The 71445-nt window shown below is 45.5% G+C and overlaps 2 protein-coding genes across 5 annotated transcripts in view; one reads left to right on the top strand and one right to left on the bottom strand.

Annotated features, from left to right (window-relative positions):
- Positions 1 to 3754, top strand: part of LOC110301773 (gamma-secretase subunit APH-1B) — a 17720-nt gene extending 13966 nt beyond the window's left edge. Inside the window, exon 6 of the mRNA XM_021172418.3 lies at positions 3514 to 3754. Within this exon, the coding sequence (XP_021028077.1) occupies positions 3514 to 3681 (168 nt within the window). The 3' untranslated portion in view covers positions 3682 to 3754. The remainder of the gene's footprint in view (positions 1 to 3513) is intronic.
- Positions 3755 to 17308: 13554 nt separating this feature from the next.
- Ca12 (carbonic anhydrase 12) lies at positions 17309 to 70508 on the bottom strand. Of its 4 annotated transcripts, none has more exons than XM_029481838.2 (11): positions 70278 to 70508; positions 66743 to 66763; positions 37931 to 38110; positions 36857 to 37002; positions 33318 to 33413; positions 32329 to 32392; positions 31891 to 32048; positions 30538 to 30664; positions 21760 to 21792; positions 20856 to 20943; positions 17309 to 19860 (listed from the first exon to the last, which is right to left on the bottom strand). In XM_029481838.2, exons 1-11 carry the CDS (start codon positions 70360 to 70362, stop codon positions 19791 to 19793), a joined length of 1068 nt encoding a protein of 355 aa, XP_029337698.1. In that variant the 5' UTR covers positions 70363 to 70508; the 3' UTR covers positions 17309 to 19790. The 4 variants fall into 4 exon arrangements, with proteins under 4 accessions (XP_029337698.1, XP_029337696.1, XP_021028225.1 ...); XM_029481836.2 differs by having other exon boundaries at positions 17309 to 18002; XM_021172566.3 differs by having other exon boundaries at positions 21760 to 21789.
- Between the last annotated feature and the right edge of the window lie 937 nt (positions 70509 to 71445).

The following is a 71445-nucleotide window of genomic DNA, read 5'->3' as shown; positions in this document are numbered from 1 at the left end:
AGGTCAGGTAAAAGTTAGATGAGAAAAGACTAACTTTGGCGGAGGAGTTTGGTTGATAAAAGGTAATTCAAAGGATTTTGGATAAACAGAGATGCTCAAACATGAGTCCCATGATATCCATCATTGAGTTTAGGCTACAGAGGAGGAGCCAGCAAGGAAGCACAAGGAATAACTGAAAACTGGGGGAAATTGGGAAACCCAGAGAGTTGGGTTCCCTGGGAGCCAAGCTCACTGAGGAGGAGAGATGAGGGCTTTCAAAGTTTTCAGAGCCTAAAGTCTTTGTTTGATGTCAGGTTTAGTCATCTGGGGCTGTGACACTTGCCTCCCATCGCTCTCCACCATTCATGCCATGCACTTTCTTGTCCTGCTGTGTTTCAGGCATGATTTGTCTCCCCAAATCTCCCCAGCCTTTGCTCTTTGTGGCATCTGCTCAGAGAGCCTGCAGTGTGAGCACTACCACTGGTGGTGTATTTATGATATTCATCATTTAATAACCATTCCATTGTTGTACAGCATTTTACTGTGCATAGATCATAACATCTATTCTACAATATAGGAGCCTTTAGAGTATTTCCAGATGGGTTATTTTCTTCTTTTTCTTTTTTTCTTTTTTTATTTTTGAGATAGTCTCATCTGTCGCCCATGTGGGCTTTCCTTTCTTTTCTTTTTCGTTTCTCTTTTCTTTTCTTTTCTTTTCTTTTCTTTTCTTTTCTTTTCTTTTTTCTTCCCTTCCTCCTTTCCCCTTCTTTCCCTTTCCCCCTTTCCCTTCTTTCCCTTTCCCCTTCCCCCTTTCCCTTCTTTCCCTTTCCCTTCCCCTTCTTTCTCTTTCCCTCTTTCCCCCTCTCCCTCTTTCCCCCTCTCCCTCTCTTTCCCCCTCTCCCTCTTTCCCCCTTTCTCTCTTTCCCCCTTTCCCTCTTTCCCCCTTTCCCTCTTTCCCCTTTCCCTTTCCCCCTTTCTTTCCCCCTACCCCCTTTCTTTCCCCTTATCCCTTCCCCCTTCCCTCTTTTCTTTTCTTTTCTTTTCTTTTCTTTTCTTTTCTTTTCTTTTCTTTTCTTTTCTTTTCTTTTCTTTTCTTTCTGAATCAGGGTATCTCACTGAACCTAGAATTCTGAATTCTGGCTAGACTAGCCAAGCAGCAAGCTCCTGGCATCTAAAAATGTCATGTTCCATGTCACTTTTTTTAAAGATAGAATTTTACTTTGTAACCTTGGTGGCCTCAAACTCACAAATATCCCCGTGTTTCTGCCTGCAAAGTGCTGGGATAAAAGCATGCATCACAACGTCTGATGGCTGCACCCACCTTTTAATGTGAGTCCCGAGGGTCTGACCTCAAGTAAGGCAACAAGCACTTACCCACTGAGTCACCTCATTAGCTCTCTAGCTGCTAACTATTGTGTAGAGTGTGACTAGATATATTAAATATAAGTATTAAATATATGCCCATCAGCAAAAACACATGCACACTGCTTTTGGACACATACCCAGAAGCACTCTGGTTAGAGTACATTAGTCAGTTGCTGGTATCTCTCAGTTTGTCAGCATGGTTATGTTGACTTAAGCACTAACTACTTACTTATGAACTTGTTATAACTTTCTTTCTTATCCTGCTTGGAATATAGTAGAAACACAATAAATTTCAAACTTTCATTTACTGGACAATAAACACATCTTTATATGTCTGTTGTCAGGTGGATAATTCTTTTTGATGCCTTTGTTCAAGTGTTTTGCTCTTCTGTCTTTAATTTTTAAGAGTATATTTTCTATAAAAAATCTAAGGCAGGGATAGAGGTAGAGGTATTGCAAAGAGCTTCTACAGTATTTTGTCTTTATTTGTTTTGTTTTATAGATAGTTTCATGCTATAGCCCAAGCTGTCTTAGACTCCACTCTGTAACTTTAGCTAGCCTCATTTGTGGCAATTCTCCTGTCTCAGCTGCCTTAGAGCTAGTATTTAAGGCATGAACTGGCACATCCAGCTTTTGCATTGTTTTGATATTGTTTTTGAAGGTCTTATGTGTGTGGTTCTGGGGCTCTATTTAAGGGTCCACTGCATGCACACAAGCAAGCCTTCCATGAGCTATCTCCCCAGTCCAGGTTTTCCATTTTTTGTTGTCTAATGAATTGGGTTCTATTATTTCATTTTTAATGTTCTGATGAATAAATAATCTAGCTAAATATCAAGTTTTAGAGATTAGTTTTTTCATCTGTATAGTCCCATTTTCTGTAACAAAGCTACATTGTTTTTGTGATTGCCAAAAAGAGAAAAATGGCTCTCAAGGAAATACACTGAAGCAAATGCAGAGGACTGTAAGCTTATTCCTGCCCACTGCTTCCAGTCTCATCCAAGGTTGGTGCTTCTTAAGCATTCATCTACCACCAAGTCAGAAATACCAGAGCCAGTCTTGGCATCTTCCTCACATTCAGCCCATCTCTGAGCCATGTGAGCTCATCCTATCTGCTTTTCGTCTTTCCCATACCCCATAGATCACCACCTCACACTCTCCTCACCAGTGCCTTTAATCCACTTCAACAATCAAAACCAATCATTAGCAGCCCAATCTAAACCCTCTCTATGGCCCTGCATCACACAGAGTAGCATTCACATCCCTTAGCCAGGGCTTCACAGCTGCCTGGCCTCATCTGCTCCTCCATTCCTAAACTGTATTCCTACTGACTCTAGTTCGCATCTGTATCATCTAGATCTCATCTCTGTCCTCATGTCTGCTCCTCCATGGCCAGCCTGCACAGGGCTAGTGCATGCTCCTTCTTGTCTGTCTCAAGTTAAGTGCCACTTTCTCGGGGCCCACATCACCCCTTAAATAGATCACCTTGTTCTCATCCTAGCGTTTGTCATAACTGTAAGTATTCTGTCTTAGCATCAATCACAATTGGCAGTTAATTTATTTCTTCTTTATCTGTTACTTATTAGTATATAAGTTCCACCAGAGTGAAGCCTTGTCCTCAGTCATTTCAGTCACAGCACCTTTTGGCACTCTGTCAATCATGCTTTGGTGTTGGGGCTTGAATCCAGGACTTCATGCATAATAAGCATGCACTCTGCCGCTGAGCTATGTTGCTGTTAGTGTTTTGGAATCCATAGAAGTTGCACAGCCAAAACCTAACTCCGCTTCCTCATGTTCCTTTGACTACTAATGGTTCTTATTAAAGTAATCTAGATGTACCTGACTTTCTTGTAAATTCTTAAAGCCAAGTTAGCACAGAAATGGGTATAAATTAGGCATATCCTCCATGTGTTTTCTGTTAAGTATCCATTAAGTTCTGGCTAACAGCTCTCTTCTGGGTTGCCATTTCAGTCAAGCAAAGTGCCAATTCACTGACCACTGTTTGTTGAATAGATTGTTCTCTGTGCCTTCCTGACACAGAGATGATGTTCATCTCATGTTTGTGAGACAGTCCAGCTGTTGGAAGCATTGTGTATTTTCCACTATCTCTGTTTATTCCACATGTTTAATAAGTTTGTGCTTTACCCAAACTGATTTATTTTTCCCTTGCAGACTTTTCTAAGTTCTTATTATGAATTGAATCTGGTAACCGCATATATAATCATGGTGCTCATGGGCATCTGGGCATTTTATGTTGCTGGAGGCAGCTGCCGAAGCCTGAAACTCTGCCTGCTCTGCCAAGACAAGGACTTTCTTCTTTACAACCAACGCTCCAGATAACCTCTGACCGTCAGCACCTCCAAACAGCAGCCTGTGTCTTTAGAGGAAGCACAACTGGGCCCTGTTCTAAAAAGACCCCTTTCTTTTGGAACTTGGAAGCCACAGAACTGTCTAGCCTGGAACTGTCCTGTGCTTTCATGCAGCAGCCTCTGGAAGAGCTGCAGTGTAGCCTGCAGCCTGGCTGCACATTTGAAGCATCTGGGAAACAAGGACTGATGCTTCTGGGCTTCTCCAGACTTGATAATCCTGGATGTGCAAGACAGCTGAGAGTCACTAGGGTCTAATGGGACGTTCCAGAGAACACCCAAAAGCTGTTCAGTATTGGTCTTCTAAGCCAACTTCAGCTGAGCAAGTAAATATCTGAATGTGGTAACCAGGGTAGCCCTTGTCTTTTTATATACTGATGTCACAGACCCCAGGGCTGTTCTGTCTGTGGATAGATTTGCTAGCCTTCACCAGCATCATAGGCTGTGCCTTTAAATGCAGTAACCTACACTGACATTATAACTTAGCCAAGGTAAGGTCCATGTATAACCTGTATTTTTCTCATTATTTTATCAATTTTAAGTTTTTCTTCCTCAGGCACTAGATTATTTATTTGAGTATAAATCCAGGCTCTTTAGGATTAATTATATGCTGACTTCCTTGGGAGAGTCTAAAATTATATGCTGAATTCCTTGGAAGAAATTGGCAGTGCAATTTCTATGGATTCCGTAAGTTTATTCATTATAAAATACTAACAGCCACATAGATTCCTCAGTTTTAAGCTGCTGTGTGTGCTGTCTGAAACTGGCTTGTCAAGGGAAAGCTCACCATTTTTATCTCTGAGAAGCCGGGCAGGGAGATGAATGATGGACCTTTGGGAGATCTTCTCTGGACTTTGTGAGAGTGTAGCTAAACCACAAAGTAGTGTGACATTGACACTTCTCATTTGCTACTGTGACACCAAACAATGCCATCACCCTAATGGTACAGGGTAAAGTTGGAGATAGACATTAAGCTGCCAGATTTCTTTTTTTTTTTTTTGATTTTTAATATTTTTATTACATATTTTCCTCAATTACATTTCCAATGCTATCCCAAAAGTCCCCCATAGCGCCCCCCACTTCCCTACCCACCCATTCCCATTCTTTTGGCCCTGGCATTCCCCTATATTGGGGCATATAAAGTTTGCAAGTCCAATGGGCCTCTCTTTCCAATGATGGCCGACTAGGCCATCTTTCGATACATATGCAGCTAGAGACAAGAGCTCCGGGGTTCTGGTTAGTACATCATGTTGTTCCAACAATAGGGTTGCAGATCCCTTTAGCTCCTTGGGTACTTTCTCTAGCTTCTCCATTGGGAGTCCTGTGATACATCCAATAGCTGACTGTGAACATCCACTCCTGTGTTTGCTAGGCCCCGGCATCGTCTCACAAGAGACAGCTATATTTGGGTCCTTTCAGCAAAATCTTGCTAGTGTATGCAATGGTGTCAGCGTTTAGAAGCTGATTATGGGACGGATCCCTGGATACAGCAGTCTCTAAATGGTCCATCCTTTCATCACAGCTACGAACTTTGTCTCTGTAACTCCTTCCCTGGGTGTTTTGTTCCCAATTCTAAGAAGGTGCACAGTGTCCACACTTTGGTCTTCATTCTTCTTGAGTTTCATGCGTTTATCAAATTGTATCTTATATCTTGGGTATCCTAAGTTTTGGGCTAATATCCACTTATCAATGAATACATATTGTGTGAGTTCTTTTGTGATTGTGTTACTTCACTCAAGATGATGCCCTCCAGGTCCATCCATTTGGCTAGGAATTTCATAAATTCATTCTTTTTAATAGCTGAGTAGTACTCCATTGTGTAAATGTACCATAATTTCTGTATCCATTCCTCTGTTGAGGGACATCTGGGTTCTTTCCAGCTTCTGGCTATTATAAATAGGGCTGCTATGAACATAGTGGAGCATGTGTCCTTTTTACCGCTTGGGACATCTTCTGGATATATGCCCAGGAGAGGTATTGCTGGATCCTCCGGTAGTACTATGTCCAATTTTCTGAGGAACCGCCAGACTGATTTCCAGAGTGGTTGTACAAGCTTGCAATCCCACCAACAATGGAGGAGTGTTCCTCTTTCTCCACATCCTCGCCAGCATCTGCTGTCACCTGAATTTTTGATCTTAGCCATTCTGACTGGTGTGAGGTGGAATCTCAGGGTTGTTTTGATTTGCATTTCCCTGATGATTAAGGATGTTGAACATTTTTTCAGGTGTTTCTCTGCCATTCGGTATTCCTCAGGTGAGAATTCTTTGTTCAGTTCTGAGCCCCATTTTTTAATGGGGTAAGCTGCCAGATTTCAAGCTGGCATGTAACTTTTCATCTTCAGCAGTTTGCCTGGGTTCTGGTTACTGTGAGACAAACAGCATTCCCTTTACAGGACTACCCAAGGGCTTTGTTAGTCTTCCAGATAAGGCCTCTGGCTTCCTCTGTAAGAGGAAATGCTACTGCATTGGGAGTCTTCTGTGGAGACTGTTCCCAACTTAGAGTGTAAAGTAGAAATGACCTCTTCATGGAAGTGATGCCTTGGTGAACCCACCACACATGTGCACTGTCTATAAGAACCAGGGGCAGCAGTGAGAGGGCTTGGCAGTGACACTGAAGATGATTTACCCAGGAACTAAACCTTAATTGATGAACTTCCACCATGCTTAAAATATTTGAGTGTCTATGTAGAGATGCAAAACTTATAAAGCTTCTAGCAAGAATATAGATTACGTGAGAAACCACTGTTTCTCCTTAAAGGTTACTTCAGCTCTAAATCATGTTTGTGCCTCTGCTGGAGTTCATTGGTTTGTATCTTCATATAAGATTTCCCCTGGAGTAGAAGGACAAAGACATAGAAATCAAACAACAAACTTCACTTTACAAAGCCAAGAACAAGAAGATGCCCACAGGGCTGGGATGTGTTCCTCCCTGAGCATGGTCACGACTGCTGTCTTATACACCTTGCATGGAGATATTTCGATAAAATGTTTGCTTGTCTGAGGCATGGAGAACCTGAGAATTTGACTGTTATTATATTTGAGCTCTAAGCAAATTCTCTAAGATACCATGATATTAGAAATGAGGCTATTATACAATCTCAATTAATAAAAAACTCAGATGAATGGCTGGGAAGATGGCTCACTGGCTAAGCACACATACTGCTCTTTCAGAGGACCCAAGTTCAGTTCCAAGAACCCCCTTTGAGCAGCTCACAACCACTTCTAACTACAGCTCTAGGAGATCCAATCCATCTGGCCTTCAACTGCGACTGTATTCATATGCCCACACAGGCAGGACCATACATATTCAACAACAGAACCAATGCACATGAGGAGGAGATTTGCCTAGTGAAACTTAGTTGAATTATTGAATAGTCCTTATTTGCCTGTGGTTGTTCTTATACTATGAGTGTTGCTGTGTAGCTCAGGCAGAGCTGTTTCAATAGCCTGCTTTGCACCTTACCTAGAAAGCCTGAGGGAGGTGGAGTCTTACACATACACATTGAAGTGCTGCTCTTATTAATAATTGAAAAGGAGTAGCCTGGATGTTGTATGCTGTATTTCACACAGGTTTTCTGTGAAGAGAGAGAAAATGCACATAAAATTGACCTTGGGATTTTGAATATTGTTTTAGTGCTTGAGTAACAGAGATTTATTGACCATGTGAATAGCCGGGATAGATTCAGTTACGGTTTAATATAAGCCACATTTATCCTTAGTTTGTTTGAACCAGTGCTCTTCACTGGAGGTGTGTGCCAGCTGTCTGTTCTTTCACTTGCCGGACTAGCAGTGTAGCAGTAGTGACATCTTCAGAACATCCTGATGAAATGTGCTCAAAGGAAGTGAGGACAATGTCTTCAGACTGCTCAGAAGATAGCTTTTGTTCCCAGTAAACATAAGTACTGTGAGAGAGGTTTTTTCTCTCCCTAGTTCTTGTTTCATTAGCTTCAGCCCTGTGTCAAAACAGGTGTTAACAGTAGTTGTGAACACTGAAGCCTTGCTGGGGCTTATAGGCATGTGCCACCATGCCTAGCTAAAGGATCTCATTATGATTACAATATTTATCTTTTTGTTTAATAATAGGCTTTACTTTAGTCCTTTCTAATGTTTAGAGGAAATGGACACTATCTCTCTGTATCATCTATAACATTTTTACATGTTAAACCTTTATGACCCGTATGACCTGTAGCAGCAGACCTTCCAGGCCTGTGTTTTCCCAATGGACAGCAAAAACAGTATTTAACATTTCATTCTCTAGATATCCCTCATTTGGAGTAGACCATCTTTCAATATCTGTTAGTATAGTTGTTGCCTTGTTTGAAACTTGGCTGTACATTCTGTTGTTTGTTACTGATTAGTTATGAGGCTTTCAAAGTGAAGCTCATTAGCTAACGTACAACCCACAAAGCATGGATCATTTCTCTGTATTCAGAATCAATTTGGCATAAAGATGTTCCTTGTGGCTTCTTAATCCAAGTAGAGAAAAAAAAATCCTCAAAGATCTTGGAACTTTACTTTGAAAAAAATCTCTAAGTAATCGTGAAAGAGTGAACTTACAAAACATCACAGAGCAGTAGCTGAAGACAGAGGCCGGTGAAAATAGCCATGATTTAGCTTCTACTTGGCAGCTTTGAATAGCTTAGTCTTGTCACTTTCCCTCCCCTTCATGAGGAGACGAAGCAGCTGAGAGGCTGTGTGGCCTTTACCCTCAGACAGGAAGCCCAGGAAACTGGGAGGACCAATCACTGGAATCCATATGGTGGCAGTTGGCTCTGTTTGAATGAGGCTGTTCCAGGTTTGTATTGATCATCTTCCCGGATGATCCAGCTTCAGGCCCAATACCTCCGAGCCACTAGCTTGTAACACAGGTGACACATTTCCCAAGTGAGCTCAGAGTCGGCTACAGTTTCATGGGCCCTTTCTCAATAAAGTTGTGAGTCTTGCGAGATGTCATTATTGGGGATTAGTTAGAATGGAGATTTCCTGATGACCACCCTCAGATGTGAGAATCCTCTATTAGAAAAAAATATATATTTTGTCTTCATCTCCTCAAAAATTAGAAGAACTGCTCAGCTGTCATATTGTCCACATTTGAGTAGAACACTTGTATTCTGTTCAACAGACATTTTAATGTGTGAGTCCCAAGACTTTAAGGCTCAGTGACAAGTCACTGATACAAGTAACTGGTATTTGTTATTTAAGTGTAAATCATGGTAAATCTTGTAAAACTATACTTTAAAAATGTATTTGTATAAAATAAAAAGCGGAGTGTATAGTGCTTTCTTGGGGGTTTGCCTTTCACACAGACTGTTTAGACAGGTTTAAAAGATGGAAGAAACATATATACTATAGAGTCTTTTGTCACTAGAAAACTTAGAGTTAACCACATAGATTAAAACATCTACGTTTTATCGAGTCATGAAGCTCATACCTGTAATCCCAGGGCCTATGAGGGTGAGTCACTTCAAACCAGCTTGAGCTACAGTGACACCCTGTCTCAAAAATCTGTAACTATTGTGTTAAGGAAATTATAACATATGCTACTAATCATGAGTAACATAAAAGGCTTGAATAATACTATTTTAGATTTCAGAAGGATGAAGGGCACTGGAGAGTTTATATAGATAAAAAATAACAAGTGCTGGCTGAGAACCATGGGGCAGGAATTCATGTGAGTGCTGGAACAGGGAGAAGTTAGAAGAGAGGGAGGGAGGGAGAGAAGGAGAAAACCCATAGGGGTAGTATGCTGGGAGCAAGAGCAAAAACTGTCAATTACTGCTGACTGAATAGTAAGAACAGCAGGAGTAGATGGTAATGTGAAGAGAGATGAAAGTTGCTGGTGACCTTTATGGAAACAATTTCACCGTGGAAAAAAGGCTGATCACCTAAATGGGCGGGTTCTAGAGAATGGGAGGACATGCCAGTCTCCTGTGTACAGTGTTATAGAGGTGGGAGAAGAGCCTGAGGAGGAGGGGGAGCTACAGAGGCTGTAGCTATGTTGGAAATGTGTTATGATGGGAATGATTCAGTAGGAAGGAAAATAGTTGCCACATCAAAGTCCCTAGGAAGTGAGGAGAGAGGGATATATTTGGCATCAAAGGCTTATCAGATAAATACAGATGTTCAAAATCAAAAATTAGGAAAAACTAAAGCTAAAGGACAAAGAAACAACATAGCTAAGAACAAAAACGAGAGTACAACATTACTACTAGAGATCTCATATTAATAAAAAGGGAATACTGAGGTCAACTTAATGTCAATAAATTTAAATTTTTAGTTGAGGGGCTGGAGAGATGGCTCTGCTGTTAAGAACAGTGTACTGTTTTTCCAAAGGAACTAAATTTTGTCTCCAGCAACCATGTCTGACATCTCAGAATCATCTGGAACTCCAACTTCAAAGGGATCCAGCACTCTGGCCTCCATGGGCATCAGTGCTCACATGTAGCTCACATGCTACATATAGGCATATATACATGTGCATTACTACAAATAATACTTTTAAATTTTAGATTAAATGAATGAGGTTTAATAAATACTCACAAAGCTTATTCAAAAATTAGAAAATCTGGGTTTGGAGCAGTGGCTTATTGTTTAAGAACACTCGTTCTCTTGCAGAGGACACAGGTTCAGTTCCCAGCATCCACATACTGGTTCACAATTTTCTGTGACTCCAATTCCAGGGGTTCTGACACCCTCCTCTTTGTTCTGAGGGCACTGAATTCATGTGGTACATATACATATATGCAAGCAAACACTCATACATATTGAATAAAAATAAATATATATTTGAAAAAAGAAAAATATAAAAATCTGTGTCTTTTCAGACAGCTTTTCTTCTTGCCTCTTTTTCTATTTCCATGTGTGTTTGGAAGGTGCATGTGTTTCTGTGTGTGCTCATGCTTGCATATTTGTACGTGGGGCTCATGCATGTGCATGCTGAAGTTGCTGTCGAGAATCAGCCTTGGCTAGGTTGTTCTTCCATCTTATTTCTTGAGGCAAGGTCTCTCAATCAAACCCAATACTTGCTAATATGGCTACTTGCTATCCAGCTTGCCCTGGGAGTCCCCTGTCTGCCTCCTAAGGCTGGAATTACAAGTAAGCTGCCATGCCCACCTGACATTTCCATGGATTCTGGGAATCTGAACGCCTGTCCCCACTCTCATATAGGTGCTTTAATCACTGTGCAATCTTCCTAGTCACCTCTTTCTTGCTTCTTAATATTACTTTTCGTTATCTGTCAGGAGCTAGAATCACCTCGTAAGTAAAACAACTATCAGGATGAGTTTCATGATTAGTCTATATTTAATGTTTGTTGATTATTTGTAACCAGAAACAGGGTTCCTTAGGTTTGTTGTCTGTTTGTGCCAGAAACTTGGGGACCCTTGGGGGTACTTTTGTTCTCCTCTCCTCTTGACTGCCGCTTCCTTAATTCTTATTTTAGAGACTGTCTTACAGCTTCTTCTGCTGCAGTATACCAATACTGGCATTCCGTTGTTGCAGCAATATGGGAGTCATATAACAGTGATTTTCAATCTTCCTAATGCTTTGACCCTTTAATACAATTCCTAGTGTTGTGGTGACCTCCAATCATAAAATTATCTATAGTTGCTACTTCATAACTGTAATTTTTCTACTGTTATGAATCACAATATAAATATTTGATATGCAGGATATCTGATATGCAACCTCCCCACAAGAGGTCAGGACCCATATGTTAAGAACCACTGTCCCATATTCTTAAAATTATCAGCTTTTCAGTGAAATTCCTCCTGGAATTTATCTTAGTTTTCTCCTTAGTGGATAACACAGGGGAGTGCAATTGGAGAAAGCCTTTATTCAGGTAATATGAGACTCTGAGAAACATTTTTCCCCCTAAAATCAGTAATGAGGACAGAAGTATACACTTGCTCTATTCTTACAGAATAGAGTGCTTGAAGGTGAGGTTCTTTATCTTAGCCATGGAACCTCAGAGTTGCTCTGATTTGCATTTCCCTGATGACTGAGGACTTTGAACATTCCTTATACCATTCATCCATAGTAACAGCAACAGCATGGCACCGGCATCAGAACAGACACATACACTAATAGAGTAGAAGAAAGAGTACCCAGAAGTAAACGCAGAACCGGAGCCAGCTAATTTCCGACAAAGATGTTTTGAAAAACAAACATTGGAGAAAAAGAGCCTCTTCAAATAAAGCTGAGAAAACACAATATCCACATATAGAAGAATGAAATTAGGATATCTCACTCTGTATAAAAATCAATTCAAAATGAGTCAAAGACCTACTCTCATTCTTTGATATTCTCAAATACATCCTTGGAGCTTTCTTTAGCTAGTTGTGCCATGAATGCCTCCACATTTTTATTCTTTTTTAGCTCCAACTAGGAAGCATCTAGGCTTCAAGGTCTTTCTCAAGTGTCATTTCCTGTGTGAAGTCTTACCTGGCTTTATTAGACTTAGAAAGGTAAGGGAGTGACGACTTTCTCCACCACGATCCCTTACATGTTTTATTCTTAAATTGGGGGATAATTTACATTCAATAAAATGATTTGTAATGGAATATATGTACATATTTGCCCCTGTGTACTCTTATACTCCTCTCCTGCCAAGACATAGAACATATCCTTTCCCTAATGGTTGTTCTTCTTCCTTTCAAGCCACTCACACAGACACAACTAGTGGCTCTCGTGTCTATCATCAGCGATAAATTGTGCTTGTTTGGGGCCATCAAGATGGCTCAGTGGATGGAGGTGTTTGCTGCACAAGCCTGGCATCTTGAATTCAATTCCTAGAACCCATGTAAAAGTAGGAGAAGTGACTCCACAGTCTTGTCCTCCAATCTCCACATGCCCACCGTGGCCTATGTGCCTCTTCTCCACATACACTCAAATATATAGAATTTTTAATTTTCAAAACTGTCTTGTTCTTTTTTGAACTTTAACTCGAATAACATGAACTATTATACTTCTGTCTCTAGATTCTTTTGCCCAACAATTCCCAGGATTCATTTGTTTTAGTGAGTATCAGTATTTGCAAAATTCTATTCAATAAAAAAATTGCCATTATTTGGTTAGCCATTCTTCTGTTAATGGACAACATAGCATTATGTTCAGGTTACTTTATATTATAGTCAGTGGCTTTTGTCTTATGCTAGAATCCCCACCACTTATTCTACACTTAGCAGACAATTCTTTAAAGCTTTGCTTTCAAATGAGATGGTATGTGAGATAGTTGAAAGCTGCTCTCACTGATAGGAGGATACTATCTTCAATTCACCAGTGGTTAAAAGGGAGTGACAAGCTCCTGAACTGTGTGTGTTAATGGCTCCATGGCCCTCCATGGAAAGGATTTGAATGGTTCTCTGTTAGTCACAAGCAGAGACACTAAGACATGTGAGACCTGGTTTATTCAGAGAAGCTACCTGGTTGTGCTATACGTTTCACTAGAAAGCCTTTGCTTCTCCAAGTTGGCTGTGTCATCACTGAGTTGTCATAGAGGCCTCAGAATGCCCTTGAGCCCAGGGATCCTGTGTTTGTTGTGCACACTGTAGGCCATTAAAAGAGTTAATGTTTGAAAGGGGTGAACTCCAGTGGAAATGATTAGTTTGACTTACAGTACTCAGAGGTCATAGCTGGCCAAGTGAAGAGAGATCTCACTCCTGCCTGTAGTGGGAGTCTAAGGGAAGGTGTACAGCTCTGGCCAAACCTCTCCTACTTGGTGGCAAAGAGGAGATAAGATGGTTTGTCCTTATATGGGTCCCCCTTCCTGAATTCCCTTTTCTGAATTATGTAGTTGCTGTAATTAGGCTTTTATTTAAAGTGTAAAATTTGTACATTCTTGACATACACGGGGAAACCAAGATAATGAGCGTAGTCACCAGTTCAGCCGCTTCTCATATACTTGTGTAGTTAGTCCTTACATACACATATATACACATACCACTCCACCTCCCCAGGCAACCGCTGACCTGCTTCCTGTCACTATGTTTATATTCTTCAGATTTCTCTCATATGAAATGATATCCAAGTCTTGATGGAGAAGCACGCACTCACACTGTGTGCGTTTACTGTTTTTCTCTAGACCTGCTTTAGGAAAAGACCTAAACGTGGCCTTGGGAATTGAGTTTTACTTAAATAAGAGGTGAAGCTAATCCCCTGGGAGCTGAGCCAGCTCCTCTGCCCACTGCAGTTGGTGATGCTGGCTCAGACTGTACCCAGCTAGAAGTCAAAGTTGAATGGCACCAAACAGATTGCAGGCAGGAGGAGGTTGTTACCTTTCTAGAAATCATTTAGGGCTTTCAGTGTCTGGGATCATTGCATGACCAAGGCAAGGATGGTGAGTTCTATTACAAAAAAGTAATTCCAGACCATAAAGATGGACCTGGGTAAAAGTACCTGTTAGTGAGCCTGAGGGCATGAGGTGGACTCATAGGACCAACATGGTTGGAATGAGAAAAATGACTCCTGCAAGTTGTTCTCTGATATCTGTATGTGCTCTATGGCAACTTCCTGAAAACACATGTACACACACACATACACCCCCCACATACATACATCATATATACATGTATACATACATAATACATACATACATACATAAATACATACATACTAGAGACAGAGAGCCAGGGAGACAGAGTTGGAGAGACAGAGAGAGAGAAAGAGAAACAAAGAGAGTAGGGTGCTTTATGTAGCCGGAGGAGGGCCCCCTAGTTCTGCTAATGAAGACCTTAATGGTCGCTAGCTAGCCAGCCAGATACTTGTTTTCCACTAAGGAGATGGAAGCAGTGCTCCATGTTTCCCTAGGTGGTTGCTTCATGGAGTTAAAGTACACAGAAACAGCCAAGGCTGTTTAAGGCACTAGCAAACTGCTGGTTGGCCTACAGTCAGACTGACACAATACAGTCAAATATACGTCACCTGGTGGCAAGCAGTTCTATGGTAAATCATTCAGTGCAGCCAGGAATTTGGCCCCTGTTTGTGCCAAGTCATTAAGTAATGAAGTGGGGAGGAGTTGTCCCCATGGCACCCAGCCTCATATCTCCCTGAAGTCTTGTGCAACAGTCAATTCTGAGTCATAAAAGCCACTATGAGCCCCTGGCTGGGTGACCTTCAGAGTAGATGGCAGCTCAGTGTGGCCATATCCAGATGTACCCTGCAGACAGTGGTAAGGATTGTGCCTCTGCTTCTTGCAGATGCCCCAGAGATCACTCCTCCTTGGAGGGAACCTTGTAGGGTTTGTGACACTCTGAAAGAGCACCACTCTCTAACGTAGTGAACGATGCAATCAACGGAGTTAGTGTGCATCACTCTGCTAGAACCTAGCCTCTTCAGCTGGCTGGTACCTGGAAATACCTTGTAGGTGAGAGGACCCAACAACTTTAAAGGGAAGGGAGGAGTGAGGGAGGGATGGAGGGAAGAAGGAAGAGATACTGTGTTCTGTTGAGGATAATCAGGTACCAGCTACAATAGAAGACAGGCAGAAGCACCCCAGGTCCAAGTCACTCCTCAACACCTGGACCCTCCAGGCAGTGTCTGGGGTCAGGAGGGCTTTGAAACTGCTGATGCTACAGTGAAGGAACAGGAGGAACCAAGTCCAAGGTCTGCTGCTAACCTGCTCATCTTGGCTTGATTTTCCTCTTCCTCCTGTCTCCTCCCCTCTCTGGTGTCCTCTAAAATCTGTCTCCCATCTCCGTCCTTCTAACCCCAAGTTGGTCCTCTAGACCTAATTCCCCATGTGCAATAAATATGGTATACATGTAAAATATTTAAGTTATATGATAGTATAATTAAATATCTCATTACAGTTGCTGATTACATAGTGAAATGACACTATCTTAGTAAGGTCCTTTGGATTATAAAAGATTATTAATGTCACTGGTTTCTTTATCCCCCTTTTGTGTGGGTACTAGAAAGCCTAAGCTGTGACTCTCAACCTTCTAAGACCCTAAAATTCAGTTCCATATGTTGTGGTGACCCCCAACTACAAAATTATTTTGTTACTACTTCATAACTGTAATTTTGATATTATTAATTATAATATAAATATCTTTTACTATAAATCCCAAATGGGGTTTCAACCTATAGGTTGAAAATCAGTGGTCTAAAGTGCTGTGTGGCTATTATATTTTATCTCTATTGGATGGTATATTCAGTACATTCATCGTCTTTCTTTTCCGTCCATCTGTTTAAATCCACTCTTTTATTTTTATTCTTGAAAATGGGGTCTCATTATGTAGTCGAGGCTGGTCTTGAACTCTTGAGCCTCCCAAGGGCTGGTAACACAAGTATCCTGTGTCTTTTTCTTCAAGGCCCAGCTTAGGTAGTAGTTTTAACTGTATTTAGATGAGGGCATGATCAAGATGAGGGTTTGAAGTGGTGGCACATGCCTTTAATTCCAGCACTTGGGAGGCAGAGGCAGGTGGATTTCCGAGTTCGAGGCCAGCCTGGTCTACAGAGTGAGTTCCAGGACAGCGGGGGCTACACAGAGAAACCCTGTCTCAGAAAACTGAAAAAAAAAAAAATGACAGCTTGAAGGCATTCTGTCTGCCATGGGTAGTTTCCACCTGAGCGCTTTCCCGGCTTAACCCAGATGAGTCTTGATTCTACAGAATGTGGATAAAGACTGCAGAGAGAGGAGATACTGCCTGATTCAGGAAGTGTCTCCAACCTCCTGCCTAGAGGGATAGGAGTAAGTCCAAAGCATGAGCGTTTCAGGGAGCTCTGTGTCTTGTTCCCAACCTGTCTGCATCCCTACAAGTGCATGACATCCAGAGGGATGCCAAAGCCTGGGTTCTCAGTAAAGCAACTGTCAACACTTCTAGTCCTAAGCTGGGGCTGCTGCTGTGTCAACTCCCAGAACACGTTACTCATGGATAGTTCTCTAAATAACTCAAACAATGATGGGACCTACTATAACCCGAATGGTACTGCCTCATCAGCAAAGTAGTATGTGAGCTCTGGATTTAGACAAAAGGCTATTTGGGGATGATAGCGTGCTTTGCAAAGAATCCAAATAAGGAAATAGGCAGCCAAGAGAGGCTATCTACCTACTGCATGTAGTGTTGTCAGGGGTAAAAAGAGACAGACCTATTTCCTATAGTCATAACCCTTTCATTTGAGCTATCTCCTCTTTTCCCATCCATCTCTTCAAATCTAACGTAGGAATGGGTACACAGCATTCATAGAGGGTGTTAAATGGCTGCGACTGGAATCACAGGTGATTGTGAGCCACTGGACATTGAGAGCCAGCTCTCTGCAAGAGCACCAAGTACTTGTGGCTTCCTGATGCTTCTGTCTCAGACTCTCAACTACTAGGCATCCTGTGACTTGCTCTTCAAGACTGTTTATAATGTTTCCTTCCTAAGCTCTCCCCTAATTACTCTGTCTTCCTCAGCCTCACTAATAAGCAGCTACATGGCTCAGAGATGCACACATCATGCATCTTCATACTCCTCCATCCTAAGTGATTAAGTCCATCTGTATTTTTGTTTGGAGCCAGAGTCAAAGAGCTGGATGCAAATGACAAGACCTTCTGCTACTCATCACCAGCAGTAATGCTTCATTCACTGTTACCTCAGGAAAAAAAAATCAGTCTGATGTGAAAAACATTTTTATTATAATCTCTTAAACTTTCAGTGTATGTTTTCATTACAATCATTGGTACAATAAATATGGAAATGCTAAGCAGACAATTATCACAGTGGCCTATGGGCTGAGGGACAGGGACCCAGGAATACTGTTACCCTGGATACTTCCTCAGGGCCAATCAGGAGGTCTTCAAAGAGTATTGAGAGGGAGAGGAATAGAAATATTATTAAGACTGTCAGTGCAGCAACTTTTAGAATGTCTATTAAAGCCATGGATACAGGATTTACGATAACAGAAGATGGATACTAAAAAAGAACAGAGACTCAAGTTCTCCTGTAAGAGGCAGAGGAAACATTGCAGAAGCCAGTGCCTTTCTCGGGTCCCCAGTGTGTGCCCCCATCCACCCACGCATTGTGTTGGTCATCTCCACCTGCCTTGTGCCCAGCCCAGTGCCCACCCAGGCTCTCCTAGGCACCCACCTTGCACCTCGCACGGCAGAGTTAAGGAGCGCAAGGTGAGCTGTGCATCAAATACCACAGCACTGGTTTCCCTCAGTGGTGGCCAGGTGTTCACAGAATGATTTTGAATCTGCATCTTCAGGAGTTAAAGGTTGACAGCGCTGATTCTTGGAGCACTCTTTCTGCCTCCTTGGCTTTGTTTTGTCTCAGCCATGAGGGTTGAGCGAACACTGAATAGCTGGACCGTGCTGAAGGGGAAGAGGGAAGGAGAAACACCACTGTTTTTGCCTCCTAGCACCTCTCCTTTTCTGACCAGTCCTCGTGCCAGCTATGATGACCACGCTGCACTCTCAGATAACTTGTTAGTGTATACGCTTCTTTAAGACAGTCGTGCTGCCCTGGACTGCTTTATGCCAGCTCTTGGCTGACAATCCTGGACCAAGCTCAGGAAACTAAATTGTGTTGCTTCTTCTTGAGGCTTGTTCTTACTGTGGTGACACCATTGGTCCCAAGGCTAGGGTGGCACCCAGACTCCAAGGCTGTCAGAGGTTTTGTGTGCATGCACGTATCCTGCACACACAGCTGCCACCATGAAACATTCTGATAGCAGAAGAGATTTTTATCAAGTCAGAAGGAGGAAGGGATAGAAGTAGGAAAAAAATATAAACCTTGTTCTTCAAGAGGACATTCCATGCTGTCAAAATGAGACTAAATCAGAGAACTCCCTATGAACTGCAAGGAGCTAGCAATTAGGGGCTGGTGGCTGAGACTTCCTTTGAGCCATGGAACTGACTGCTCTCCACAGGGTTCTCACCTCTATGGAAAGAACATGAAGAAGGGATTAAGCATTCCCAGAAACCATGGGACTGAGTGGGAAGAACAGGGAGATTCCTAGAAACATGCTATTGGTTTCAGGACTTAAATACCAGGACCAAGTTTAGTTCTACACAGATAGCTTTCTGCTTTGATGGTATGAAAATACATTTTACCTAAACATTATTTAGACCTATCCACAGCCAGAGGCGTAGACAGTCCTGACAATGAGTGGGCAGGAGGAAGATCAGACAAGGTAAAACTGACATTTGGGTAAAGGAGGCAGAGCTGTCCAGTAGTCTGCTTTTGTCTGTTTCTCATGGGTTCAAAACAGGGTAGATTATTCCAGAACTCACATCTACTACAAGACAGAGGGAGTAATTCATTTTCAAGTAATGGATTGGAATATAAAGTGTAACTGTCCTCTTCCTGAGGCCAAGTAAGTGATAACATAGACTTTTCCCCCCACATTATATCTTGATTCCAGTTCTGACTACAAAGGAAGACTCCTGGACAATGCACGCCTTCCTGTTCCCTCTGTTTCCCTCATTGTTTGTCTTCCTTTCATCCCCACTAAGGAATAAAACTTGAGTGAGGCTTGGTCAATGTCTGTAACCCAAAAGATGGGACTGTAAAAAATGCCCTAGTTTATTATAGTTGTCCTTTCTTTCTGATAATTTCATACTTCCTGTCTCAGTTCTTCCCTGTTAGGTGTGAGGCCAGGTTTGCTGGCAGTCTGTCAGAGCAGAAGGAAAACCAAGGAAGACAACTGCTCCCTGAGGGATGAAGCTGAGTTTCAAAAGTGTCACCTAAGCAAAGGGTACATGTTCTAGTCTGGAAGGTCGGAGAATAGCTAGAATGTTCAGGGCCCTGGAGATGGACCAGGAAGAACCCAGGATGGAAGTGTTTTCCAAACCACAATGGCCCACCAGCAGGTTCGGTTTGTGACCCAGAATTCAGAATCTTTAGCCATCTCACACAGCTGGAGAAATCCACTCAAAACTCCTGCCCCCCTAGTTCAGTTCATCCCACTCACTGGTCACCCTGGGGTGGCTGTGACAGCAGAGCAGGGGAGGCCCAGCTGGAACCTCACAAGAGTCTGGGGGGAGGGGATACAGGTGAGCTCAAGAGAACACCTGGAGGTATTTCAAGTGTCCAGAGAGCCAAAGTATGGAGTGTCCAAAGCAAGGTCCTTCCTTGGATGTCTGAGACTGCCAGGGACCTCAGGCGTGGACCTCAGCCTCCTTCTTGATGGCTGGTTTATAAATGACTCCCTTGTTGTCACCTTTTTTGCTACAGGAACAATAAGAACACAAGTCTTGTTAGTCAAAGAGAGAGAGAGAGAGAGAGAGAGAGAGAGAGAGAGAGAGAGAGAGAGAATGCCCGAGAGCAGCCTGGCTCAGGTGCAAGATGAAGGAGCTTTAGAAGCCCAGATTTCTTTCTTGAGGACTCCCCAGTCCTTTGGACTTAAGAGAGAATGGTATCATGCTACACATTAACTAAACCTCAGCCTATTTGTTTTCTCTCTTTTTTTTTCTTTTCTTTTGTTTTTGTTTTTTTTGTTGTTTGTTTGTTTTTGTTTTGTTTTGTTTTGTTTTTTCGAGACAGGGTTTCTCTGTGTAGCCCTGGCTGTCCTGGTACTCACTCTGTAGACCAGGCTGGCCTTGAACTCAGAAATCCGCCTGCCTCTGCCTCCCAAGTGCTGGGATTAAAGACGTGCACCACCACCACTCGGCTTGTTTTCTGTTTTCAAGGCCTGGTCCTACTAGACCTGCATTCTGAAGAAGGTCTCATTATTACCCCCTTCACTTCAAAGCTCCGATGCCGTAATTCCTAGAAACCTTCTTATTTTCCTTACCAGGAGAAATAAAGTATGTCTTAGGAAAAGCCGAGCATGGCAATAAAACTGTGGGCAAAGGCACTTATAGCTGGTATGAGTGAGAGGTCAGGGCTTTCTTCATTTTTTTGTTGACTCATAGGAGAAAAACCAGATGTACAGATATTAGTGCAAAGACAAATACAAACTTGTCTAAGGTCACACAGCTAGTTAGTAATAGAACCTAACTAGGTAGGGTCACCTCCACACCTGAGCACAGTAACCCTTACATGACCAGTGTTTCATGCAAGGAGCTAGGACACTGGTGTCTGGACAACAGCATTCCTAAGATAGCGTGGGTCACACAACAGGGGCTCTTTCTTCTGCAAAATTGTCTTGCCATATGGATCAACCATCATGGCCACATACGGCATACATTCAGAATGGGGAGTCTGATTCCAAACCAACTCACCTCTTCTTCCTTTTGAAGAGCCAAATAGACACTGCCAGAACAATGGAGATGCCAAGAACGCCAGCCAGGGCCACTGAAAGGATGATACCTGGGGAAAAGGCAGGGAGCATGTGTCATCCTCTACGCTTTGCCTCATCTCATCTTCATCATAGCACTCGGGCAGGAAACTATGTCCTAGCTACACGGTTGTCCTTGGAACATTATCATCTCCCCACCTCTCTTCTCAGAGTCTAGCCTCTGGCTTTGTGGCTTAAAGGGCCATTGGAAGCTGTACTTAAAAGTGCCTTATGTAAATTGCAGTGATTTCTAGCAGGGGTTCTCAAACTCACACAAGGATCATGTTCACAATGTAGAATTACCAAAAGGTCAGCTTTGATCTACTGGACCTGGAACCCAGGAATCTGCATTTTATTTTCAACTATCTCCAGCTGATGTTGATGTTGATGTCTGTGGTCTGTGAACCACACTGTGAGAAACCCTGTGCTACAGAATAAAATCTGTATTTGCTTGCTGGATGTAAGTTCCCTTAGGATGACTCTATCACTGTTGCCTCCAATTTCAATTGCAGTCCTAAACAACTAACTCATGGTGAAGGTCATGTGGCCAGCCACCTGACCTTAACACTGGACTTGGGTGTGTTTTTACAAAATGCCCTCCAACGTTAATCAACAGGCTGAATTTAAGTGGAATTTTTGCATACACCTCACAGTGTGATTGGTCTTTCATTAGAGAAACATTTGATTGGCAGTTCATTCTTTTAATTAGAGAACAGCTTGAGGGGCACCAGAAGCCAAAGCGACAGCAGAGAAGCAAAGAAGATGGGCTGAAAATTTCACAGGCCCAGATCACACTGAAAATCATGGGGTCACCCAGTTGTAGCATGCACACTCAGGAGGCCACATACCCAAACTCAGTCCTGTGTCGGTAAGCAGTCCTACTTAAAAGGGGGAGAGAAGATTGGAAGTTAATCTAGAGCCAGACCATGATGAATCTGATTGGTGCATAGTAAAAAACTCTGCCTTTTATTTTTGGTTGGTATTCTAGAGCTTATTCATATTGGGGGATGATTACCCTCGACTTAGGTTGATGGGGTAGGGGAAGTGCCCACCTAGGGAATCCATACTGTTTCCTCTCCATCCTCTGTACCTTTACCACAGTCACTTTCTTTGCTGGACAAGACTTCAGTTTTTAATCATGGTGGCCGAAAAGGCAAGGTGAAGACGCATTAAGAGTCAATCTACCTTGGCAAGTTGTTGCCTACTTCGCTTGGTACTTGTCTTCCCCAGTACAGAACCTGCTGCAAGCATTCTATTTCCACCTACTCTGTCATCTCGGTTTGGTTCTCTCCACTTCCACTTGGCCCTACTGGACAAACTCCTCTATTATACCAACCTATCTGCTGTGCTTCAAGAGACTGAAGAATTACAACTTCCCTGAGGAATAAGTAGGGTGAGTTTAGAGTTCTGAGCAGGGTTCAGCCATTGAAGGTAAAATTCCTTATCCTATATGGGATCTCAGAAGACAGAGTCCCAGGTAACTGTATCTTCCTAAATAAACGGGGGAACCGAGTCACAACAACTTCCCCAAGAAGCCCCTAGCCTGCCTCCTATAGGTTCTCACTGCTTTTCCTCTTTCGCTCAGCCAGGGCCTTCATCTAAAGAAGTCTCTGCTTACTTATATCCCTTTTTCTAGTGGTTTTGTGAAACTTACAGAGCTAGTGTGTGTTCATCCCTGCGTGCCTCCCTGCCTTCCTATTTGTGGTGTTTGTTTTAACACTGGAATCCTCAGTGTGACAGGCAGTGGTAACCCATTCTGACACCCAGAGATAGCCTACACCAGCAAAGCCCACCATAAGAACTGAGACTCTAGGTGAGCCCTGGTATGAGGTGCCAGCAGAGGTAAGAATTCACCCTTGAGGCTTACACAAGACCAGAGGTTGCAAGGTGAGGATTCACTCACTTGCCTTCTCCTATCCTGTGGCCAGGTCCTGGCTGACTCAACAGGAGCTAGGATTCCTTTATTTCTTCTCTGCCACTCTACAAGTTCACACCAAGCCTGCCAAGCCTCTGAGACGAGCCTGACCCTGAGAGGCCTTGGTTACTGCCAGAGTCATAAGGAGAGTGTCCCCAAGGGTAGGTGGATTGTTCCTGTTCTGGCTGGCAACCACCAGTTCTTAAGTAGCTCCCCTGCTCAGATAGCCTGCCAGAGCCTCCCTGGTAAACTGAACGTGGGTAGCAACATATGGCTTGAGATGTACAGAGGGCAGGTTCACACTAGGGGAAAATTTCATGCTTCTACAGCGCCTACTGTGTACTCCCCCTGGCCTGAGGTTCAAGCACAGCACAACTTAGTATTTGAGTTTGCTGGGGTTTTGGTTTTTTTTTTCCCATGGCACCCAAAGACCTTGTTTGTTTCTCTTATAAGCTCCAGCTGTTTCTTCTCTATCCCTGTGAGGAAACAGTATTCCAACCCAAGTTTTTACTGCTGGGTGGCCTCCTGTCAGGGACTAAATTGCCTCTCCTTAGAAACAATGATGTGAGCCTAAACAGCTATGGAGACAAAGACTGGGATGGAAGAATCTTCAGCTAAGACTTTCATGTTGCAAAAAAACCCAAAAAACAAAAAACAAACAAACAAAAAAAAAAACAAGCAAGCTTGACCTAAGGCAAAGAACCTAAGTGCCAAGGAAGAGAGATTCAGGTAGCAGTGTCACCCTAACAAATCTTTCTACCTCCATGATGCCCAAGACAGAAAGATGGGGTTAGAACACCATCCCAAGCCGGGCGTGGTGGCGCACGCCTTTAATCCCAGCACTCGGGAGGCAGAGGCAGGCCGATTTCTGAGTTCGAGGCCAGCCTGGTCTACAAAGTGAGTGCCAGGACAGCCAGGGCTACACAGAGAAACCCTGTCTTGAAAAATCAAAAAAAAAAAAAAAAAAAAAAGAACACCATCCCACCAATTTAGGCAGCACCAACCAAGGCCTGCAGAGAAAGATCATTCTTAGTGGGTTTGAGGTCCACTGAAGATAGGACCAAAGCATCTACTAATGGAAGAGCTGGGGGGAGGGGGCTAGCAATGTCAGGGAGGAATGCTAAGATGATTTGAGAACTAGAGCCAGAGAGGGGGAAGACAAAGTGTTTCTCAGTAGAGGCTCAGCCAGGTGAGGCCAACCTGTGGGTAACTAGAGTACATCAAAGATGGCGTGGGACAGACAGAGCTAGAGAAGGTCATGTTCAGCTTAAACAAAGAAACGGGTTGTTTCTAAACAGGGATGATGATAGGTAGTCTCTAAAGAAGAACAAGGAGACAGATGACGGAAATTGAGAAAGGTTTGCTCTCAGAGGTGGCCCCTGACTACCAGCTGATGAGAACCTAGCAGTAAAGGCTCCTGAGATAGCTTCTAGGATTCAGGCTGAGAATCTAGGGGAGTGCTGCCTGCTCAGGGCCTCCATAGAGCACTGGGGCAACCAGCCAGAGTGAGCAGAGATAGGGCAATATGACACGCAAAAGGAAATTGCGCACAGATAGACAGCTGCATTGTCCAGGAAGGCAGGACACCTGGAGAAGGTCAGCCACTGCTTGACATAAAGGCCTTGCTACCTGGACTGGCAGGCTCAGGAGCTGCGTCTTCCGCTGGCATCTGGCTGCACCGAGGATGCTGGGTAACTGCTTTTGAGGTGTTCTGATGCCTCAAGTACAAACACAGACAAGTCCAGCCCGAAGAGCAAGTGCTCATTTACACATCTTGGCGTACCTGGAAGAACAGTCTAGTATTTTCTAGCTTTTAAAAAACTTCTGTTGGATTGCAGGATGCAATCTCTTCTTATTTCAAAGTCCAGTCAAAGCACTGACTGTTTTCATAGACAGCATGTTATGTAGGGATGATATATAAACAGACCAGTCTTCAGTGGTCTTCAGTCTTATGAAATAAGCTAGGAGAGTTTAGATTTACCAGGAGTTCAAATACTTAAGAACATGACATTGGCTTAGAATAGTAACAAATGACTCTTATTGAATAATGTTATAAGCCACAAGTGAAGTGACCTCATTGCTAGTGTTCCCTTCAAATTGTACTTTGCTAAGGAAAATGCCCCTGGTGGTCAAGAACACATTACTGTCTTTGGAGAGCATAGCCAGCACTATTTTTAATCAACCATATACAATCCAGTCAGAGAATAACTTTTACAAAGAAATACGCTCAGAGGACTCCACTAGACAGATCATGGGGTAACTGCATTATAAAACTGGAATAGGAACAGAGGACTTGGTCTCCCAGATTGCAAGCATACAGGCTGCAGTGCTCTGAGCCAGGTGCCATGCCAGCTCTTGTACCACACGTGGGATTCAGTGGTCCTGGCTGTTGGGGCTTAAGTGGTGATGGGTAATAGGAGTGGGAGCTTATGTCCCTGTCATCACAGAGCAACAAAACGTATGACATCAGCTGGCAACTTCCCCCAGGCCTTTAAAAGTTGGTTGCAAGTTCTAGTCTTGAATTTCTCTTACATATGGTTGTATTCTAATATTGTTGACAAATTGAGAATAGAGCAAAGTAAGACTTGAAATTTGACAACTGGCCAGTTTTATGTGTAAACCTTTCTAGAGAGAAGATACTGGGGAGGAAAGAGAAAAGGAAATGGCCAGTTATATTCTTTCAGCAAGCTTATAACACGTACCGGGCACGGTGCCAGGAATAAAGAAGGATTGAGACATCCTTCCTCAAGGAGCCCATCAGGTGTATAAATATTCTCTCTCTGGTTTTACTGTATTGTAATAACTATTCAGTTGTATGCCACATACTTCAATAGAGGTGAATAAATCAGATGAAGTAGGTTGGTAAGCCACCTCTAGGACAGTGCACAGTGCTTCTGAGAAGGTGTGATTAAAACTGGGTCTTAAAAGAACTTTGAGAATGACAGAGCTAGCGCAGACAAGATAAATATTGTATGTGCCTGTCCTTGGGGGGCACTGAGGCTGAGAGGACAAGGATGGGGGCCCCAGAGAGCCAACATGGGAGGGTCAGTCAGGGTCCTTTCGCAGCTGTTGTTCCTGCACTGAGCCTGTTCTGTGTCAGGGGCAGGAATGCTCAGTGGGTTTGCTTTGTTCTGTTCTGTTCTGTTTCTGACTCCATAGTGCACAACTCGGGCTGCACTAGGGAAGTTATTGGTGTGCTGGAAGGACCAGGGCTTCACTTCTTAGCACACTTGATGACTGCTGCTGACAGTTCAGACCCCTGATCCAGGTCTAGGAAACTGAAGGTAGCAATATCTCTGATGTTTTTCACTGGATACCTTGGAAGAATCGGTGATACTTTTCCATCTAATACCTTTTATTTATAAATAGAAACTTGAAGAAACAGAAGGTCAATAGCCACAGCACACAACTTCTAGTCTCCAGAACAAATTAATCAGCCATCTTAGCTGGGTAAGAATTCTCTCTTTCTGAAGGTTTTTCTAAAACTATGCAGGTCTCTCTAGGTCAAGCAGGTTCTAATTCTGTTACTCTGCACATGGCCATTGGTTAGAGCCCTCCCGCTAGGTGTCCAGCAAGCTCAATAGTTCAGCACACTCACACATCTAGATGCCCCTCAGCTGGCTCTAGATCCCCAGTGAGTGGCATGCAGTTCCTCAGAGCAGACCCACTAAAGACATGATTATAGAAACTTTTTGGCCTCCTTGTGTCTCTCCAGTTTCCTTGCCCCTAACATGCTTAAAATGAGCTCGACAATATTAGTATTTGAGTCTCATAGGTCCTTGTCTTATTATCTCTCCCCACTTGGATTCAGAGTTGGTGTCACTGACTGGGAGGAAATTAACCCATTTCTGGGCCCTGGCCTGTGCTCTCTCCTGCATCCTCACTTAGGGTACCTGGCTCTGAGGAAACCCAAAGTGGCTTCAGGTGAGTCTTCTCCCTAGCACTCCACCTGGAGGGTAAGCACAAGTCTTCCTTGGAAGAAGGGATTTTCCAGAGCTAATTAACAGCCCCCTGGTAGGGCCTGCAGCTTCCCATCTAGAGTAGGGACTTTAAGAAGTCAAAAGGACCACCAGGCCAGAAAGCCTCAAACAAATGGGAAAGAGACAAGGAGTGACGAGGGTCCTGCAGAAAGGTGCACAAATGAAGGGGTCTGTGGCCCTCCCAAAGGGAGACCAGTTCTCCTTCCTGCCACTTCTAGCCCTACTCAATTAAATAGGAAGGATATTTACTTGAGTTCTAAAGGGCTATGGGAACAAGGCTTCTCTTGCGTTGGTTTGTCCAGCATCATTATCCAATACTCAGGTTTCTATGACATAATGCACTAAAGACTAGAGATGGCTCCACGGTTGATCTTCCAGAGAAGCTGCGTTCAATTCCCAACACCCACATGGTGGCTCACAACCATCTGTGATTACAGTTCCCAACACCCTATTCTGCTCGCCTGGAGCACATGAACGCACATAGTACACAAACTTACATGCCAGGCAAAATAGCCATATACATATAAAATAAAAATAAACATTTAATTACAAATAAATATCAGAGCATATGATATTCAACTTTAGAATCCTATACTAATAGGGAGAAAACCAGTCCTAAACCTACAAAGTCATTGACCAATCCCTGGGGGATAGCAATTCTCAATGGGGCCATTTTGCTCCATCTCCCCTAGAGAACTGGGCAATGTCTAGAGAATTTTTTTTAATCTCATAAATGGAAATGTGCCACTGGCATCTAGTAGGTGAGGATGATGGACTCCTGCTAATGCCACAGGACACAGGGAGGCACCCACTATAAGAATTATCCTGTCCTGTGTGTCAGTCATGCCAGGATTCAGAAACCCCACCCTAGAGCTATATTATAGCTCAAGTACAAGCCTCTTGCAGGCAGAAAGCAGATTTTATGATTCTTTTATAAGCATATTCTAGGGAAATAACGGGTGAGTTAAATGGGTCAGTCCTGTTTGTTTCAAATTGATTAAACACACACACACACACACTTTCTCTCCCTCCTAGAGATTTTCTTTACCTTGCTTTCTGTTCCTGGAACAATGTTTGGATCCCTTAAATCTCATTAACGTCCAAAGGAAGTTCTGAATATAATAGACACTAGTTGTAAACAGCCTACATAGAAAAGTCTGCAAAGAATTGAATCCAAATCACTGCCATGTGCTTAAACAGGCTCACACTATAAACCTGAAACTGCATGTTAGCTAGACCTGCCCTAGGCTGGTTGTGAGAGGCCCTTGTGAATCCAGGCACCTGTGAGCAGAGGGGTAGGAGGAGCTGAGTCTCCTAAGGGCTGCTTTTTCATCTTGCCTCAGGAAGTAGCCTTGGCTGCCTATGTTTTGGAGGACAAGGAAGGGGAGTACTTTGGCCAAGTTTCTATAACCAGTGTCTAAGTGAACAACTTTGCCTTGAACGGCCACAGATTCTCCAAGGAGAAAGCTGAATCTAGCCTCACAGAAGCAGCAGCTCTGACTAAGCCGTGCGGGAGGGTCTGTGGCAAAGCTGCCTTTGGGCTTTGATCTTGACGTCTGAAGCCAGGAATTAGTTCTCAAGCTTCTGTCTAGAGCCTTCTCAATCTACTCCAGCCAGATCTTGCAGGATCTACCAAAGCACTCAGCTACAAAACTGCCTGTATGGTCCAGTCAACAAGCAGCTACTTAGACCTGAGCCCATCTAGGAAGATGGCTAATTAGCACCAGTGCCACAGTCCGTCCGTACAAGTGGGTTTACTTTTAGTTGTCATAATCAAATTCCTGAACGGTTTCTTCTGATCCTCTGTAACCGCCCCCAAGCTCTGACCCTGCAATGTAAAGTTAGGATTGGCAGTTATTAGTATCCATATTTAATATCTTGTCACTGAAAGGATGTCAGAGCAAGTCTCTAGCCCAGCAAGACCAAGGAAACCCAACCTAAAGAAGGGTATGTTTTGTTCACGTCCTTAAATGGAGGTTTCCTGACTTCAGGGAAAGCATATATTACCTCTTTTCCAAGAATAGATACAGACGACCTCAGAAAACAGCTCTTGCAGCCCTTCAGCCATAAGCAAAATCTTGCCTGGGCTGTGTGGATGATGGTCCTCATCTCCAGGCTTTTAAGTTAAAGAACTGAAGTCATTCCATACCTGGTATGGTGCCTCATGTCTGTAACTGTAACCTCTCAAGAGGCTGAGGCAAGAGAACCACAAGGTCAAGGCCAGCCTGGACTTTTTTAGTTGAGTTGGGAGGCAGCCTGAGATGAGATACACGAGACCTTGTTGCAAGAATACAGAGAACCGAAGTTGTTTTTGTTCAACCCTAAGTACTCCATAGTCCACTAAGAAGAATGGGAAAGGAGAATGTTGTACCCAGAATGGAGAGCAAATGAAAACATCCCAGGCACCCAAGTCATTCCCTAGAAAGCAAGTGGGTTGTCACTGTCTTACTCATTCTCAGGTTACAGGAAGGGCTACCCTGTTCCCAGATTGTGTTTCAGACTCAGAAACTGAAGAGGAGGGGAGTGACCTGAAGCGAGGGGTATCCGGAGAGGAGAACATGAGAGACAAATCTTCGGGCATGAGGGTAACCCACAGAGATAGCCTACAGGCACAATGCTGGCCATGTCGATGGGTCAGTTCAGAGGGGCAGATTTCTAATAACCTTCTGGCAAGGGCTTTGTAACAGTCTTCATTGGCGCGTGTCTAAGCCGAGCAGGTGACAGTTATAATCTCACATAGTGAAGCAACAACAGCAACAACAAGCATCAGGTGAGATGAGGGCATGGCTCCTCTAACAGGTGAGCCTATGGGTGGCTTTAAAATATGAACATCTGGCCCTAGTGATCCATGAGGAGATGATGGGGGCACTTCTGCAGCTCTGCACTGCTTCTGACCATCCAAGACCCCCAAATTTGGGGGAGCTCAGGTGAGAAAAGTGACCTCAGAGGTTTGAAGATGGGTGTGGATGTTTTCCTTATCCCCCACCCCAGCCTTTCAGCGTTCTGATGGAGGCTCTGAGCAAGTGAAATGTTAATTTTCTCCTAATCGTTACAGTTATAGACTTAGGAGGAATAATGAGTCCCTAGCAGTTGAAATAAATGAAACTATTAAGCTTTATTCAACTTGGAATGTGTTTGTTAATGCAAGTTCAGGATTAGATTAATAAAAAAAAAAAGGCTGTGAACCAGAACACTTTCTTGCCTAATGAGTCCAGTTGCTACATTAGATTTTGAGTTGCTGTGGCCATAAACATGGGTTATAGCCTTGAACTTATAAAAGAGCATATATGAATGTGTGTAGATAGTATGAATATTGGTAGTATTGCTAGGCTGAGGGCAGGGTATATAGCCCTTGATACAAGAGAATCTAGGGTGGGAAGTTAGAAGCAGTCTTTCCTCATACAAAGGATTCCATGTGTCTTAGGATAACCATCCTTAGAGCAGAGAGACCCCCCAAAACATCTCCTGTCCACCTGTGGGTGACTCCCAGACTTAACAAGCGCTCTGGTCCATGTACTTCAAGATCATGGTCTGAACTTTTTTCCAAGGTCTTGAGGACATGAAGAACACTGAAGGGAGACTACAGTAGCTCATTCTCCAAAGCTCTTGGATGTGCTCAGGTTCCTTGGCAGCCAGGGGACTCAGCCAGTATCCAAAGGACACTGCTTCCTTAGTAGGAAACAGACATCTGGTAGCACATTGCTTCTCCCTCCCCTCAGAACCTTCCTCACCTTGTCGGAAGGAGATATACACCAGCCTCTCATCGAACTTCTGGACCTGCCGGAAGTTGTTGACCATTTCTCTGGGGGTAGGATCATCCATGTGTGTGAAGTACAGAGCTGTCTCCAAAGCCAGCAGCTGAGGGGGGAAAGTGGGAATGGGTCTTATGAACAGGTGTTGCTGACTGGACTGGCCGACTGGAGAGAGGACTTGAGGGAACCCTCTGAATCAGCCCATGAGGTGCTTGGCGGAAAGTATTTGAAAACAAAGGGAAAGTTGAGGGTCTCACTAGGTACTATTGTCGAGCTGGGCTGGGTGCTTCTCTGCTGTCAAGGTTCCTGATGACCCCAGAATGCCCCCCAAGTGAAAGCTGAAGAGAAGGGGGGCTCCTCAGCTCCCCACCAAGACCACATTCTTTTCATGACCCTGAATTGGAACCCAACTCTTAAGGCAGTTCGGGGGGTGGGTGGGCTGATTTTATGGCCAAATCAGCATGAAAAGACAGAGGGAAGAGGCCCTCTGGTGATCTGGCTGCTGGCTCCCTGACATTTCACACACACACACACACACACACACACACACACACATACACACACCGTGAATATGATGCACTCTGTTTCCATGGCAGCTCCTGGGTTGGCTATTGCTGCTTCCCCACACATTTCACCTCTGATTCAGCTCATCTCCTCTCCTGTCCACCCACCGGCTGCCATTTATCGAGGTTTTGCAGCACAGAGGCTCATAGTAAGGAGCAGATGTTTGACAGTGAGGGCTGACTAGGATGACTCGGGTAGGTGATTACTATGCAACACTGTCCACCTCCTCTACACTTTTCTTCTTCATGCTTTCAGGTTGTGGGGTAGCAGGATGAGCAGTGACTCAGCTCAGAAGTTGGGTGATCCTGAGAACTTCTAACCTTGCCTTCCAACACAAGCAGCTTAGAGATGGTAGCTAATGACGTGGCTCCCCAGCTCACACAGCTAGATTGTGAGCTTAAAGTCAGTGAGCCTCCTATCACTGCAACCCCACGGCCCATGAGTTAGCCTGCTATGATCTTTATTCTGCCCCACCAAAGGAGCCAGGCTCTCTCCTACAAGGACAGTAAATGTCATCCAGCCACTGAGGGGTATATTAGCAAACACAGACCTGCAGCTCTTTTTAAAGAACTGTGGGAAGTGTGCTCATTTTCCTAGCTCGGTTTAGCTCCTCTTAAAGCTTAGTCTGTAATTTCTACAGCATTTCAGTAGCAGGTCCAATCTGGAGAGGTTCTGAGGAGCTGCTAATGGAACTCTGAGGAAATCAAGTCTTTGATTAGACCAGCTTCTGGAAGGGAACAAGATGCCATACAGATTCTGGCTTGTTACCTGCTCCTGGGAAATCTGCACAGGGTTTCGGAAAACTGTCCAGAGCACGGTAGGGTAGCAAGGAGGTGTAGTCAGGGACCCTTCGTAGCGGTAATACTCCCCAGGGCTCTCGGGCAGAAGTTCTTCAATGTTGAAGCCTGGGATGAGCACTTGTTGGCCTGGAGAGACACACTGGGTGTGAGGGTGTCAGCTTAATTCATGCTAGGAGAGGCATATCTAGGCACAGTAACTGAGCTTAAACATTCAGAGCCAGAGCGGGGAATGTGCTCTTTTCTGGGCCACCTGACTCAGTGTCACAACATTGCCCAGCAACATGGCTGCAATCAATGTGGTGAACACAGACAGCACCTACCCCCTTATGCTCTTATTCTTAAGCTGACATCAGTGTGACCACATTCTGTGTAACAGTGAGTGAATAAGTAGCCAAGCAACCCTCACCTTTATACTTAACATGTTGAAGATGGCTGAAGATCTTGTCATATGACGGATTGACGGAGCCTATCTGCAACAGAGATCAGGCAGGTTGAGCTGGGACAAAATAAGATCTGCTCAGCCCGAGTTGACAGTTGTCATCAGATGGCCTGGCTGGATGCCTTCCCTGGGGATCTGCCTTATAAGGAAAATTCTGACCCATCACCAGATTGTTGAAAGTTAGTATAGTGTTCTTGACCTTTTGCATCACATGATAGTTAGTTTTACCAGGCTTGAGTGTCCCGGTATATTAGGTGTGTTCCCAGTAATCTGATGTGAGCCTGGTAGACTACAACCAGTCCATTTAACCTGAAACTTCGAAGCACTTTGAGTTAACAAAAGCCAAGCCAAATAAATAAGCATACTGGGAACTGGAAACACGTTGCCTCTTGGGGGAAAACAAAGCAAGCCGATTAGAAGTCATTCCTTTCTTAACACTCCTCCCACCCCTCCACATTTTTGAGATCAAAATTTTTATATGTAGCCCATGCTGACCCCAAACTCTCAGTAGTCCTGCCTGGACCTCTGACCTGCTGGGATTACAGGCATGCCAGGTTCAACTCTTATTTCCCTGAGATTAAATCATTCATTCCAGAATGGAGTTTGGATGCTAGGTGTTGTATCTGTGATGGGTTCATCTGATGGTGCAACACAGATCCCTATACCACACAGGCCCTCCCCAGCCAGGTGGTCCCATACCACGCAACAGGGCTAGAGATGGGGGCTCATATTTATAATGTCACAAAAGACATGTCTTCTTCAGCTGCCTAGATAGAGGAAAAGCTTCCTCTGAGAAAAGAGAGAAGAAGCCTTATGAGGACCACATCCTGCTCTGGAGGCAATGCAGGGCCAGCCAGGAGCAGCTCACTCCAGACTGCTGTGCACAGAACACATGCCTAGTCCTGATACCTTCTCTCTACAGACTTTAGGTAAGAAGCCCTTTAAACACCTCATACCTCAATAAGAACAGCAAGAACAGCGAGGCCTTCGGACTTGTCACTGGCGGTGCTGAAGTCAGGGTACAGGTCTGAGTTATAATGGACAATGTGCAGCTGCAATAGGAGAGAAGGTACCCATGAGGGAACAACCAACTCCCAGGAACCGTTTGTTTCTGCAGAAGACTTGAACCAACCAGAAAGATGGGCATCTGTCCCTCTTCTTCCCCAAAGAACTGATCCCCTACCTTTACCATCCCTCCCCAGGTTTCTCTTTCCCCCCAGTCCTCTCTACCTGCAAACCAGGGCACATCCTATCTTATTCACTGGACCTCTCTTGTCTGATAAGGCACCTGGAAAGTAGCAGAGGTACAGTAGGCATGAATGAGTGTGTGTGTGTGGGGGGGGGGGGTGGATGGATGGATGGATTTTTATATCACTGTGAAAACGCTTGGGTACTTTGGAACTCTTCTCCCTTCAGTGGTTTTTTTTTTTTTTTTTTTTTTTTTTGAGCCTGGGCCCTGGGCCAAGTGGTCTCCTATAATTTGTTATCTCTGTAGTTGATCTGGAAGCGGTAGGGGTGGGGAAGAAAACCAGTTGCCAGCTACAACTTAATCATAATTGAAATGCACAAAACACTGGTGTTCATCCCTCAGGCGGACAAAAATCATAGCATGGTTTTTACCAGCTTAGGTTGGTTTGTTTGCTTGCTTGTTTTTTGAGACAGTGTTTCCCTATGTAGCTTTGACTGTCCTGGAACTCACTTTGTAGACCAGGCTAGCCTCCAACTTGAAGAGATCTGCCTGTCTTGGACTCCAGAGTGCTGGAATTAAAGGGGTTTGCCACTATTGCCCGGCCTTATCAGTCAGATTTTAAGACTTTTTTTTTTTAAATCTTCTCCAAATAAAATTCTGAACATTGATCAGAAACTAATTATTAAGATAAAGAGAAGTTTTTGAGACATCCTAGATTTAAAACCTAAGCACATATTATGACCATTGTTATTATAAATTCTGGTGATGTTTAAAGCTGACTTTTAATCCTAAAGATAGTATCACCTAGCCTTCAGAAGACGTTGTAGTAGATAACTTTAAATACAAACATGTGCATTTTTATTCCATGTCTCGGAAATTACTGCCTATCGAGATTTGATCTGGATTTCTTTTTCTTCCAGTCACGCATCATCTCCCTCTTTAAAGGAAATTCAGCATTAGGTCTATTTTCAATGTTATTATGTGGCCTTTGCTGTTTTCCATTTCACTTTATTTTATGTGTATGGATGTTTTGCCCACAAGCCTATCTTCCTGCGTACCATGAACGTGCCTGGTTACAGTGGAAATCAGAAGAGGGCGCTGGTTGGAGCTACAGATGGTTGTGAACTGCCAGATGAGGGCTGGGAAGTGAACCAGGGTCGTTTTGAGGGTGGTGGGCAGAATCTTACCATCTAGCTTAAGCTGGCCTTGGGTTTGAAATCGTCCTGCCTCGGCCTCTTGAGAGCTAGGATTACAGAATATAGTACCATGCCTGACTTTCATGTTATTTCTTCTAAGTGACCTTGTGATAAGGCTTCCTTGGGGACTCTGGCTTCACTAGCTTTCCATATAAAGGATGGCCTACCACACAACTCACACCATCTTGGAATGGTTTGGAGAACAGAGTAGATGTCTATCTGTCTAAATTAACCAAGATCCTTATTACTTGACTTTTGACCCTATGGTCTGCTTCTGCTTTTAATGTATTCAGACAAAATAAAAAAAGAGGTAAAAACTAATCCAGGACTGTGGGAGTTCCCTGGTGAGGGGCTTCAGAAAGACTCTTCTGCAATCCCCAGCCCTTAGAACCCCTACTTCAAAGAGATTCCATGCACAGAATCTGACAGTTAGGACCACCCTGCTGCTTTGTCTTGAGTATTAGCAACCATGACCATCAGTCTTGGTCTGATGATTAGCTAAAGAGCAGAGAATGTAACAATTAGTAATATATATATATATATATATATATATATATATATATTTCCAAGACAGGGTTTCTCTGTGTATCCCTGGCTGTCTGGAACTCACTTTGTAGACCATGCTGGCCTCAAACTCAGAAATCCACCTGCCTCTGCCTCCCAGGGGTGCTGGGATTAAAGGCGTACACCACCAGTGCCCGGCACAATTAGTAATATTTTTAAAAGATTTTATTTTTATTTTAGTTAGGTATGGTGGTGCATACCTTCAGCCCCAGCATTCAAGAGGCAGAAGCAGGAGGATTTCTGTGAGTTCAAGGCCAGCCTGGACTACATAGTAAGATCTAGGCCAATGGGGGCTACATAGTAAGATTATGTCTCAAACGTGTGTGTGTGTGTGTGTGTGTGTGTGTGTGTGAAAGAGAGAGAGGCAGAGACAGAGACAGAGAGACAGAGAGAGACAGAGAGAGACAGAGACAAAGAGAGCATGCATGCTACTGTGGTGTCTGGGGAGGCCAGAAGAAGGCATCAGACCCCCTGGAGTTAGAGCTCCAGGCAGCTGTGAGCTCCCCACATGGATTCTGGGAATCAAGCTCGGGTTGTCTGTAAGAGCAGTACGCTCTCTTAATTGCTGAGCCATCTCTCCGGCACCCTGGAAATATTTTTAAATGCACAAACTCTCCAAGCCGACATCGTAGCTGCCACTTTGTTCTCCTAGGGAGAAGCAGAAGCCTCAACATTGCAATTAACTTGCAAGAAATTGCAGTTCTTGAGCTCCAAGGAAGGAAGGGTCTACTCCGAAATGTGTGCGCCTCCAGTCATACCATTCCACTGGGGCAGAATCACAGCCCCTCCACACTTGTAAGAGACCTGTAATTAGCTTGAGACGTTAAGCAGTTCAGCAGTTGGGAACGGAGGAGAGAATAGTTGTATCATTACTTACCACGGGATCTGCCGGCTGAGCAGCAGCGTTCATCTCCTCCTATTTATTTCCCTGTATGCGCTCAGAGCCACATCCCCAACTCACACCTTGGGGTGGAAGAACTCAGGACCCCTCACCATCCCTCTCAAGGCGGCATGTCACAGCGCCGCACCCACATCCCAAACCATTTTCAGAGAATCTCTGATCATCACAATGCCCTCCACGTCTTAATGCCAGTCACCCCTTAATCTATGGGAAACTGCAAGAGTGGGTCTGGGTCCGTGTCCTGGTGTTCCCAAGTCCAGTGATGTGGGAAAGGCATTTGTAAGCAAACATGATGTGTGAAGACTGAGAAGCAAGGAGAAGCAGACACGATTAAGTAATGAGCTGCGGCAGCCAGGCAAGCTGTGAGGTCTTCATCTGCACAAGGGAAGGGGATGTCTAGATGCATCCCACCATGTCATCTGCAAAACCAGCCTTCTCAACAGCATCATACAGTAAAAGAAACAGGCAAACTCAGCATGGTCCAGCAAAGGAGGGGACAAGGATCTGGATAAGTGCAGGGGAGCGAGACCTTCCTGTTCTGGAGACAGAAGAGTGGAGACAGACTATGAAGGCTACTCTATCCCAGTGGCTGTGGAAGGGGGACCCAGTGCCAGGTCCTCTCTACCAAACTGGTCATTCACTCACCTCGGCAGCAAAGTGCTTCCCACTCACGGTGTGTTCAGAGCCATGGGGGTCATCGCGGTTTCCCCAGTGCAAGTGTAGCTGCTCTGCTCTGTAGTGGTGAGGCTGGAGACCCTGGATGTACATGTCTGAGTTCAGATTCAGTCTCACTGTGAGGAACAGAGAAACAGCCTTCAGGGCCCTGGCCAGATGAACCCTGCTAGAAAGCAGGCCCACAGGCAGCCACCGCACAGGCACAGGTGGCTGCAGGACCATGGAGCAGACCTGAGCAATGATGCCTCCAGATGTGGCACCTGCCCTCTTTCCCTAGTGTAACTGTAGTGGCACCAACACCTTCATGGGTCTCCCTGCAAAGCATCAACTCTAAGCCAATGATGGATGTTTCTTTACTAATCAGTATATCGGGCTCCTGTCTGATACTAGAACCTTCAATGAAGAACTTTTCAAATTGGAGAATTACAATAATTGTTATTTAAGAAGCACTACCATACAAGAGACTCTGGTATACCCAATCTGTAGTATATCAATAGGTCCCTCTTCTAAGTGACAACTCAAGGTAGTTAAAATTCTTACCCAGTCTGATGACTCATTAGTATCTGTGATGACTAATCTTGATTGTCAACTTAATTACATCTGGAATCAACTAAAATGTAAGCGATTGAGCACTCTTGTGAGGATATTATTCCTGGCTAGATTGTTAGATTAGAAAGACTTCTTCCTAAACCTGGGGTGTGTGTGTGTGTGTGTGTGTGTGTGTGTGTGTGTGTGTGTGTGTGTTTAGCCAAATTGCTGTTGCCTTGAATAGTTTGTGATAACCCAGAATTCACCCTGGAAGCTTAGCCAATCTGCTCCCTCTTCCTCCCACAAGAGATGTAGTTTTGAGATGTGCTACCCACAAAGAATCACTGGAGCCAGGGCTTCCAACAACTCCCCTGCCTCCCTCCCCCACACAGTAGATAGTAGGTCAGGCATGTCATACAGCCTCTTCCTAGCCCCTTCTCCTGGGTGCTTCAGAGGAGCTCCTCCTAGCCAGATGTCCAGGGAGTCAAAGGAGACTCAGACCCGCCTCTCTCTTACCTGAATGGCCATCATTGGTCAGGTTCAACAGCTTTTCAACAGACACGTTGTAACCTTGGAACTGGAGGGGTGCGAGGCTAGCATCATATTGAAGGATGTCACTATGTAGGTCTATCGGGGACTGCAGGAGGCCTCCACACGATGGGTACTTCTTGGACCAGTTCTTTTCCCCAGCAGGACCTAGGAGAGACTCAAGCTCAGTTTTCCACAAGAAATTTTCTTTATCTTCTAATCTCTATTTACACAATGGTTTCTTAGTCTCTCCTTTATCTTTCCATAGACAACTGCAGTAGTCTCTGAGAGGCAACTGTCTGCATTGCCCCCTGGCATCTGAGTGGACCTTATCTAAGAGTAGTGAGAGTCACAAGAAATACTCAATACCTTTGCTCATTATAACCGCCAGGAGGAAGAAAGGCCAGTCCTAGTCTTAGAGGTAAACTATTCAAGTCCTGGAGATAGCAGCTTACAGAATCAGGCCTAGCAAACACCTTAATACCACCTGCCATTCAAGTGCTGTAGAGGATGAAAGACTAGAGTAACTCAGCACAGAAACTAGAGCCCTCACCCAACCTCTACTTTATTCCCATGTTGACACAATGCCTATCCTCCCTACATGAAAACTAGTGACATCCAGCAATACACCATCAGACTGTTGAACACCTATTATGATCCAGGAATTACTCTAAGTCTTGAGGCCCCCAGGTTGGACACTAAGGGGACGTTATCCTAGTTGGGAAAATTTGATGAATCTTCTGAACCGTGCCAGGTTTGTGAAATTGGTATCTGACTGACCATAGCTCAAGTAGGTCTTTGGGCTAATCAATTCACAGTGTGAGATTCCCGATAGGGAACCCTGGATACAGACTCCTGATATCTATATCTAGAGTGCAGGATGCAATCCCAAACGGATGATTGAAAAACATTAAGTAATTATAGGCCTGGGACCACAGAGCCAAATACAGCAGAGTTTTAACTGGAAGGAAGCCTGGTAATACTACAATCAAATTATTGTAATAAAAATGACAAGTCCTCAGTGAGGAGAAACAGGCTTAAAACTAAAAAGCATCAAGGCTCATGATCCTTGCTAAATATGGGCTAGCAGTTGCTCCTCTGTGAATGGAAATAAACATTCCATGGTCAGATAAAGCAGTGGTTCTCAACCTATGGGATGAAGCACTTTTGGGGTCACCTAAGACCATCAGAAAACATAGATTTTTACATTACCATTCATAACAGTAGCGAAATTACAGTTCTAAAGTAGCAATGAAACTAATGTTATGGTTGGGGCTCACCATAACGCAAGGAACCGTACTAAAGGGTCTCAGCATTGAGAAGGTTGAGAACCACTGAAAACTGCGTGATTCTCACAGGGAAAAGTCCTGAAGGAATGTAAATCTGTGTAAAAGATTATCTCCCATGGAAATTCAATGGATTTTCAGGCTACCAGCAAACATTTCCCTAAAAGAACTGAGATCCTGGGAGGTATAAGGAAGTAATTGTCTAAGCTGTGTCCCCTGTAGACTCGATTAGGAGTTAAAGCCACATTAGGTATTTGAGGGCACGAAAAATAAGTATATCAAAGACAGCAGAGTCAGTGTGGGCAAAGCCTTCAGGAGAAACAGAAGTGAGAACACTGGACCAGGAGTACCCAGAGAGCAAGACTGTCTCACTGCCTTGGTGAGTGGCCCCAGCCAGGTCATGTTCCCTGCTAGAGCTGCCATTAACCTAAGTAGAAATGGCAGTGTTGGATACTGTATTCTGGAAGGTCCCTTCTGGCTCCTGAGATCCAAGATATAAGCACCTTCTCCCTCTGTGCCAGGCTTGTTCATGACCAAGCAGCTCCAATGCATCTGCTGAGATACCCATTGAAGAAGTGAAGGCACAGGATGCTGGTGTCCCTGGGCAGGCTGGGATGTAGACACCACCTGCCCCAGTCCTGGCCTCTGTCCTTGGCACCAGTTACAGGTCCGTATGGCAGCAGGGTCTAAAAGAACCCTTTCCATCCCTCCCCCTTCTTCCACCATCAGCAGCATGGTTTGTTTCTCTTAGCAGTTTTGATCCTTTGAAAAATCTATAACATTGACATAGCCAAGGGGAGAAGATGAAAGTATCTTGTTACTGAGATGAATGAAGTGCCCCAAGTAGACTAAGGCTTAATATCAGTTACCTGGCGTGGATCACGAGGCTTTGGTGCCTTCTCTGTGGGTGTTTCTCTGGGAGATTTTGTGCATCTCTTTCCTCCCTCTCTCCCCCACATTCTCCCTGGAGGCAAGGAGTGCCTCGCTCATCCCTGCATTTCCTACGTTGCCTGGCACATGGCAGGTACTCGCCTGTTCACTAATTCTCCCACCTGTTTCCGGCTTATTTTTCTCTAAGGGTACTTGATTACCCGTTTGAAGTCCCCACATGCTGTTTATCCCTTCAAAGAAGAATTAGAGCCAGTTATGCTGGTACATATCCAGAATCTTAGTGCTGCTTCATCACCCCCCCCCCGACTGTGTATGTGTGAGCACGTGCATGTGCGTGCATGTGTGTGTGTGTGTGTGCGCGCGCGTGCATGGTTGTCTGGTCTGTGAGCTTCTGGGGCATCTCCTTCCTCTGCCTTCCATCTCAGGATAGGAGTGCTGGGATTACAGATGTGTGCCACCATATCATGCTCTCTACATGGGTCTCAGGATATGAACTTGGGTCCTCAGGCTTTCACAGTTAACCCATTTACCCACTGAGCCATCTTGCTGGTCCTCTGCAATCCTAGTACATGTGAGGTGGATGCAAGAGGATCAAGAACCCAAAGCCATCCCTGGCTACATAGCGAGTTTGAGACTAGCTTGGCTAAATGAGACCCTGCCTTTAAAAAGAAGAAAAAAAAAAAGAATATTTGAAAATGAGCTCGCATGTTCAGGTTCAGACTCTCTTCTTAGCTTTCGAGCTCATCTGTGTGAGGATTGGGTCTGGATGGCTGGGCCTACTTGCTGTAAAGGAAACCTGCTTTCCATCCTACACTGTGGGAGGTGGCCTGGTGACTGTGACTTCATAGGGTCCACCACCACCACCACCACCACCACCACCACCACCACCACAAGATGGCTCTTGCACAGCTGGGGACACTATCATACAGCCTCATGACTTCCTGGTTGAGAGAGAGAGAGATACATGGCTAGGTATCCAACCAATATCAAATATTACAGTAAAGACTCTTTGCCATTGTCCTCAGTTTCTGTCCAGCCCATGTGACTTTGTGACTTGCAGCCACAGTAATCCTGGGAGGGTTACTGAAGGCTATAATTTCTCAATAGAGTCTCAGCTTTCACAATCTTTTTTTTTTTAAACCTGAGACAATGTCTCGTGTGTCTCAGGCTGACCTTGTACCTCTGGTCCTCTGCCCCTATCTTGCCAGTGCTGGGATTACAGACATGCACCATCATGCCTGGTTTATGTGGTACTATGTATGGATCAACCATTCTACCAACTGAACCACACACCCAGCACTAGCTTTCAGTCTCTTGCCAAGTGCTCTTTGCCAGAGAGCCTGCCTTACAAAGCAGCTCCTCTAAACACTTGCCTTTGCTCTAGGTTTCCATGGTACCTGTTCCATTGGTGGGCTCCCATCACCATCCTCCACCCCATGATCCAGAAAGAGACCATGTGTATCCCAAAGCTTGTTTTCCCAAGTAAAAGCAATGCATTGTTTCTTTCCAGTTCATGAATTTCCCTACTGGTGCCAAAAGAGTGGACAGATCTTTGTTTTGAAATATAACACTGCACTGCTCAAAGTGTGTCTTAGGACTTCTTGACTGGGAATTGTGAGACCCAGGGTACAGAACCCACATTATCTAAGGGTGTAGGGAATTTTCAAACATATCCAACAGGAGAGAGAGATAAGCAAGGTGAACTCCACCCCACCCAGCTGTGAAGCTGTGACAGTTTATGAGTTATAGCCAGTCCTGTTTCATCTTCACTGTTTGCCTGGATAACTGAAACAAACCAGGTTAATCTCAACTGCACGTGTCTTAGTAAGCTTTTCTAAACCACAAGGTCTCAAAGCAAAAGCTCAGTCCCATTGGTGCCCCTGCAGAGTTAGAATTTAATATTACCAAATCCAATCGGCATCCAGTTTTACAATCAGATCATTTTTCCCCCCAAGGAAGCCAAGTTGGGGCTTATGAGGAAATAGCGCTAACAGATTTATGTGTGGGTGTTAGGGGCCAGCGAAGGGCACTTGGGAAAGGGCAAATTGAATACAGGTGCACACTTCCAGAGTGACTTGTATTTAAGTGTCTTAACATCAGCCCCAGATACAACATTGGTGGCTTCTGAAGTGACATTGTTTAAAGGGTTTCTAAGAGGTTTTCCATCTTCTTTTAGTGAATGTGATCCCTGGGTGAGTTCTAAACGTGCTGGGTATTGTAAGCTGATAGGATGAAACACAGAGGTCATAAGGGACTATGGAGTCTTTCCTAGATCTAAGTGACAAAGAAGTTCATGCATGTTTTCACTATAAGCAGGGTTCATACTCGTGCTTATAAGATTCGTGTAAGAAAGCTTATAAGAGTTACAGCTGGGTAGGGGTTAGGTTAAAACCAAAGTTCATGAGCCAGTGAGATGGCTCTGTAGGGAAAGAGCTTGATGCACAAGGCTGATGATCTGAGTTTGATTCCTGGAACCCACATAAAGAAGGAAGCAGAACTGACTACAGTTTCCTGTGTGCCCCCCCCAATCATACACCACATGGTAATTTTTTTAAGTCCAACGGTCATATATGCTTAAGCTTTAAGGGTAATTTAAGTTTTTTAAGTTTTATATATCATGCATATATGCATACCTGCCCTGTGTGCATGAACATGTGCATGCCACCGAGCACAGTGGAGTCAGTTCTCTCCTTCTACCATGGGGGTCCCAGGGACTGCACTCAGGTCAGCAGGCTTGTTAGCAAGTGCCTTTACCCACCAAGCCATCTCACGAGTTCCTCATTGCTTTTTACCATTCTCTTAGATTATTACTGTTATCATCATCATTATTATGATTATCATTATTATTTGCAGTACTGGTGATTAAACCGATGGCCACATGCATGCAAGTCAAGTTCACTTACGACAGAGCTACAGCCCTTAGCCTTTGCTATTTTAACGTCTTTATTTGCAGTATCTATAGAAAAGAGAATATGTCTCTATGTCTGCAGTGAATCCTAGTTATGCCAAAATTCTTGGCTCTTAGCTGAAGAAAGTGTCAATCAGTCTACAGAGTGAGAGGATTTTCCCCCATTCTTATGACCTCCCAATTTCCCCATCTTTCTATCCATTCTCAATTTCCCCCTCCTGAGATTTTTGGCTCCTTATTTTTATGGCTCGATGATGATATAAGAGTTTTGAAACTTCTTCACTATTGAACAGGAATGCATCCTGTTAGATCCTGCCTATCCAGGATTAAAGTCTAGACTTGCCTTCCCTGAGGGAGAGGACATGAGAGGGTCTCAGCCTGGAGGATCTTCATTCTATGAAGGAACTCAGTAATGCTTCAGGGTCATCTCAGGTGGGCCCCTACCAGAGATAGTAGTGGGAGACAGAGACACCTTCTACATCCTGTAGGAGCCTGAGTTTTTTAAAGACATCTACTCCAGCGAAACTAGGGTTTTTGACTGTACAGAAAAAAGTAATTTCAGCATGAGTCAGGATGAAGCAAAGTTGGAGTTGGCAATGGGACAGTTTTAATAGATAAAGCATGGATGTCAGGAGGAGGGGGGAGCGCGGATGTTAAAGAGAGGATGCACATATCCTAGACGTTGGTGCAGACTTCTTGGTAGAGTTACAAGTTTATAAGATTTTGTTTGTATATTTGTAACTTTTAGTATTCAATAAGGTCCACAGATTGCAGCAGTCATGTTGGACCCAGATCACAGTTTGATCGTTTAGTGTCTTGTCAGAGAACACCTGGGCCTAACTCCTCCAACACTCAAAACCTCAGGCAAGTGAGTTCTGTATTCTCTGCCCTCAGCCAAGTATGCCCTGTGTCCTCTGCTCTCAGTTAGTTGAGTCACAACTTTCCATGGCCGCCTCCTCCATCTCAGGCTAGACCCTCACCATGTCATCTGCAAGGGCCCTCCACAGGCTGCCCAGTCTCCACCTTCTTGTCATGATGCCAGGTTCCCTCACCGGCTTTAATCAGACTGATTCCATTCTCCCTCTGTAACCAGACTGAGTGAGTGCTGCCTTGCTTCTGTGGCCTGGTCCTTCCAAATATTTTCTGATCCCCAACATGCCCCCCCTACTCCTCACTAAGACAAAGCAGAAACTAGCTGTTTTTCAAAGTTTTAAAATGCCCTATCCTGTCCAGGATTTCAAAGCCATTGCTTTTTCCAGGAACAAATTTCTTTCTCCTGTATGCAACCTTCCTTCCCTGATCTCCTTTGCCATCTGCATGGATGTATATTCGAGTCTCCCCACTAAGGAACCAAACACTTTCTTTTCTCATCCTCTGTGGGCTGAATTTCTAAAATGAGCTTAAGAGACCGTTTACCATGTCCATTACGTGTTCATAGGGAATGAATGGCCTTCAAAGGTCTGAGACTGTGGAGAGAGCTGTAGTCTGGAGATAGCCTCAGGCTACTCAGGTGCAAGAAGGGTTGAGTCACTGCCCTTGTGGGAACCTCTAAACTGGCTAAGTTCAGTCATAGAAAAGCAGACACTGGCTTTGGCAAAATTTGGACTGGGTTTTGAAACACCGATGAGTTTTGAAAAGTTGAAGATTTTCAGCACAGGACGTTTGTGATGTTTGTGGGCACAGCATTTTTCAGAAGTTGGAAAGGAGGCCTGACCAGGAGTCAGAAAGTAAGAGTGGGCAAGTTCCAGTCTGTAAGATCAGAATTCATCCGGGTCTGAAGAAGACACCCAGTGAGAGATTGCTGTGTGCTAAAGACCAGAACACAGCAGCCTGTCTGAAAATGGTACCTAGATAATGAAAAGCCCAACCAGATATTCTGAGATCCTGTAGGTTGCAAAGGTGATGGGAGAGGAGGATCCACTGTGGAAAACAGTCTGAATGTCTGGCACTCTGAGATGGACCCAGCCAGAGCAAACCAGCCATCTTAAAAACAAAGATGTGATTTATAACCCTGTACTCATCCCTACCTATTTAAAGAAATATAGATAGATAGATAGAGATATATAAAATTGTACCTTTGCTTTCTTTTCCTTTGTTTACTTTTGTTTTATTTGAGACAAGATCTGACTAACCTTAGTTGGCCTAGAACTCAAAATTTACATCAAAATTAACCTTGGCTGGTCTCAAACTTGGGCCAGGCTTCCAGTGTCTGACTCCAGTGTTGGGTTCACAGGTCATGCACAACTACATTCAACTTGTATGTCTTTTGTTCGTTTGTTTTTTGTTTTGTTTTGTTTTTCGAGGCAGGGTTTCTCTGTGTAGCCCTGGCTGTCCTGGAACTCACTTTGTAGACCAGGCTGGCCTCGAACTCAGAAATCTGCCTGCCTCTGTCTCCCGAGTGCTGGGATTAAAGGCATGTACCACCATGCCTGGCTTCAACTCGTATGTCTTAATTTTACAGATTAATGTCTTAATGTCTTAATGATTACAGAAAAATGTAAGCATTAACAAAATTAAAAACACAGTATGGGCTGGAGATGAAGCAACATGTCTGATATTTATGTATCATTAAAGATAAGGATTCTTTAAACCATAAGCTCATTTCCCATGTAAAATCTGTTTATAATTTATTAGTATAACTAAATACCCAGCGAGTTTTCAGCTTTCTCTGTTCATCTCAGAGCAGTTTTAAGAGCTTGTTTGTATCCTCAGTGCATCTAGGCACACAGCGTGTAGACGCACCGTTGCTCTGAGCAAATAATTCATACAAGGGATTGAAGGATACTTTTATAACCTGTTTGCAGACATGATGTCTGGGTAAAAAATGTCTAGGCTAAGTAATTTCTTGTGTTTATATACCTGATACATCCACGTTATAGCATATATCATAATAATAATAAAGCATGAACCATGTAATTACCCATAAGGCTTGTTTACGGTTTCTTACTGGCTGTCCTATGTTCTCAAGATTAATAACAATTTTTTTATGATTTTTAATTATGTTTATATGTGTGGGGGTGTGAGTATGTGCATGTGAGTTCAGTGCCCACAGAGGCCAGAGGAAGAAGCTGGATCCCTTGAAACTGGACTGGCTACAAAAACAGATCAGAACTTGCCTTTGTGGCAAAGTTGACATTCTAGATGTTGGTGACTTTTTGCCAACCAACGGTCATATTTCCCACACAGTGAAAATGTGGGTTTTGGTTAGTCCCTCAAGGCTGCGGTTAGGTTGTTATATTCAGAGATCTGGGAAGAATAAAACCGTGCCTAGTCCTAGTACACAAATGTGCACACAAATGATTGGTGACTGTGGACCAACCACAAACGCATGCTAAACAAGACAGATTGTAGTGACAATAACAACAGAGGGTTCCGAGGCCGGGGTGGAAACTCATTTGGAAAAAGTGCCTGTCCTGCAGGCATGAGCACACGAGTGGGTAGGTACTTGCAGTCACAGTGCCGGAGAGGCTGAGACAGGAGGCTCCCCAGAGCACATTAGCCAACCAGCTTTGCCTAAAACTGGCAAGCCCTGGGTCCTAGTGAGAGACTATCTATCAAAAATAAGAGGGACAGCTCTTGAGGAACAGCACTCAGGGTCGATCTTTGGCCTACACACACACACACACACACACACACACACACACGCACGCACACACCTGAGTAGCCATAGTCAATGAAGGAGAAAAATCTCTAATTAATATCCTTTGAACCGCTATTTAATTTTGAAGTGAATTTATTCATTTCTTCACAAAGGTGCCTTCTGTATGCTGGGCACTAAACTCAGTGTTGATATGAAAGCAGGTTTACTTCCCGTCCTTGTAGAGTTACATTCCAGGGGTCAAGACCAATAATGAGTCACAAATAAGCAACCTCTACACAGGTCAAATCACCACAGTCTGCCATTGGCTGAACAAGGGCGGTGGTGGAAGAAACGGAGAGACCTCACTCCATCTCTGGTATAGGCATCTTTCCTGAAGGAGATGCCATCCAAGTGGAGACTTAAGAGATGAGATGAAATGACCCATGAACAAAGATGGAGGAACAGCCTTCCAGATGGAGAGCTTGAGAAGCCTACAGGCCTGCTAAAGCTGTTAGGTGGTACATGCCAGATGTGCAGGAGACTTGCACTCAGAGAGAACCTGGGGCCCACTAGGTTTCTTGCCAAGGAAGAAGCTGCTCTGTGGGGAAGTTGAGCAGGAGTTATTTGACACCAACTAGTGTATGGTCTTTCACAGGTTGAAGAAGTCTTCCCCTCAGGCGGCTGGTACCCACTTCATATAGAGAGGCTATCCATTCCTCCTGAGTCTGTGGCTGGAACCACAGGAAATGCAGCTAAGCCCCCAGAATCCCATCCAGAAGGAAAGGATCCCTCTGTTCCCTCTAAAACCAACTCAAAAGCACATATCTCCAGGATGTAGTTTGGATATAGAAGCACACTTTAAAAATATATCTAAAGTACATTTAAGTTGCTGGAGTTCGCTTCAGAAGTTATTAAGAAAATATGGCTTCTCACAACAAATCTAGGAACACTTGGCTGGGACTTGGCTTGCGTCCCTGTCTACCAAGTGGTCAGACACAAGCATGAAGGCAAGATCCAGCCAGAGAGAAGGAAGCTGCCAGGTTAATAATTGATGGTCGAGGCTTTCTGCTTGTGTTATTTACTAACAGAGGTCAAGGAATCACACTGGCATGGATACTTTCCCTTTGTTAATGTTAGAGATGAATCAGGCCTTGGCTGGGACAGAGAGCAAAGGCTACCAAGCCAGAACGACTCCTTACTTATAAATGTTTGAAGGGGGCTGCCCCAGCAGGCCACTCTTTCCCTTGGATTTTACATTATAGACCAATTAAAATAGACAGAATTTTCTAAAGATGCCTAAGTCATCCTTTGTATTGATTTATCTTCATTGTGTCAGTTTTAATTTGTGTCGACTTAACAGGCAGAATCAGCTTGGGACTTGTAAAGTGCACCCCAGGTCTTTCTGCCATCATTTCTGTTCCTACCATGGTGAGAGGGGCTGATGGTACAGGTTGGGAGGGTGAAGCTGGGATTGCCAATCAATTCTGCTAGCCGCTGCAAGCGTCTTTCTCCTGCTCTTCCACACATCCTCCCGCCCGCCTATAAGCCTCTGCAATATTCCTTTCCAGTATTGCTGGGGTAAGGGACAAAGGGCTCCATAGTCACACTCTGACCTCGAGGCTTTTGTCAGGCTCTTTCTGAAGCTCTGTATAGTGAGGAGGGTGGGGTTTCCAAGATGCCAAAGGTGAGTTATCTAATTGCTTTTGCTTCTCTGTCTTAGCCACCTCTTGGCAGGCCCTCAGGAGCTGCTGTCTTAGACCCTTTTGATCACAGAGAAGCCACCAGCAACTCCCTGCTCTCACCTTTCCTTTTTATTCCAGTGGGCTAGACTTCTTGCAGCTCCCCAGAATATTTACCCACTCACACTCTAAGGCAGATCTAAATACTTGCCATCCTCTGTGCTGTGCAGGGCCCTCTGCACTCTTCATTTCTTCAGCAACTATACTTAGCAAAAGAATGCTGGCCTTTCTACCCCAATAGTCAAGAGGTACCTAAACTACTCCTCAGAGAAACATTATCTTCATCATCATCATTGCCATCATCATCATCTCCCTAGAGCTCCTTCAAAATGTATATTCTAACTGGGGATGTAGCTCAGATGTCAGAGCAGTTGCCTAGCATGCAAGATGCCCCAGATTCCATTCCCAGCACCAAATAAAGTATAGTGGAACATATTAGTAATTCCAGCTCTCAGGAGGTAGAGCCAAGAAGATCTAAAGTTCAAGGTCACCTTGAGCTACAAGGCAAGGATATAAGAAAAGCCAGAAAACAATGGAGGCTCTCAGGCCCCATCTAGACCTACTGAACCAGACTCTGGAGGTGGGCTTAGGATCTGTTACTGAATATCACCTCCTCAAATGATCCTGGCGCTTGCCAAGGACTAAGACAAGCTTCACTAGGTGGCAGCTAGTTTTATACGTGTATGTGTGATTCCTGAAAAAGAGCCCGGACATTCTGAAGTTCTCAAACAGATGTTGAATATAGAAAGTATAATAGCTACAAGCTAGTGCAAGTTGCTAGCATGGTGCTAGCCTACCCTGATGATGAAAACGAGCGGCTGCCTGTGCAAGCCCAATGCACGATGTTCTTGCTGGTTTTCTTTGACTCATTGACTGTGTGGGAAACTGCTGAATCCACAGCACACTGTGGCCACTAGCCTGGCCAGACAACAATATTATTCATAAAACCAAATGGTGGAAATAACTCATATCAACAGAGAAATGAATAAGCAAAACTGTGGCATAGACATACAATGGAATATTACCCGGCCATAAAGGACCCATCTTATTCCAAGAACCTAACCCACAGGATGCCTGAGGGCTTCGGTATGCCTCTGTATTTTCACAACAGCCATCACAGAGCCAAACACACAACAGAGGCTTCTAGACTTTTACTCAAAGATTGGCTCACATGGTCTAGACTCAGAAGAGTGGTCACCATGCCTAAATGGGAACTTCTTACAACGCAGCGTTTTTGATACTGTAGTTTGGAGATGAACCTTGAACTCTGCATGTCCAACCCCCCCCTCCCCGAAGTGCTGATGTGGCTGGGCTGGGCCCCACATTTGTCAACCACTGTGCTAAAGCGTTATTTCTCAACCTTTGCCACACAGAGGAATCTCTGTGAGCTTCCAATCCTGCCTGGCCCTGCCTATGAGGTTTTGCTTAACTGGTCTTGAACTGCCTCAGAGATCCTAATATTTAGCTGACGTTGAGAAGAGCTGGTGGAGGCCCTCATCCGCTCAAAGGCCCTTGTCTGATTGGAGCCAGGGCTGTGTTTTTCTCTTGGGTCAAGGCAAGGTTGCTGTTTTGTTTTATAGCAGCAACTAAAATGAAATTTTGAGACAAGGTCTCATATAGCCCAGGCTAGCCTCAAACTCCCATGTAGTTTAAGAATAACCTCGAGGGCTGGAGAGATAGCTCAGCTATTGAGAGCACTGGCTGCTCTTCCAGAGGACTCATGTTCAATTCCCAGCACCCACATGGCAGCTCACTGCTGTCTGTAATTCCAACTCTAGAAAATCCAACATTCCCATGCAGGCAAAACACCAATGCACTAAAGATAAATAAAGTTTAAACAATGACCTTGAGTTTCTGGATTCAGAGTCCATGGTGGTCAAAGTCACATAGAATCCACTGATTTTGAACTTTTGATGATCCTGCTTTTGCCTCTGGAGTGCTGGATTATAGACATGTAAAACTATGTTAGGTTTTATGTGGTGCTGGGGACTGAACCCAGGACTTCATGCATGCCAGGCAAGCACTCCCCAAACACAATCAATGGTTTCTACCCATTCTCCCTCCTTCCAGCCCCTGGTGACCACAAATCCATTTTCCCTCTATATGGAGTTGCCTATTCTGTATTTAATGTAGAGTCAGTCACATGGTATCCGGTCCCAGAGGGGCTTCATTTATCATCCTGTTTCCAAGGCTTGTCCCTCGAGCATGCATTCAGTCCACTCCTTTTTACAGCTGAGAACCATGTCACTCTGTTTATATGCTACAATTTGCTTAACCATTCATAAGGTTGATCTTGTTATAATTTAAGTATTTGACTCTAGGTAAGTTGCTTTTGTCCTTTCATGTGAAGGAGTTGCTGGCTAAAAGGAGACAAGCTGTGACCGGACCCAGGAAGCAGTTGGTAGGAAAAGGATGGGGGGGTCAAGAAGGCTATCACTCATAGCAAGCTCCTGGGTAGAAAGAGAAAACCTGAAATATCAGGAGCTACAAAGGATAGAACAGTGTTCCTGGCACGGAAAGGAGACCCGTGGGAGAGCAAACACTGTGGGCGGAGGCAGCCTCCCTGGCTGGCTGCTTCCCTGGCAGAGACACTTGTAAATGTCACAGGTGCTTCTCCTCAGGGGTGCAGCTGCCTGCCTGCTGACAGAAGCACTTGCTCTGCCTCTCCCTCTTCCTCCCCCTTCTCAGGGGCTCAACTGTTATATACCAGAGGCTGGGAGGGGGCTATAGCTTGGCTGGCATTTTCGTAGGAGTTCAAGGAAAATCGGACTATCTAAATTGAATGTTGCTCTGGATTGGTGACTAGTTGTGGACTTTCCATGTCTGTGCACTGGGTGAGAATCTCCCCTTTGCTCTGGTCCGGCTTCACTCTGCTCTGAATGCAACAAGAATCGTCTGCCTACTCCCTTCTGCACTTCCCCTGCTGATCAGACCTTGGCCGCTCACTCTGCTCAATCCCCTGTCCACAGACCACTGAATCCACATGCTCTTTCTTCTGCCATCATTTTCCTCACAGGCTTCACCCTTGCCGTGCTCTGTCTTGCCGCCCCTGCTCCTTTTCTGTCTCTTCCTGTTTTATGTCATAAGACGAGATGTCACTGCGTGGTCCAGCTTGGCCCCAAACTCTTCATCCCCCTGCCTCTGCCTCCCAAGTGCTGAGATCACGTCATTCTCAGCAGCCCTGCAGCTCCAGCTGTTTCTAAAACTTCTCACTGTTTTCAGGACATGGCTTTGTCTGAGTTGTCACCTCAGATCTCTAGTTCCTCTGAATCTCTGTGAGGTGGCCTGTCTCTTGAGATTTTGGTTATAAATCTCGCCTTTATTGGCTGAGCCATCTCTTCAGCCCCAGGCTGCCTGTCTCTTAATGTGAGCTCTTTGGCGGCTTTTCCCTGCTTTTCTTCTTATGCTCACCTCTGGGTTGATCTAGACCCTTCTTATACCATGTTACTCCCAGGGATCAAATTCAGGCTGAGCCATCTTGCTGCAATATCTGTTTTCATGTCTACTTCTCTTTAACTATCTATCAATCCACTTTGGGCAAGGCTCTGGCTCTGCCCTCCTATATGCCACCAAATGGTCAGCCCCTCCCTCCCCCGAGCAAATTGGTATCGATTGGGGGAAGGATAAATGAATCAGTGAACATGCAAGTATCCAAATACTCCCTCTCAAGTACAGTTAGATATGAAAATGAAGAAGCTAACAAGCTGGCACGGGGCGTTGGATTCATAAGCATGTTCATACCCTAGGGCGGCCTTCCTGGTACTGTAGGAGGGGACCTTTGAAAATGCTCTGGGCTAGGGAGTTGGCTCAGTCAGTATCACGCTTGCCATTCGATCATGAGGACCTGAGTTCAGATCCCTACAACCAACATAAATGTCAGGCTCACTGATGCCCCAGTCCTGAGTTGGGGTGATGGGCAGCTCCCTGGAATTTCTTGGCCAGTCAGGCTAGCTGAATCTGTAAACTTCAAGTTTAGTAAGAGACTCTGTCTCAGATAGATAGATAGATAGATAGATAGATAGATAGATAGATAGATAGATTACATAGATGGATGGATGAATGTATACATACATACATAGAAAGTGATAGAGGAAAACACCCAGTGTTAACCTCTGACTTACACACATACATACAAGTAGGTCAACACACATACATGCACACACACACCACACACACACCACATACACACACACGCACACACACACAACTCTTCTCTTAGCTGAAGCTGTATCTCATGAAAGAGTACTTGTATAGGATACACAAGGCATTGAGGCCAATCCCTTGCCTAAGAGAAGAGAAGGAAGGGAAGAGGAAAGGAAGGGGAGGGGGAAGGAGCATATTAGTAACACAGGGGGTAGAAGCTATCCAGGTTCTCCAGCAATGTTGGATGCCAGCTGTAGAGTCCAGCCGAGCCCCAGTGCTCTACCGAATGAAGCAACAGGACCCATCAGACACACGCACAGTGTCTACGTGCCCTTGCATTGCACAGAACCCTGCTTTCCTAAGCATGAACTTAATCTTCTCTGGACCCAGTTTTGTTGCTTCACCTGTGGAGTTATTTTAGACTAAGCCAGGTGATTTTCAGTCGGAGCAATTTGCCCCTCGGGGAACATTTGGCAATGTGTAGAGATATTGTTGGTTATCACAAGTAGGGGCATGCTGTCAGCATCTGCTGGACAGAAGCCAGGCATTCTGGGAAGCATCTTGCAAGGCACAGAACCAATCTATGACAAAAATCCCACCACAAAGCTCAGTCATGCAGAATCTCAGAAGCCCTGGACTAGAGGATTATTCTTGTTCCTTCAGGGCACAGGGAAGAAGCAACCAAATAACACTCACAGTGAACATTTTCTTGAGGGGAGTGGTTGCTCTCACTGTCAGTCATCATGGGCAGAAACGTGGAGTAGGGGGCTGGCTTTAGGGATGAGAAGACATAGGTACAGGGACTGCAGCCTACGAAGACAAGGCTGATGCCTATGAGGCTGACACTGTCCCTGCCATCTGAAAAGACAGGACACTGAGGTCATCCTCAGGGAACGCTGACAACCTGTGTTTATTCTAGATTCCCCTCCACACCATTTCTTTTCTTTTGAGAGAGAGGTAGGGGTAGAGGGGGCAGAGGGACAAGGAGAGGGGGAGGGGAAGGACAGGGAGAGAGGGAGGGAGGGAGGGAGAGAGAGAGAGAGAGAGAGAGCGAGCAAGAGAGCACATGTATGCACGTCATGGTTTGAGTAGGGATATCAGAAGACAATTTGCAGGAGTTAGTTTTCTATTTAAATTTTCTTAAACTCCAAGACCTACTGGGTTTAGAGTTCTTTCAACAAAGTCATGATTCACTGAGCACTGAATATGCCCCAGGCAACCCTTTGATAAGGCATTGACTAAGTTTTCCTACAAAAAAAGCCAGATGAGAGGGATTTCCAGCTTCACAGGTTACACAGTCTCTGTCGAAAGTCAGTTCTGCTGTTGTGGCAGAAAAGCAACCTCGGGGAAAAGGCAGGCAAAAGACCAAAGCATGCTCTTGTGCAACTTAATTCACTAGAACAGTGGAGGGCTGGACCACAGTTCTGAGTTATTTCTATTTGCAAAGCTACCCTATGACATAGGTACCATGTTCTCATTTAGTGGACAAGGTAAATGAGCTCAGAAAGATGGAATAACATGGTAGGCTGGATAGTTTTATGTCCACGTGACATAAGCTAAAGTCATTTGAGAGTATGGAACCTCAATCAAGAAAATGCCTCCGTTAAGATCCAGCTATATGGCATTTTCTTAATTACTGATTAATGAGGGGAGGGTGGTGCCATCCCTGGACTGCTGGTTCTGGGTTCTGTAAAAAAAAGAAGACTGAACAAACCATGAAGAGCAAGAGAGCATAGACAGAAAGTCTCCTGACTTCCTTCAATGACAGTCAGTGATATGGAAGTGTAAGCCAAAGAAACCCTTTCCTCCCCTACTTGCTTTTTGGTGATGGTCTTTCATCATAGCCAAAAGGTCCTTAACTGAGACATATGGCTACCGGCATGGCCAGTTACTAACAAGGCTGAGCCGGGCACTGTGGAAGCCCTTGTTCTCACCATAGCAACCTCTCAACACAAGGGACAGGGGTCAGAGGTGGCTAGGAGGTAAAGCCTACTGGATCTATGAGAGCTGGTGGGGAAACAGGAGTGGAGGGGGTTGTGACATCATAAAACATCCCCTTTACCAGTCCCTGGAGAACCCAGAAATGAGAAGAAGTGGGGATTGTATCAGAAGACATCAGCTTTGGCTGGGCTGCAGCTAGGTTAGTAGAGTGCTATCTAGCTCACAGGAAGCCCTGCATTCAGTCCCTAGCACCACAGAAAACCAGATGCAATGGCACACACCAGTGATCTCAAGACTTAGGAAGTCAAGACAAGAAGATCAGGAGTTCAAGGTCAGCCTTGACTGCCCAGCCTGTTAAAGGACCTGGACTACTACTTCAGACAAACAAACAAACAAACAAACAAGAACTTTCTGCCCTTCCCTAGAGTGAAGTTGGAGCTAAGGTGAAGTTGGATTGGCCTCTGAATGCTGATCAAGAGTTTAGTAGCTTTCACAAAAGGAAAGTTCTTTCTGATAGATAACTTATAGCTCGTGTGTGTGTGTGTGTGTGTGTGTGTGTGTGTGAGAGAGAGAGAGAGAGAGAGAGAGAGAGAGAGAGAGAGAGAGAGAGAGATTACTCCCTTCATTTTCCCTTTATGGAAAAAAAATGATCAGTTCTCATCCTTAATGATGTTCCACTATAGACTACTTCCAACAGTCTTTTCCAAAGGTTTGAAGCACAACGAGGAAACCAAAGGCTTTGAAACCATCTCCCCGAGCTGCCAGTACTGCTTTGAGACCTTGGATACCTTTCTTTGGTTCTCAGAGCTTCGCTCGCAGGATGCAGGGGGCAGCAGCCATCTCACAGGGCAGCCGTGAGGCGCTGGTGTCCTTTCTGGACAGTCTAAACAAGGTGAACTATTTTATTGGAATGCAGGTCGTTCAGAGCTGAAGCATCTCGGTCCCTTCCCAGATTCAGGGCCTGCTTTCCAACCTTTCACAGTAGTGTCTCCCTTTTACTTCACCTAAAACGCATCTTGTTTTCTGTCCAGTGCACAGGGGCATTGTATTTCACTCAGACTGGTGTCTCCTTTGAAACCCTACCACCCTCGATCAGGTGTCACGGTCTCCTTAGAGCCTTTTCTGAATCCCAGAGCTGTGTCCATAGATGGATGCTTCCTCAGTTCCCCACCACCTACCTCTGGAGCCAGTCACCGAGTAACTCACCTCCTGGGCCGGCATGGTTCCTCACTGACACGTTACCACTCACAGGCCCCAGAACACTGCACGGTACACAGCAGGTCACCAGCAACCACTGAGGGAAAGCTCTTCATCAATAGTCACCAAGTTCATGTTTAGACCGTCCACAAATAACACCAAATGTCTCACAGCTGCCCTGTGAGATGGCTGCTGCCCCCTGCATCCTGCGAGCAAAGCTCTGCGAATCAAAGCAAGGTACCCAAAGTCTCACAGCTAGTCCAGCTGTGAGTGGCCGCTCTGGGAGATAGCTTCATGAAGCAGGGACCTGTGCTTCCTGAGGTGCAAGGATCATGCTCAGCCCCTGTGGTTCTCGAGTCTTCTCCCAGATATCCATTTCGAGATGAGACCCTTCCCTGCCTCCTCCTTGCTGATGGACCCATGACAACAACACGTCTATCAAAAGTGGGGACTCTGGGGGGAACCTGCCAGCAGAGGCTTTAAGATAGAGCCAAGCAATTATGTGGAGGCACAAACATGCGACTCAGTAACAAACTGGGAGGACCCTCTAAGTAGATGAAGGTGTCAGGAGAGGGGCATAACTAGGCACAGAGGTCATGTGTGACCAAGGGTGGACGAGCTGAGTCTCTCTTCCCACCATTTCTGCATGCAGCTCTTCTCACATCCTGCGGGACTTGCTCCTCCATCCCTTTGAGGCCTGTAGGCCAGAGCCATCGCTGGTCGGCTCCTTCACTCAAGCATATCCGCCACTCTGCTCTCCTCCGAGCAATCACAGCAATCTGACCTGCGTTTCCCACGAGCATGCCGCAATGAGCTCTGTCTAATGTTTGTTTATATCAACAGGCATTAGTCTGCCGTGTTTTCCTTAACCACCAAGCCTTTTATCCCACGGAGGGGAAGAAAAGCGAGTTAACTTGGCGTGATGTGTCTCTGACACGTCTACACTGTGTACTTTCCTTTTTTTGTTTTTCTTTCAGTCCCTGCGTTTCCTCTATGGCATGATATGTCATGTAGGAGCACAGTCCGGCATAAAGCAAGCATTGCCAAACGCCTGGGGAAGTGATTCAGGTGAAAGTCAGGAGACCCAGGTCTGGCTGTGCACGGCCCTTTGGCTCTGCTTACCCTCTTGCCAACTGTTTCCTTGGTCTCATTTGTAAATGGGGATGAGGCCTGGATGGCTCCATCTGCATCTCCTCTTCCCCGTGCTACCTTAGGGCCCTTCCAGGCAATAGTGACAGTCAGCCTGCATGAATATATGCAGTGAAGCTGAGCTGAGAGCTGAGCAGGCTGTCACCAAAAGAAGACCACACCGTGAGCTGTCCGTCTAGCTCTAAACTCTTCCAGCAGGCCCATGTCTGTGTCGCTGGTCCCTTGATCTGGAACCCACTCTCCTTTCCTCACATCCTCTGCTCTCCCTTCCCAGTGTTTCCCACCCAATCCATTCTTCATCCCACAGTCAAGATGATCCTGCTCAAAGCTTCCCCCTCACATGAGTCTTCTACTTAGAAGAACATTCTAGTAGCAGCTTCCTGCTGCCTCCCTAGCAGGCTGAAGACTCCTCTCTCTCCAAGTTCTTTCTTTCATCACTGAGGTTCTGGGTCATTTTCATACCAGCCTCCTCACTGACCACTGTGCAGGTTGTCTCTCTGTCCCCGGTGCCCTTCCCTGGCTCTTATATGACCTTCAGGTCTCAGCTCAAGCTGCCACAGTGAGCTGCTCCTAATCCAGTGGTTTTCAACTTGTGGGTTGTGACCCCTGGGGGGGGGTGTCAAATGACCCTTCACAGGGGTCACATATCAGATATTCTGCATATCAGACGTCTACATCATGATTCATAACAGGAGAAAAACTACAGTTATAAAGTAGCAAATCATTTTATGGTTGGGAGGTCACCATAACAGGAAGGACTGTATTACAGGGGTGCAGCATCAGGAAACGTATGAGCCTCCGCCATAGTCCTTTCCTCGCGACACTGAGTGGGAGCTCTCTGCTCTGGGCTTTAAGACCCAGTTACTTGCAGAGTCTCCAGACTGCCAGGCCCGTAACGGAGCTCAGCTCTAATTCCTGTCTGTTTCCTCAGCCCCATGTTTGGCACTAACTACTCACTCAGTAAATATTTGCAGTATGTTGTAAACTTATCCTCTCAGGTGTACTAAAGCCTCTGGTCTCCGATTACTACACGGTAGCCAGCTCATTATTGTAGTAATTTCTTAAAAATCAAACAAAAAAAATTAGCTAGGGGCATAGCTCAGTTGCTCACCCAGCATGAACAAAGTCCTAGTTCAACTCTCAGCACTGCATAAAACTAGGTGTGGTCGCACACGCCTGGGATCCCAGCACTTGGAAGGTGGAGACAAGAAGGTCAGAAGTTCAAGGTCATTCTCAGGTATAAAGTGAGTTTGAGGCCAGCCTAGGATATGTTAGTCCCTACCTATAAATAAATAAATAAATAAATAAATAAATAGGCACTTATTCAAGTTGGAGCGACTGGCCTTCCTGGTAATCAAAGCCAAAAAGGGAAACAGTGACTTGCATAACTGCTTCAGACCTGCTACAAAATATCTTTGTCACTCAAGCTTAAAGTATCACCTCGTTTTCTTTCTCCATTTCTCTTGCAGTTCCCAAGGAGGGGCTACTCCAAAAAAGCACTGGGAATCATTGGCTAATGTCACTCTTGGGTACAATAAGCAAAGCCCACTCTCATTGTGACTGAGGCACCTCCGCCAGCCTGTCTTGCATGGAATCTGCACGGGTCCCTATGAGAATTGCACAGGTCTTCTCCACTCTACCCAGAGGTCCCCCAGCAGACTGAGTCACTCATTACGGATTGCAAAAGCATTGTAAAAGGTAAGGTGAGCTAAACAGAACCATCTGACTTAGAGTTATGTTATGCCAATCCTGAGTCAACCTTTATAGACGCAAGGAGGTGGCAGCCAAGATTTGTTCCTTCCTGGTTGGCACAAATCAAATGACTGTCGGGGACTCGGAAGGCTTCCTCTGTAAAGGGATACTTCTGTAAACTAAAAGGACACATCAATTATATTGCTAAAACTTCTCCTTGCTTACCCAGCATGCCTGATCGAGTGTGTGAGCTATGAACTGATAGAAAGCTCTGTAGAGCTGTATTCAAACCCGAATGAGTCCCTGTCCTTCCTAGATGCTGGAGCGGAGTGTGCACAGCCTTTCAATGCCTTTCCAATCCTTTGATCCCTCCCCTTGCTTTCACTACTTATTGAAACTACTCATTTCTGCCCCTTTGTCCACATTCCTGGCATCTAGAGCATGGTTTCTCGGTGAAGATTCAAGAGGCAGCTATCATACTTTCATGGTTCGAGATGCCACTAATAACTGGATTACCAAAGGCTCAGTGGGTAGACAGGCCTCTCAGCCCAGCACTCTGCAGGCTGAGACAGATGACCCACACACTTCCAGATAGCCTGGGACACATAGTGAGACTCCTGTCTCAATAAGATCTATCTTGACTTCAGAAATGCTAAGATGTGAGGAAAGTAGGTCATCAGGAACCAAATATAATCGAGCCTTTGACCATGGCAGGTGCACCAACTCTGTCTACATCTCACCAAGCTGCCCTGGATAATCTGGCTAGGGCTGCATGGCTGCTTCACTGCAGGACTACCTGGCAGAGGCAGGTCAGTAAAGGATCAGGAAGGAGAGAGGGCCTGTCTCCTTCAGAGCCTGTGGGTGTCTCCCTAAAGCATTCTGCAAACATTTTCTTCACTCTTGTGCTCTGGATTCAACGTGTCTCTCAAAGACTCATGTATTGAAGGTCTAGTCTCCAGTGGCTATGTGTTGCTATGGAGAAGTGATTGACTCACCAGGACAGCAACTTCGTAAATACAGGAATCCGTGAGGGTGTTCATAGCTTCATGGGCTATCAGGAGGTAGAAATGTCTGGTGGAAGAAGGCTACTGGGGAGGGGTCTGCGAAGGAGCTATTTGGATATTCCTGCCTCTCTGCTCCCTGGATGCAATGTGGTGAGTAGCCCCACCCCCGTCCATCCTCTCTACCATGTTACTATGGTGCCCTGCCTCACTCAGGGCCAGAACAGTGAAGACAGATAGCGAAAGCTGTGTAACCATGAGAAAAAGAAAACTTATCTTGCCAGGCTTGGTATTTTGTGCCCTTAATCTTAATGCTTGAGAGGCAGAGGCAAGGGCATCCCTATGAACCCAAGGCTAGCCTGATCTAAGTGCCAACCAGAGGTACACAGTAAGACCCTTTCTTTAAAAAAATTTTTTTCTTAGGCATTTTGTCACAGTGACACATCATACAAGCCATACTTACTAGTGCCTTCCTGGAGCACACACACACACACACACACACACACACACACACACACACACCAGCTTTGAATTTAGCTCTTATGCCAATTTAGAGGTCTCTTTTGGTCAAGTGCAAAGGGAACCATACATAGGCTCCTCTCTAGACATGAAAGTCCTGCATGGATCTAGACATATGTAGCCCAGAGTCACCCTATGCCAAGTTCGTTTCCTTCTTAGGCTTAGGCATCCATGATAGGCCTGCTTCCTGGGAAACGGGTGCTTGGCTGATATGACCTTGGCTGTGCAGACAGATACATGGTGCCTAAGTGCCAAGAAAACACCAGGAAATTAGATCCACCTTCATGCTTATCTGAAGAACAAAGCCAGAAAAAACACCACTGGGCTGGGGGAGGGGGAACTCTTGTGTGTTTTGTACAATTCTTCCCTTCTCAAAAAGAAATATCCTTTGTTTAATCACAATATAAGAGGATATCTGATGGCCATAAAACCAATTCAGAGAGAGAGAGAGAGAGACTACATGGGTGCCTTGGCTGCTCAAGTGTTATCAGGTATTGGCATAGACAAGGGCATGTGTGGCTTTTAGCTTTGAGCCAGCCTCGTTCCATGAACTATCTTCTTTGATCCTCATTAAGCCAGGGATAGTTCTCAAACTTGAGTAGACACTAGACTCATACAAAGGGCTTGCTAAAATGATGGCTACCTAGAAGATTTCCTGATTGGTGGATAGGCCTGGGGCAGGGCCAAGAATCTGCACATCTAACAGTCTCACTGATGCTGATGGTGTTGGCCCAAGGACCATGCTTTGAGACACACCAAGCTAGATGTTGTCCCTCCCAGTTTTATAACTATGGACAGAACAGCCAAGTTACTTCCTAATACCAGCCATCCAGAAAGTGGCCTAGTGGCTATGCCCAATATCTGTCGGTTTCTGGAGTCTCCATATTTCTACATCCCAGTTTTCTGCCAACTACTCACCCACAGTCATCACACCCAACAGTAGGGATGAATACTGCCACCTCTATTCTCTCGCCTGGCTGGAAAGGCCAGTGGTAGTCACGAAGTCGCAGAGATCTGGAAAGCTTCAGATCTCCAGGACACGGTTAAACCCCAACTCTGCAACCCAGGAAAGATGAGGACCATTGCAAGTGGGCAGACCACACCACATCCCAACAGACCCTGCATGTCATGGCTTTAATTAACAGTAACTGGGACTGGAGCCCAGATTTAATAAATGAGAGTGGGTCAGATTGCTGGCCTCAGGAAAATCCCCCGACACAGGGACAAGGTTCAGTTCTCTAATAGGAAAAACATGCCTGGCCGTTTCCAGCTCTCTGAAGAGTACTTTGGGCCTCTTATTCATGCTCAGGATGGCAGCTGTGGGACACTGGAGAAAGACATGCACCCCCTTAATTAAATCTGCCTTGTAATTGTGTGTGCCCCCAGCTGCCTTTTTCGGCCCCTCCCCTGGCCTTCAACAGGCCTGCTTTTATTACTGCAGTTTGGGGGTGAGGCCACATGGGTCTCCATCTCTGCTTTAGGGTAGAAAGTAATGTTTGCTTCCCAGCCTCCTTTCCTGTGTTCCGTTTCTGGGTCTTAAAGTCTAAGAAGGGCTTAAGGAGTGTGCAGGGCCCCAGGGCACATGTGTTGGCAGCAGCTTTGTATTCCAGCAGAGGCAGGCAGAGGGCAGGTGGAGGCAGGGCCGGAAAGACGTGAGGGATGTGAATGTGATGTCTGCGGCTATGGAGGATCCCATTCGATTTCCTCCCGTTCACGTGTGTGCAGGGTGAGCATGTGCATGTGTGTCCACATTGATGTAGAATCCAGAGTTAGTCTCAGTGGTCCCTCTTTTAGACTCTGTCAAGATTGTTTTTTGAGACAAGGTGTCTCCTTGGGTCCTGGGTCTAGCCAGTTAGGCTAGGCTAGCTGGCCAGGAAGCCTCAGGGGTCTGCCTGTCTCTGTGTCCTCAGCACTTGGGTTACAAACGTGTCACTACTCACAGCTCTTCTGTGGTTGCTTGTGTGGGAAGCACTCTACGGAATGAACTACCTCCCCAGTAACTGTTAAGGACGGAGAATCCATTTTGTGGGAGGCATGGGGTAGGCATAGAGAAAGAATGACAGTTCTGGGAATGCATGGCAGGGCCTGGAACACACCAAGTCCTCCCCAGGCCAAAGCTGTCCAAGCTAACACCGAGCTGGGCGGGAAGAGCTGTGTTCTACTGCAGTCAACCATCGACCCCCCCCCAACATAGCCAGGACCCCACTGATCCCCAACGCACATGTCAAGATCGAGAGGCTAGCCCAATGCCCTGGGAGTGGGTGATGTGGGACTCTCCAGGTACCCACCCTTCCCGGTGTGATGATGAAGGTCCATCTTAGTTGCTGAGTCTCTTTCTAAGTTGGCTCAGATCCGCAGACATCCAAACCTAGCATCTGGTACCACTGGAGATGGTGACCACTCTCTGTTCTTGGTTCATTAGTCCCAATACTGACATCCCCGTTTGGTTACTCCACTGTTTCAAATACACTGGATGCCGTGTGTGCGTGTGTGCGTGTGTGTCCATGTGCATGCTCATACATATACCATACTGCATGTGTCGAGGTCAGAGAACCACTTTCAGGAGTGGGTTCTCTTGTTCCACCCTGTGGGTCCCACCTCAGCAAACTTAGATTGTCAGACGGTAGGCATCTTTGCCCCCTGAGCCATCTCTCTGGCCCTCAATGACATTTTTGTTGTTGTTGTTTTAACATAAGGCTAGTAGAACCTGCCTACCAGAGAAAAATGTCTTTATTAGCTAGCTGTAATTTTTCACTTTTTGCATTGAGTCTAATGTATATACAAGCAAATGCATGTATCATACGCCAACAGCTTGGTAGATTTTCATAAACTGAACTCGGTACCCATGCCAAGGAACTGAGTATACCCAGCTACCTCTGATGCCACTTTCCAGTCACCTCCTCCTCGCTACCCACAGTACACCCATTCTCTTAATTTGTAGCCCCAGATTTGCTTTAGCAGGCTGGAGTTTGCCCTCAGCTCACATGATAGCCTGACTTTGCAGGTCAGTCTCTCAAGAGTTGAGCAGGTAAAGTACTCAGCTCTACAGGGCTGACTGGGCACTGGCTTAAAGTGGAGGTGGGCAGGGGACCGGCTCCAACACCTATCCTCTCTCGTGATCAAGCCTTGAAAATTCTAAAGCCAGCCCAGGAACAGAGGAGGGGCAGGACCTGGGCCATCTTGGCTGGAAGATGACCCTGTGTCTGGAGAGCCGCCATGAGGTCAACACAGTGGCTCAGTGCCAGGGACAGCAGTTAAAAAAAATCCCATATATTTCTAGAGGTTCCATCATGTGCAGCAGACAGCAGGAAACATGGGGCAAGGTGATTCAGTGGCACTGGTTGGGCTTGTCACGTTCTGTTCAGCCCTTACTGCTGGAAAACCACTTCCTTCCAACACCAGTGCTGAGCCTGCCATCTACCTGTGTGACTCTGGGTACAGGTGCCAACTGCCAGCTGCTGGCCTGGACCTGTTGCTGCCTAAGCTGTCCTCATTCTGTCCCCCAGGTCACATGCCCACTGAGGGATGACTGTGCACCCCTAATCGAAACCAGCTTTGGGCTGGGTTTGTAGCTCAGAGGTAGATTACAAACACAAAGCCCCAGTTTAATCCCAATGACACATAAATTGGACATGGTAGCACAAGCCCATAATCCCACCTTTCAGGGGGTGGAAGCAGGAGAATCGGAATTCAGAGTCATCCTTGGCTACAGAGTGAGTTTTAGGGACTAGCCTGGGCTAAGAAGAGACCCTATCTCAAAACACCAAAAACAAAAACCTAGTCTAGGTTCTCAACGTGTATTATCAGGTTCCTCATCCCAGAGACATTCTAACTGCACAGTGCAGATGGCAGGGGTCTGCCCAGGGCTAGAGGTCGGGAAGAACAGCCCTGGGCCAGGCCTCATGGCTACTGAAAGGAGCCAGTCCTGGAACAATGCTCGAGACAGCTACAGCTGATGTGGATGTCCCCTGTTCCCTCCTCATTCTGCCTGAAGGCTTGGGAGCCGGAGCAGAGACCCAGAGAGCCCTGTAGAGACTTGACTTGTATGTGAGATGCCAACAGAAGTGGTGGGGGCAAGTTAGCCCTAACTCTCTGGCTAGAAGGATCTTGGGAAGTGTCTGCATACAGTCCTTTCAGGGTGTGCATGAGACTCTGAGGCTTGGAGTATGGCTCAGTGGGCGGTGCTCATCTAGATTCTAGACCAGTGGCTCTCAGCCTTCCTGATGCTGTGACCTGTTAATACAGTTACAGTGACAATACACGTTGAGGTGACCCCCTCCGACCATAAAGTTATTTTCATTGCTACTTCATAACTGTAACTTTACTAGTTATGAATCTCATGTGAATATTTGATATCTGAGATATCCGATATGCAACCCCCGTGAAAGGGTTGTTTGAGCCCCCAAGGGGTCATAGCCCTCAGGTTGAGAACCTCTGCTCTAGAGGCTTTGTGGTAGATTCTCAGTACAGCAAAAGTACATAAATAAATAATCTATACCTTGAGGAATGTTTTTAAAAATGCAGGTCTCTCAGGTCTCTCCTTACATTCAGGCTCAACCCAGAAGCCTGCATTTTCAGAAAGCATTCTAGAAGATTCTAATGTAGCTGATGCCAAGACACAGTCTGAGGAGCACTGATCTACACAACTCCATCCTCAGGTTGCAGATGGGGAAATGAGGCCCACAGAGGCCCAAGTGGCACAGAATCCATGTACGCATCCTCCATTGTGCTATACACAAACACACACATGCAGGCACACGTGCGGGCACACACAGAACCTGTCCAAGGGACTCTTCCTTTGACGGACTCTCACCCTGCCCTTTTGTAAGGTAAGTGTAAAGACAGGGAACAGAACAGAGTTTTCACAAAGGCTCAGCACTTTCCAATCTCCTTTCTATCAGCCAAGTGTCTTCTTCCTAAAACCCAGCTATGCTCCCTCCCCTACCCACCACACGCAGAGCAAGGCAGAACTTCCTGACCTCCTCCGCTTGATGCATTCTTTCTGACCTCCAAACCCATGCCTCTTCTATAAAGCCTTCTTCCTGTACTGCCTTCCCATTCCAGTTGCTTGGCCTTCCATCTCTGCCCGTGTGATGATGCCCTTGGCACCTGGGCCAACAGAACTTCTCCCACCCTGTCAGTTCTCCCCTTCTTTTAAGGCCGATGTAGAAATGTGGTTCCTTCAGGAAGTCTTTTCACCTTCCAGCACGGGATCTCTCCTCTGACAATCAGAGCACTGGGCCATTCATTTGCAATCTGCTGCTACTACCTATTATGTTCTGCTTTGAATTATGAACTTTAGTAATTCCCAGCTACAGAGCTCAGCATACCCTTCTAATTACCCACCCACCTAGTAACGTTCCTTGCACGTAATAAGTACATAGTACATAAAGGATGTTAGTAATGGTGGAGCTATGCAGGACTGGGGGGCGGGGTGCCGAGTGCCTGGAGGCCTGGCCTGAGAGAATGTGGCTTTTGGTTCAGTGACTTTCCTATGCTTCCTGGCTACCCAAACATTCCAAGGTCAGACTTCCCTACGGTATGCGTCTACTCTTATAATCAATTTTCCTGACTGTCACCATCATAGCCATTGAGTCTCCTGGCTTTAACATTGGCAGAACACCTCTGCTTTCTTCGCTCACTAGGGTCATTGAGGTCACTTCTATGCTGCACCTTGTGCAGTAGACTCTGACCATATCAAAATATCACTAACTTTCCTACACTGGCCCGAAGGCCAGGTGCCTGTCTTCCTGTTCCCACTCCAGCCAGTGGTGAGGTTGCCAATTTACTGCAACAGTGTAGCCCTGCCAACTGTCTTACAAGCTGGCCAAACCGCTAACATGTTCTTGACCCAGTCCCCCAGAAGCCCTGAACCATATTTCACATAGGACAAGCCTCACTGAAGACTGGCCATCATCTCTGCATCCACTTGCTTACAACATGGCCACAAAAAGTTAATTTCAGAATCACTGACAGCTTAAGTTCTAGGGCCTGAGCCAAACTTTCAGAAAGGAGTCCTTTCTTCTTTGTTGAAGCATACATGTCCTGTGAGGAGGAAGGGTTCCCTCCTGCCAGCGTCCCTGTAGCTGGAGGTCTGGGAGAAATCCTTACTGGAATTTGGAAGTCTTAATTCTGAGTCTCACAGTTAAAGTGCCTAGTGCAGGTTTTCTACTTGGGTTAAAATTCAGAATGTAACTCCCAGGAGGAGCCATGCTCTATCAATGCCTCTTCCACCGACAGCCCAACTTTTCCCAACCACCACCACACCCCAAACAACGTCCATTAAGCTTCTAGTTTTCTTATTAAGACATTCATCTCCTAAGAGAGGGAGAAAGAGAGAGAATGAGAGAGAGAGAGAGAGAGAGAGAGAGAGGGAGAGAGAGAGAGAGAGAGAGAGAGAGAGAGAGAGAGACCTTGTGTTAGATCCTCAGCACAGCAAAAGTACATAAATTAATAAATCTACACCTTGGGGAATGTTTTTAAAAATACAGGTCTCTCAGGTCTCTCCTTACATTCAGGCTCAGCCCAGAAGCCTGCATTTTCAGAAAGCATTCTAGAAGATTCTAATGTAGCTGATGCCAAGACACAGTCTGAGGAGCACTGATCTACACGACTCCATCCTCAAGTTGCAGATGAGGACATGAAGCCCACAGGGGCCCAGATGAACAGAATCCATGTAAGCATCCTCCATTGTGCTATACACAAACGCACACACGCAGGCACATATATATAAATATTTAGAATCTCTACTTACCAACATAGGTCCACTTGGATCCTGTAAAGAACAGAGGGAAACAGATAAGTACAACACAACAGAGCTAACAGAAGTGAAGAAGAAACTCCACATCTAGTTTTCAAATGGGTGAGGCTGAAAAGGAAGTCAGCGCCCCCAAATAAGAACTCCTGACTTAGAGCCAGAATCATGTCTCCTCCGAGCTGAGCTCAGGATGGGGAGTTTACAGGGGTGGATGTGGACTTAGAGGGGCTTCTGGAATAGATGCTATCCCCAGACAAGTTAGGAAAGCCAAACATTACTAACTGGACAGGGAATTCCAAGTGACTTGAAACTCCAAAGTAATCAATGTGTTGGTTCAAACAGTGGGAGCTCTCTCTCTCTTCCTCCCTCTCCCTCCTCCTCTCTCTCTCTCTCTCTCTCTCTCTCTCTCTCTCTCTCTCTCTCTCTCTCTCTCTCTCTCTCTCTCTCTCTCCTCTTCCCTCTTCCAGTAGACACCGTGTGTATGAGTGATAGTGGGCCCCTCACAATGGACCAGACACTCGTGCATTCTATCTTCTCCCCTGCTGGAAACACTATTTAGCATCTTGCTTCTTTTCATTCAACACTGTATCCTGGAGAACTTTTCACCAGAGAGCAGAAATGGAAGATGTTTTCCCCCAAGGGAGCTGCCATTCTCATCTGAGTTTCAATGCCAGCCCTGGCAGGGATGTGGAGGAGACATCCTGCCAGGAATATAACCCAAGCCACCCACCACCTCCCACTCCACACCCGTCACAGCACACAGGTCCCTCACTCCCACATCGAGGGATATTTTTAAGCAGTTGTTACAGGACTCTGCTCTTGTCTCCCAGGCTGCCCACCTTCTCCCTCCCTCAGGAAGAACACTGAGCCCCCAAGCTGAGATGTGTCTCCCTGTACACTAGGGAACTCCTGAGCACCCTTTGTCTGTCATCTTCCGAGAGTCTCTGGCTGGGAGAAATAGCTGGACGAATAAAGACCTGGCTCTCCTTTGTTTCTCAATAAACTGTAGTGTCAAGGATCTGGCCACTCGCCATGAGCAGGAAAGTCCTACTTAAACCAAAGCTGGTTTCTAGAAGTGTTGCTTTTTCACTTCTTTCTTTTTAATGTTGGTATCACCTCTTTTTCTTCTCCATTATTGCTACTACTGCCTTCTTCCATTTCTTTGCCTCTGTGTTAATTCTGTTTTTAATTTTCATATTGATAGTTTTGATCAAATGAGACATCTGAACAAGTTTAGAGCCAGATGGTTCTGCGAAGCTTCTTAACAAATATCACCCCCACCCCAGTCACTTACCATTTACTTACTTGCCAGGATGGTTTGGGGTTCTTTTAAATGACTCTTTAAGTATTTTCTCTATACCTTTGAAAATATATTAATATTGTCCCCACTTGGGTTTTGTAGACTCAGGCACTATTTACCAACATCCTACCTTGGAAGAGAAGAGTGTAGTTTTCACAGATGATGTAAAGTGACCTGTCATAGATAGACCATGTGCCTACTACTAGTCTCAGCATGGTTATCACTCATGAACCATGTTCCCATACATTTCAGGAGCTTCCTAAGGGGGTGGGAGTTGAGCTCTTCCTAGAATAGAACCATTACCTTTCCAAAAAAAAAAAAAAAGTTGAATTTGGGCAGCTCAGCAGTGCCTGTTAGAACCTGCAAACTCGGTTGGCACTGGGCAGGGAGATGCCCTGAGGAAAGGGCATTTGGCAAAGTCAGGCCAGGGGTCTTGCTCTGCCTGCTCCCTCCCTTGGGTGCTAGCAGCTTCCAGGAGCTGATGACACTGCAGCCAGGCAGTGTGATCTTGCCTGGATCTCCACCTTCAGTTCAGGCAGAGCAGGCTCAATGGACTTCACTGAACCAGCCCTCAGCCATAGCAACAAAGAACACCATGCTGTCTTCAGAAAACCTTCAGCTTCACCTTGTGCTCCTCCCACCCCTGGACTGAGGGCTCTTCTTAGGCATTCTTCTTAGGCTCTTCTTAGCGTCAGCTTTAACAAATTTCAGCCCCCAAGTATCAGAAGAGCACACTTTGACCCCCTTACTCAGCTAACCCTCCAGCCCCAACCTTGTATTAACTGGTCTCCTGTCCACCTCAGTGAGTTTTGTTTGACTTCATCTCCTGAGGCAGTTAAGAAACCTACCCAATAAATAGCAGTGTAAAAGCTTAGAACTTAGCGGTAGCTAAGACTGCTCAGTGTGAGGGGAAAGTGGAGCTTTACTGCAAACTCCCTCTAATGCAGTTTAGAGAATGAGGAGGACATGAAGGTGTGGAGGGGGGCAGGGGGCAACAAAGAGGAGAATGGAGAGCCCCAAACTTTAAAAAAAAATCAATAGAGTCCTTCTCTCCTTTGCGTGAGGTGCTTGGTGCTAAAATGACTTCTGGTGAACTTCAGTCTCCATAGATTCCTTTAGAGCTAGCAGCTACCCAAAGTTAACAGTTTTCAAAATTGATCATCACTTTTGTGGGACTTCTCCCACATTCTGCTTCTTCCTGACTGCATGGGAAAGGTGACAGTAGGCAGACCCTGCCAGCCAGTTGATGAAAGTTCAGTAAAAGGGTAGTGGCTTGTTGCCCACAGGCAGTGTGGTCCTCCAAGGGGGGAAGGAGAGCAGAGCTCTGATACCGCTGGGAAGGAGCTGTGCTCTCTCCCTGCTGCCTGGCCAGGGGAATCATTGTTCAGCCATTGTGGTCACTCTTGGTCCCTTCTATTGCAACCCAAGAACTGTACACCCACAAGTATCACCACTGTGTGGGGACCCATTGACACAAACAAGCAGGACCCAGTCCCCACTTTCTCCCTAAGGTTAGTAGTAGCCTGAGGGAGAGGCAGGCTAAAGCTTGCTTTTCCTTTTCTTATTCCAAAGGAGTTAATTATCCAGGCTTTGGACATGAGCCCACAATTCAGGCTCCTCTTCCCACCTCAACCTGACACTCTGTTCAGCACCCTTGCCCTTTGGGTTTCAGCCCCTTATTACAATTAGAAATAAGGCATGTGCGCACACATGTAGGTTCGGTGTAGCAGAGTTCTCGAGGGGAAAGACAATGAATAACGATGGGCTACATTATCCCCTTGACACGGAGTGTGAAACCTACTGGTTAACTGCCTCTCTGAGGGTTCTGACGATCAGCCAGACACCTCTTCTTGCAGATCACAGCACACAGGAAGACAGTCCTTTCTCAGCGCTATGCACGTGGTTCCGGGATCCTGGCTAGCAAGTTTCCAAGCCCCATCTCCAGAGGTAGTGCTCAGAAAAGAGGCAAATGAGTAACTACAACTGTGCGCCAAGCACCGTTAAAAAAAACGTGCCTCCAAATAACCTCAGCAAACAGTGCATCCCAAATGATCCCAAAGCTAGCATCCTTTCTTGAAAATGTGCTAGGCACACAGCAACTTCCTTACTCACTCAGTAGTGATTTTACTTTATCTTGCAAGAGCCTGGCAGAAATCCTCTCTCTGCCCAGGCAAGGCTCAGTGCACAGGACTTTTTTTTTTTTTTTTTTTTTTAAGTAAGCAGAAACTTTACCGTTGAGTGGGGCTGAGCTGGAAGGCTGCTTCTTAAGGATCACCAACAGGAGGACGACAGTCGCGCGCAGGCTGCGGTGAGGCATCTTTGTCCCGGCGACTCAAAGCTGCCACTCACTCGGAGCTGTGGGGCGCTCGGAGCTGGCAGCGGTGCACCAGCACAGTGTGCACGTAGCCTGGGACCAAGGCGTGCACGTTGGTTGTGTAGACTCGTGGCTGCCTGTAGGCTGCTTTTTAATGCCGCGACTCAACCCTAAACATGATGTCATCAGGCAGGAGGGCGGGGCAGAACGCCCAGCCTACCGGAGGGCAGGAGCCCCAGGTCCGAGGTGAGTTGAGGTCCTGACTTAAGTGGTCCTCAGTGGCCCACTGGGCCACAGGTTACTTGGGGGAGCCAGTTCTCGCAGGGAGGTATGGGAAGTCAGGGACCCATGCAGCAATCACTTCCCTAGATGTGACTGTGGTCTGTCACTGCCCTTACTTGAAAGCCCCAGCATAGAATGCTGTTTGGGCCAAAGCCTCTTTCAGGGTCTGAATGTTTCTGCCTGGTCTTAGCCAAGTAGCTGTGAATTACACAGCACATCCAGATTAAGCTCTTCTCAACGAAACCACAAAGAGACTGTGAATCGGAAACTAAGATAAAGGGATTCACAGGAATGAGTCGCTTTTCTTGGCGATTAGCATTTCCCTTAGGAGGAGGAGACATGTAGACAAGGCTTACTCCTTGTGCAAATTCACAGGATCAGCCCATCCTCAGTAGGCAGCAGGTGGAGAAGGTGCCCTCTCTGAAGTAGTGGTGAAAGAAAAGGACTTGCTTTATTGCCGAGTGTCTACAAGCATCAGAGACCAGGCTAGGGGTTATGTGGACCAGTGTCCAGGCTATTTCCAATGCTGGTTTATCACCTGTTTGTTGCTACTCCTGCCCACTATTCTCCAACCTCCGCCTGCTTTGCAATATACACACTTACACTCTAGACAGGAGCCCGTTGTTCTGATCACGTTTGTGTCTAGTCTGCCCATGAGGAGCTGAATCTTCCTGACCTCCTGCTCTGCTGTTCCCCACCCTTACCTCCTATATCTTCTGTTTGTTATTCCCGCCTGAGATGGTCTCTGCTTCCCTGGCTCCTCCATATCTCTCTACCACCTCAGGTGTGGGTCTCAGTTTCCTG

This window comes from Mus caroli, unplaced genomic scaffold (genome assembly GCF_978045245.1).
Source record: "Mus caroli unplaced genomic scaffold, Mus_caroli_1 scaffold_11, whole genome shotgun sequence".
Lineage (NCBI taxonomy): Eukaryota > Metazoa > Chordata > Mammalia > Rodentia > Muridae > Mus > Mus caroli.
This window is presented reverse-complemented; position numbering and strand designations above follow the sequence as displayed.

Excerpts from the sequence above, each read along its gene's own strand:
- Ca12 (XM_029481836.2), bottom strand. The coding sequence starts at position 70,362 with ATGCCTCACCGCAGCCTGCGCGCGACTGTCGTCCTCCTGTTGGTGATC. Across the intron at positions 38,111-66,742 it reads ATCCAAGTGGACCTATGTTG|GTCCTGCTGGGGAAAAGAAC; the intron begins GTAAGTAGAGAT and ends AGTCTCTCCTAG. Across the intron at positions 33,414-36,856 it reads GGAAGCACTTTGCTGCCGAG|CTGCACATTGTCCATTATAA; the intron begins GTGAGTGAATGA and ends CTCCTATTGCAG.